Source organism: Lytechinus pictus, chromosome 15, assembly GCF_037042905.1.
Source record: "Lytechinus pictus isolate F3 Inbred chromosome 15, Lp3.0, whole genome shotgun sequence".
Classification (NCBI taxonomy): Eukaryota; Metazoa; Echinodermata; class Echinoidea; order Temnopleuroida; family Toxopneustidae; genus Lytechinus; species Lytechinus pictus.
In genome coordinates this window covers 23,743,367-23,815,163 of record NC_087259.1, presented here as the reverse complement: position 1 = coordinate 23,815,163, position 71,797 = coordinate 23,743,367, and the positions used below count along the sequence as shown (strand labels likewise).

The 71,797-nt window shown below is 35.6% G+C and overlaps 3 protein-coding genes across 9 annotated transcripts; 1 reads left to right on the top strand and 2 right to left on the bottom strand.

Moving 5' to 3' along the window:
• Nucleotides 1–7,601: 7,601 nt before the first annotated feature.
• On the top strand, nt 7,602–15,071 carry LOC129277461 (G-protein coupled receptor 54-like). Of its 2 annotated transcripts, XM_064110683.1 has the most exons (4): nt 7,602–7,650; nt 9,390–9,714; nt 10,575–10,710; nt 11,839–15,071. In XM_064110683.1, exons 2-4 carry the CDS (start codon nt 9,427–9,429, stop codon nt 12,471–12,473), a joined length of 1,059 nt encoding a protein of 352 aa, XP_063966753.1. In that variant the 5' UTR covers nt 7,602–7,650; nt 9,390–9,426; the 3' UTR covers nt 12,474–15,071. The 2 variants fall into 2 exon arrangements, with proteins under 2 accessions (XP_063966753.1, XP_054769609.2); XM_054913634.2 differs by lacking the exon at nt 7,602–7,650 and having other exon boundaries at nt 9,163–9,714; nt 11,839–14,705.
• Nucleotides 15,072–18,704: 3,633 nt separating this feature from the next.
• Nucleotides 18,705–22,658, bottom strand: LOC135156908 (uncharacterized). Its single transcript, XM_064110771.1, has 2 exons — nt 19,830–22,658; nt 18,705–19,461 (listed from the first exon to the last, which is right to left on the bottom strand). The coding sequence occupies exon 1, from the start codon at nt 21,735–21,737 to the stop codon at nt 20,439–20,441; it is 1,299 nt and encodes a 432-aa protein (XP_063966841.1). The 5' UTR covers nt 21,738–22,658; the 3' UTR covers nt 18,705–19,461; nt 19,830–20,438.
• A 16,914-nt stretch (nt 22,659–39,572) lies between these two features.
• LOC129277941 (multivesicular body subunit 12B-like) lies at nt 39,573–70,868 on the bottom strand. Of its 6 annotated transcripts, none has more exons than XM_064110765.1 (10): nt 70,790–70,865; nt 62,202–62,282; nt 60,022–60,123; nt 58,946–59,042; nt 57,855–57,987; nt 52,077–52,208; nt 49,777–49,797; nt 45,826–45,944; nt 44,326–44,384; nt 39,573–43,541 (listed from the first exon to the last, which is right to left on the bottom strand). In XM_064110765.1, exons 2-10 carry the CDS (start codon nt 62,271–62,273, stop codon nt 43,425–43,427), a joined length of 852 nt encoding a protein of 283 aa, XP_063966835.1. In that variant the 5' UTR covers nt 62,274–62,282; nt 70,790–70,865; the 3' UTR covers nt 39,573–43,424. The 6 variants fall into 6 exon arrangements, with proteins under 6 accessions (XP_063966835.1, XP_063966834.1, XP_063966837.1 ...); XM_064110764.1 differs by having other exon boundaries at nt 70,785–70,861; XM_064110767.1 differs by having other exon boundaries at nt 70,818–70,855.
• Between the last annotated feature and the right edge of the window lie 929 nt (nt 70,869–71,797).

Here is a 71,797-nt window from a genome sequence, read left to right as displayed (position 1 = left end):
ACTAGCCGACCCTGTTGGGTCGTGACCTATAGTTTATTGTTCTATCAAATCTGCTAATTCCTTCTCAATGAAGTTTTCAACGATTATACAAATCGCTCATCCAGTTGGAAGTATTACGGCCTCCGCTCACATCCGACTATGTAAACACAGTACCCATCAAAACAGCATCTTATCAGTGTGGGTAAGCCTTTTCACACATGATTCCATACTCTGTATAAGTAATGCTAGAACCAAAATATACACAAATGCTACTTTAATTTCAAGGAGATACATTTTGATTATTTAAATGCAATTTTTTTTCCACTTTATCCATTTACATCTGACCTTAATTAACTTTGTTTTCAAAGTCAGAGTTCTTATTTTTCCATTGTCTTAAGATATGATTAAACACTTTGCTATTGAATGCGTATGATTCATATTAATTCATTTCTGCTCCATACTCATAACAGGGTGTAATTTAAAAAAAGTATATATTTTCGTTTTGTGAAATCGGGTTCTCGCTTGAACATCCCTTATACATGATACGTCATTTTAATTTACCATTATTTTGCTCTCTACTGCCCTCTACAGGTGCCTTCGTGGGCTCAAGCAACGGACAATGCACATGCTCAAAACTGCGGCTTGCTCACCCTTCAATACACAATAAGCGGACTTCCTTTGCCTCTTCTCTCATCACGCTCGTAGGTTCCTTGAACCGCCTTTGTGTATCGTGCTTTGTATGTTGTAAGTTCCCTTTCTGTTCGTTTTTGCTTCAGTACCTCTTCTCATTGTATCTGTTCCTGACCGGGACTTGTATTTCAGATTTCACTGTTCCTGTTATAGACATTTTAATGTCATATCTAAACAAAAAAATGCGTTTTCTGATTTTTCTTTAATATGGCAAATTCGGTAGATACACCATTCAATTCAATTAACGATGATGACTTTCTTGACCTGTTTAGACCACCATTAGTAGAAGGTGAATCAAACATAAATCCCTATGTTACTTCCTTTGAAAATCATGTTACAGACAAATTTAATTCATCGTCACAAGAGTTGAATTATGATTTTGACACTGATAACCAATTTCAAAGTCCATGTTCTGAATACGTCACCCACAACCAGTTTAATAATGTTGTTAAGGAATTTGATAACTCCTCTTTTTCTCTTATACACCTTAATATTAGGAGCATTAATAAACACTTTGATGAATTACGGTTACTTTTGAACAATCCCACCATGCAAACATTTTCAGTAGTAGGTTTAACCGAAACATGGCTTTCTCATGATTCAAGCCTTCCATTCGCTCTCGATGGATATGATCTTTTAGTTAACAACAGACAAAATAGGATGGGTGGGGGCGTTGCGTTATATGTTTCACAATCCTATGATTATGTAGTTCGAGACGAACTTAACAGCATGACTGATACAATTGAATCTCTTTTTATTAAAATTACTATCCCTAACAGCAAAAACATTATCATAGGTGTTATATACAGGCCTCCGAGTTCGAATATTAAATCATTTTTAGATCATCTCTCAGACTTAGTTAAAAATCCAATTTTTGATTATAAAAATTGCTTTATAATGGGCGATTTTAATATTGATTTATTAAAACAAAATAATGTCACACAAGATTTTTTGGAAACATTTTTATCCGCTTCTTACTTACCTTTAATATCTAAACCCACACGCATAGTCAATGAATCCGCTTCTCTTATTGATAATATTTTCTGTAACGTTCTTCCCCCACCCGATTCCTTCATATTACTCTCTGATATCACTGATCACTTCCCTGTCTCGACTAATTTCTCTTTAAAAGACAGATTCAATAACATATATAGCCGTCCATTAAAACGAAGAATAACACACGAAAATATAGCTCGTCTGGGTGCTAGTTTAGACGATGTTGATTGGTCTTGTGTCTTTGATAATGTTATGAACATTTTTAATTTACACTTTGACACTCATATTCCAAAACTTAGAGATAAGACATCTAACTACAAAAAATCACCGAAGCTCCCATGGATTTCCAAATCGCTCTTGCGTTCGATAAATAGGAAGAATAATTTGTATTATAAACATAAAATGAAACGCTCTGAGCAATCCAAACTTAAATATACTTCTTACAAAAATACATTGACAAAAATTATACGTTTAGAAAAGAAAAGAAATTTTACTAACCAGTTACAACTTTACAAGCGTGATATGCAAAATACTTGGAAAGTTTTAAAACAAACAATGAATATATCAAATAACAAATCTAATATTACAAAAATTAGATCTGGCGATGTTATTTTTGAAGATTCCCACCAAATTTGTAGTATCCTGAATAATCACTTTTCTTCAATTGGGGAAAATCTTGCAAGTAATATTCCTCCCGCAACAAAACACTTTTCTGAATTTTTAGGCCCACCAAATTCTAGTTCAATGTTTCTCGCTCCAACTTATAATCAGGAGATAATTAATATTGTCTCTGATTTTAGTTCTAAAAAAAGTACAGGACATGATGACATCAATAATTTTCTTCTTAAGGGGGTAATATCGTCAATTGCGGATCCCCTAACTCATATTTTCAATCTGTCACTTCTTAACGGCATTGTCCCCGAGAGCATGAAAATTGCAAAAGTCATTCCCTTGTTTAAAAAGGGTGATAAATTAGATGTTAATAATTATCGCCCTATTTCTTTGTTATCTACATTGTCGAAAATACTTGAAAAGATTATTTATAAAAGAACTGTAAATTTTTTCAAATCAAATAATATTCTTTCAAATTCCCAATTTGGATTTAGGGAAAAGCATAGCACCACACATGCTTTATTGAGTTTCATTGAAAAAGCGGCACATTCAATCGATAAATCTTCTCATTTAATTGGTTTGTTCCTGGACTTCTCCAAGGCCTTCGACACCATTAATCATGATATTTTACTTAACAAATTACATCATTATGGAGTGCGTGGGAAGGTCTTGGAGTGGTTCAGGAGCTACCTCTTGAATAGGAAGCAATATGTCTTTTTAAACGGTTGCAATTCTCAAATGAAAAAAAATAATTGTGGAGTTCCCCAGGGTAGTATTTTAGGCCCGATTTTGTTTATAGTTTATATTAATGATTTTTGTAGATCATCAGACGTTCTTTCTTTCATTCTCTTTGCGGACGACTCTAACTTATTTTTTTCACATAAAAATCCTCTTCACCTTGCTAATATAATCAACTCTGAACTAGAAAATGTTACCGAATGGATAAGAGCAAATAAATTGTCACTAAATCTTCAAAAAACAAAATACATGTTGTTTAGCAACTCCATAAATACACTTCCTGTTGATATTATTTTGGATGGAACTCCCTTGGAAAATGTATCCCATATTAAGTTTCTTGGAATAATAGTCGATAATAAGCTCTCATGGAAATTTCACATAGATAACATATGTAAAACTATTTCACGCAACATTGGTATAATTAACAAGCTTAAATTTTGTTTACCATTATCGTCCCTGCTTACATTATATTCATCCCTTATATTGCCTTATTTAAATTATGGAATTTTAGCGTGGGGTAACACACAACAAACACTCTTAGACAAATTACTCCTATTACAAAAGAAGTCTCTACGTATTATATGTCACACGGCATATTTGTCTCATACTGACCCATTATTTTTTTAACATAGAATATTGAAAATTAAGGACTTATATTTGTTTAATCTCGGTCAGTTTATGTATAACTATAACAACAACAACCTCCCAAATGTATTCAATTCAATGTTTCCAAAAAATCAATCCATTCACAACTATCCAACAAGGCGATTGGGTGAATTTCATCTACCACTTTTAAGAACTTTGCGGGCTCAGAACACATTTATATACGATGGACCGAAGTTATGGAACTCACTTCATAATGATATAACAAATGCAAAATCTTTGAACTCTTTTAAGACTAAATTCAAATTATCTCTATTAAAACCTTATAATATACTCCCAAATTAATTTTATACTCCCAAATTAATTTTAATTCATCATTTCTGTCAATTAAGTCATCATCATTATTATGTCAAGTCATCATCATTATTACTTTAAACTAAAATTAAAACATAAAATTATTATCCTTTTTTTATTAAAAAAATCTGACACAAGTCCTTCTCAGATGTGCTCATTATTGTGTCTATCCTCTCCTCTATTTTCTCCTCTCCAGTCCGCTTATCCGCCTTCCTACCGGTTAATTGTTTAACGGCATCAATCACATTTTTCGTGCATTATATTCTTTCCAGGTTATTTTATATATTTTTTCTCCTCTTATACACATCATTGAATCCAGTTTGCTTGAGTCCACGACGGCATGTGTTCTATCTACGTACAGCAGCACCCATCCATCTTCTCAGGGCATTCTCCCCCTTTTCCCTTTTTTTTTTTTCTTCTCAAGTTTTTCTGGGGGGGGGGGGGGTGGGAAGGGTAGATATTTTTAGGACGGGTTGTTTTGTCCTTCACCAAACTGTATATTTTTTATTACTTTGTATTTATTTTGTGAGTATTTCCCTCTCATTTATTCATTCTTTTTTCATTTGATTATCTGTATTTATACTTTGTTATTTTGTTATTTGTTGTGTTATCTATTTCTTGAGGGGCCCACATTGTACAAGCATTGCTTTTTAGTGGGCCCCTCCATTTCCATCTAAATTTAATTTCTATTGAAAAATAGTATATATATTTAAAACATACAGTGTGTTGCCCAAATCGTCTAAGTGTTTTTTTTTTTTTTTTTTTTTTTTCACTTCATATGTATAATTAATTTTGTTTGCAACGGATACAAATATTTATGTTTTATATATGGTACACAATTTGTTTTTGTTTGATGGAAGTGAAATAAATGAATTTGAATTTGAACAATGTTGACAACATGTAGATCTTGAAAGAGGTTTGCCTTTGGAATAGTAATTCATTCAATTAAGGTTTGTTGCTTTAATTTTTAATGGGTTAAGTGATGAATGATAAACACGAAAACCTACAAATCGGTTTGCATTGACTTTCTAAAGATATCATAGTCTATATCGAGGGCTTTACGATGGTTCAAAACAACATTCTTGAATATAACTCAACATAAAATATATAACGTTTCAACATAAAAGAATGCATAGAAAAGTGGCTTGGATCGTCGAAATGTATTTCTGGTCCTTCCAACTCCAACATGAATATACCTCATAAATCACTTTGAGAGACTATACTCGTATGTGTATGTAATAAAATGTCATTATACCTTTATCACTATAAACAAAACAAGTGGAACGCCTCTGGCAGTCTCGCCTGCATTACGCGATTTGATATAGCAGCAGAAGACGGTTTTATAGGGACATTATTTACTTCATTTGTTTTTAATCAGAATTCGACTTCATGTGCAATTTGTTTCAAATGATTCAATAACGTTAACACCTATAGTTCATTATTTTATGGATAAGATGATGCAGGTCTAATCAAAATATTTTGTTGTATATTCATCATCTTTATTGAGGATAATATATCTTAATTATAATTATTTGAGGACGAAATACCCGTGGAGCCTACATTCTTATTTGAAAAAAATAAAAATTTCGTCAGAATACGTCTATATTTAGATTGAAAAAAAAAAAACATCGGGGGATTTCCCTCTTTTACTCCAAAGATAAGCTATAATCATGCCTTAAGAGGGTATTCCCATTGATATACCAGCACAAATGTATTACCAAGGCTCTGCAATATATCAATAACTTGGGTTTTTTTATTTTGTTTTATTACGAGAGAGTGAGATGAACTTAAACTACGACCTTACTAGTGGGTGTTTCATAAAGCTGTTCGTAAGTTAAGAACGACTGGTGATCCTTTCTTTTGGTAAATGATATACACCATTGGCGATTGTTTAGCGCATAAGAAAGGTTCACCAATCGTTCTTATAGTCGCTCTTAACTTATACGAACAGCATTATGAAATGGCCCTGATGATATGTAACGAATGTATACATTCATTTTTGTTATTACATTTCGTTTTATTATATTTCATTTTCATGAAAAATAAAAAAAAAATATGGAGAGCTGGCATAATCGCCTCATCATGCAATACATTATTTAAGATGTACATTCTTTAGAACTGGAGAGGCATGAGTCTAGCTGTCATTTTCATCTTATTAAAATATTTTTGTAAAATACAGTGTTTGTAGCTGGTTTGGTTTTACTCTTTTCATCCGAATCATATTTTGTGTTAGTTAATTCTATTCATAAGTGTCATTTGAGAGGCGAAAAGTTAGATTTGTGCTCAAATTGATTGACCCGCATGTTACTCCTGGCCAGATGGGTATTTCAGTAAGGTGTGTATGCAAGTTACGACTGGTAACCCTTTCTTGCGCTAACTGTTACACCCCTATACAGTGTGTATCAAAAAATAGTTTACACTTTGAAAAAGCCCTGGGAATTAAAAAATATACAACATGTGGGTATTTTTTTCACATATAATCTTGGGTTTGGGTCTCATCTATCCAATGAAAGTAAAAGTTTTGACAGAATGTTACACTTGAGTGAGCACTGTCCATTTTTTTTAAAGCTCGCAGAAATCTGTTTGCGCAGAAATGCTTGTTTTCATGCTGTGTCAAGGGGAAAGTGCGAAATCAAACTTACCCTGCGAAACATTTCTCATACATTTCCCATTGCACTTTTTGTCAATTGTAATAAATGGATACATTCAAGCATTTTGTAACAATTTTGCCACCTAAATTGAAATTTCAACACTTAATAAACACAACCTTTACCCTTTTTTTGTGCCAGCTGGATCTGAGGACATAACTAAATCTGAACAAAAGTTTATATCAGACATCTCCAGCATTTTTAACTAAGTTTTTATCATTTAAAGTGGGTTTACATTTCATTTTTCATTTAATACTTGTTTCTCCACACCTTTTCCAAGCTTGACAATGATTAACAAAATGAAAATCAAGCCTAAGCCATTTCATGTAAATCACAGCTCAGTGTAAAGCAAATATCGTCACGAGGGCCTCGGTGTGTGGGGGAATGGGGTGGGGCGCAATGCACTCTTCGAAGTTTTTTGGGCAAGGAAACAAGTTAAAAGGGTAAAAGATATCTTCAAATCAATTTTACTAGTTAAATTCGACGTGTTCTACATGATTAAGGTCTACTTTTATTCGCATAACTATTTCAAAGTTCTGCGCAAATCATTTTCCCCTAACTTTTCAAAAGTAAGTGGTGCTCACTCAAGCGGAAATATTTTTCGATAGTTACATCGTCATGTGCTTAAATTGATCTGTACCAATGTTAAAATGTAGAAAAATCTTCAAGATATTACAAACGTATAATTTTACAGGATTTTTTCTAAGTGTAAACTTTTTTTGGATAGGCACTGTATAGCTTATTTACCACCTAAGAACATGTTCCAGTCATTCGTAAGTCGTGCGTAACTGTACGAACATCTTTATGAAACACGGACCAGGATATGAAATGTTATACGTTTCAGCATATCTGTTAAGTACCCGCACAAATGTATTTCAGCAGAAAATAGTCCATCAATTCTTCCAAAAAATGAATGATGATTGTTGAATTGTACTCAAGTTACTTCACCCTTTTCAAGCTTCCAAGTCCAGAAATATATCCCAAGTTTGTGGTGGCTCACCATTCACCGTCATATCAATTCACTCGGACAGTGCGTATGCAATTGCTAGTCGACCAGGAAAGAATATTAATCTACTAACCAGAAATGATCAAATTTGCAGAGCACTTTCTTAGGCAAATCTGCACTTTCTCTGTATAGTTTCATTTTGACATCGGAATTGAACTTTATATAGCGGTCTATATTTTTGTTTAAGCCCTAGTCACATATAGACACGGATCCTCACGGATCAACACGGCAATGCCGGCATGATCCGGGGAGGTCCGGGTCGTTTTGCCCCGGATTGAGCGTTGATGACTGTAAACACGGCATCTACACGGCATCTTCACACGGATCTACACGGACCATGCCGGCAGAGCACGTCGTCAACACGGACCAACACGTCAGCAACACGGACCAACACGTCAGCTACACGGACCAACACGTCAGCAACACGGACCAACACGTCAGCTACAAGGACCAACACGGACCACCACGTCAGCAACACGGACCAACACGTCAGCTACACGGACCAACACGTCAGCTACACGGACCAACACGTCAGCTCAAGGACCAACACGGCAGCTATATTGACCAGCACAGCAAATGAAAATCTGCTCATAATAATGAGCTGATATTTTTTTTCTCATCCTTGTCGCAACATTATATTATGTTGTTTTTAAAAAAGATATCAAAACTCAAAACTTCTTTAATCAGTAAAAACGCTGTTTTTTTAATACAACACAGTTTACTGTTTTAACACTAGTTCTTAAGTAGGCCTACTTTAAATCTTGAACGACAAATTTAATGTTGATTTGATTTGATATCACTTTATTTAAATCAGAATAAAGGAAAGAAATTTACAAAGTCAATAGAAAACATAATAAAAATTAAGATCGGCCCAGGTCATGACGCATAACTGTCGATGCGGGGCAGTAGTATAAAACTTAATGTACAATTTCGATGTAACAGGTACATAACATATACATATAACATATAAAAAAATTAAATGTGAAATAATAATAACAGACAAAGTTGGGGTAAATATTAGAGAAAAAGGAGAAAAATAATTATACATACATGCACTAAGTTTACAAATATTAGGTTGGGGCCAATCTCCAAAGCGTAAGAAAGTATCCTGAATTATTTAATCATCCATTTAATCATAAATAAATTGAGCATGTTTGTGTCAACTGTTTAACAACTACTGAAAAGTTCATAAAGTAAATAGCGTTGTAAAGATTTGATGGGAAAAAAGAACACGGACTGCCAAGGATACTCCAGGCAGCCACACGGACCTACGCGGCAGCTACACGGACCTACACGGCAGCCACACGGACCATCCCGGATGGCTTTGCCAACCCGGCAGTCCACGGATGACGCCGGATGTTTTTGACAGTCAAAAACTGCCGTGTTGGCCTCCCGGACGTTCAAGGACCAACACGGACCACCCCGGACCTCCAAGGATGGCCAAGGCGCCAACACGGATCTCTCCCCGGACCACCCCGGATCAGATCCGGGATGGTCCGGGGTGGTCCGGGGTCTATATGTGACTGGGGCTTTATAAGATTAATCAAACTTACAGGCCTTAAGTCATTAAAAATACGAATTCGGAAGTCAATATCCTGACGGCATTTTGCATTTGAAAAATTAAGAAGAAATAAAATGTGGTACCCGCCGGGCGGAAATCCGTGTATCGCTTACAGACAGAACCATTCAAAGAATGACCACGGCGATTTCGATGACGACCATCATGGCCATAATGACGACCATAATACGTTTGTTGTTCATAGGTACGATTTCAAGGATGATTACGACATTGATGTTTCCATGGACTCGAACGTCAGCAAGCCCGTTGAGATTTTCCTTTTCGTCTTCCTGCTCATCGTGATCATCGTCGGTGTCGTCGGTAACTTTCTTATCCTCGTCATCGTTTTCACCCAGAGGAAGAACCGGACGACATCCAGTTGCTATGTTGCAAGTCTTGCTTTCGTCGACATCATAGTGCTTCTAACGTGTGGGGTTCTCCATTGTGTAGTCACGACGACATTCGCTTTCGACCTCGATATTGTCGAGATTCCGCCTTGGATATATCAATTATTTCTATTCATTCACATGGTAAGACCTTTTTCACTCTTCATAATCATTTTTTTATAAATCTCGTTTTTACTTTTTCCAAAAAAATGTCAGTAAAAGATAGTAAAATTGACAAGTCTAATATAGAAAATGGGTGGGAGAACCCTCAGGAACTTAAGTGGGACATTACGAAGATATAACTTAAACATGTCAAAATGATAATAATAATGATAATAATTATAATGTAAATATTGCGCAGTTTATGTGTAATCAATCGCGCATTACAATACTTAAAAGGCGAAACACTAAAAAGGTATTTAACCAAAAATACGATTAAGTTATAATTACGGGGAAAAGGGAAGCCTATACTGTCTTTACAACTTATGTAACACAGAGTGACTTATTTATTAAAACTCTTAAAAAGGATAAGTTATTCGCGCAGAACCCAACTCCGGGTAGGTTTAGTAATCAAATACTTGTTTGACATAAATACGCTGAATATGATTGTAGGATTGAAACTTCTCCTTTAAAAAAAAACAACCTTAATCTTAATAATTTGAGCATGGTATTGTTATAGCTTTGGTACTGTTGTTATTATTATCATTACTATTATTATTATTATTGTATATTGTTATCATTATTATTATTATTATCATCATCATCATTATTACGAAAGAGCGCAGTCCTATTTAAATAAAATGCTCTTTGCCTTGACATATTGATATTACAAAATTTATTTACACTTTTTGGCTCACTAGCAATATTTCTGAATTCGTGTACCAAATTAAGTCAAACTTATCCCCTCAAATGATTTTCTCAATTACTCTACTGGATGCTCAATGAATATTCACCTGCAACACTTGCTGAATAAATCTAAATATAATTTCTTCTCTCTATTACAGGTGTCCAAAGGAGTGACCTGTTACACCTTAGTCGCACTGACGATCGACCGATATCTCCATATCGTTCATCCAATATTGTCTCGAAGATATCGTAGTATCCGGCATGCTGTGGTTGTCAGCTTGGCAGTCTGGATCGGTATGTAACATTCAATTACCAGAGCGCTGGGAATGATTTTTTTTTTCAGGGGGTGCTGATTAAGTAAATTTGACAATAAAAAACAAAGAAAAGGGTTTCACTATAAAATGATGGTCATTTTGGTCCCGAGAAATTTGACAAGCAAATTAAAAGGGTGGGACTACAAATTGGAGGTCATTTTGGTCCCCACAAATTTGAAAAGCAAGAAAAAAGAGTTTAAACACAAGATGCTGGTAATTTTCCTTAAATTCTCGAATTTTGCCACACTTACCAGAATTCCAGGGGGTGCTGCCTATGAAGAATAATACACGCAGCATCCGTACTTCCCAGAGCCCATGTCAATTGCTTCTCCCGATTATATTTGGAGGCCTATTTTTAAAGATGTGTTAATTATATATTTATTTGTTTCATTTTTACTCGATATATTCTATCGTTTATATATAACTGAAATTGATTCATCGAAATAAATTTGATCAAATTTGAAAGAGAGATATTATTTAAATGGCTTTCTATCTAAATTTATCATTATTTTTGTAGCAATTGTCAAATTTTTGAATTTCTATTCACATATTCTTGACAAAAAAATGTGACCATAAAACGGATAAGAAGGGCAAATCGACAGTTTTGTGTAGCTTATAGGCACGATAGGAGCGATAATAGTGGCGAAGCACCCTGAACGCCAGTATAAGACTATATAGGATAGGCTTTTATTGGTTTGTTTCTGGAAGTTGAAGTAAAATTCAAGTATAATGGGTCCGCCTTTATTTTCTGAGAATCGCGTTTTCGGTGGGGTTTTTCACCCAGAATTTAGTATGAATCTTAATGCGACTTTAATCTTAAAAGGAAAAATAATGAAAATAACTCAGTTTTATTAAAATTCACCAGAAAACAAGATGAAATACACAGTAGTGTATATGCACGTAATTGATCATTTGACGCGTTTAGGGGTATTTTTGAAAACCCGTGATCTAGAGTGCGTATGAAAACCGGCGCAACGATCTTTCTGCATATATATAATTTTGGAAGAAAAAAAAAATTTAATACCCTTTTACGGTTTTTCTATGCCTAATAATTCTTTTCAAAATAACCTAATATATCCCAATGTCTTTCGATTTTTCAAACATATAGGTTCTCTACTCTATTCCTGTATCATCAGTATATTGAGAATCGACGAGCTTTTCGTCTACGCGATCGTTTTCCTTACCGAGTACGTCTTCCCCCTCATCGTCAGCGCGACATTTTACGTCATCATCATCCGCAAATTCTGGCAACCGGGACCGCACATTGTTTCATTACGACGAGGAAGCAACGGGGGAGACGAAAACCGGCGACAGAAAATCGGCCTGCTCCGAATGGTCCTTGTCGCCCTGGTCGTCTTCGGGGTCACCGTTGGTGTCCACCACGGCATGCAGTTTAGCATCATCATCATCTCGAATAATTGCCAAAGGAGCCGCAGCCACGGTGAGATCAAACTCTTGACGTTTTTATCACATACTGCCCTCTTCGTCAACAGCGCGTTGAATCCATTTGTGTATGGACTGACGAATTCCCTGTACGCCAGTGCTCTGAAATCGTTGTTGTGTTTCTGGCGTACACAACCAAGGAAGTTGATGTTCAAGACCGTACCCGAGATTTATCGAAAGTTCTCGAAGGCGACGATTTTCTTGGGGAAATCAGAGGAGATGAATATGAGTGACTCAAATGGTAACCAAGGATACGTGGAGGAGAAAGTGGATTCTTCAGTTTCAGAAGTTTCTTTGTAATCTTAATCCACTTTACCCATTCTGCAATTTGTAAATTCCTCATCTGTATAAAACGGAGACTAAGATATTTTATGTTCATATTGGGTTTCGATGTCAATATCAACAAAATGATATGTAATTTTCTTCACAGAAAGTATTAGGAACCAAAGATATAACCTTGTGGTACCCCAAAATGAATAGGCTGTATTAAGGAATTTGTAGGATACAATTATATTTGGAGGTATATTTATGAAACTCCGTCTGACTGGCAATGACATTTCGTGATTACAAGATGTTTTTAGTACTCAGTTTTTCAGTTAGGTCACCATTCGCCATAATCGCAATAATTAATATTAGTATCTTTTTTAAATTCATTACAGGGCCGTATGCAGATAAGTTTTCGAGGGGGGGGGGGCAAGATGTCAAAAGTGAAAGTTGCTCACGCGTAGCCAGGATTTCATTTTGGAGGGGGCGGTAAATGCACGCGAAGCGTGCCAACACTTACAGAGCGCGCGAAGCGCGCTCCCTAGGGGGTGGGTGCAGGGAGGGGGAGTTTCCCCCTCCCGCGCGAAGCGCGAAGCTTTTGGTGTCTCATAAATTAAAATGAAAATAGGAGCCGTCTCTCTTGTCTCTAGTACCTATATCAGCTCCAATTCAGTTGACTATATTGTGATTTTGAACCTTGTTTTCGAAAGTGATTGTAAACGCACAAAAAAGGAATACAATGGAGGAAATTAAAGTAATAATAACCCCGCGCGAAGCGCGGAAGCTAAAGCGTTTTATCATTTTTTTCAAAGAAAAGGGTTCCAAGAAAAGTGTATTCTCTAAGATATATTGAATACTTCCCTTGGAAAGATCAGATTTGATTACAAACAATTAGCGACAGTGCATATCTTTAATTCGCAAAACAGAGGAGAAGTGTATATGCCGGGAGGAAGATATTCCTCCCCGCGCAGAGCAATGAAACTCTGAAATTTTAAAGGGCGGACGTTTCATCAAATGCAGATATCTCTAATACCACATTGGCTCTAATTCAATTGATTATCTAAGATTATTGAACTTCATTACAAGGAAAATAGTGCGCAAAAAGTTGAAACTTCTGTGATTTATTGAAATTATATAAAAAAGGATGCCTAATTTCTTTGACTTATCCTGAAGCGCTTCATTTTGAATGATAAAGAAACTTAATTGTCATTTAAAATTTCAATCTGAGGGCGCAAAACAGGAGATGAATGTGCAGGGAAATGACATGAAGTTTAATAGAATTTGATAAAAAAATATTGTACTTTTTTATTTAATACGACACAAAATTTATACCTTCCTCTTTTTAAATTAGGAACCTGTTTGCCCCAAAATTATGGTTGTTTAGTGATGAGATGAAAAGCGGGAGAATTTGCCTATATGGAGGTGACGGCAGAAATTGATATAAAGATTTTACCTGCCCGGAGCCGACCCGACCAGAAGTTGCGCGATAAATAAAAAAAAAGGTAACTTCATATTTCGGCCTAACCTTACTCTAATTCCATGCCCTAATGTATACATTTGAACTTTAACTGGCAAGAAACACATATAGCTGAGGTGGAAAAACAAGGTTAGAGAAAGGGTGAGGGAAACAATGGAGAACTGCAATATTGTCATTTAACCGCGCGCAGCGCGGAAGCAAAAATAGAAATTTAGAGCAAGAGTGAAGGAGTTTCTCTTTTGAGAAAAAAATAAAATAAAAAGAAAAAACCCACAAAGCTACCCTTTTCCCTTTCTTCCCTTCGCTTTTCCTTTTCTCCTATCTTTTTCTCTTCTTTTTTTTTCTTTTTGGGGACGTTTTTTGGGGGGGGGCGACCGCCCCCACCGCCCCCCCCCTGGCTACGTGCCTGTTAGTGAGCGAAGTGACCGATCTCATAGGGTGCTTCTTGCATTGTCTGAAGTGAAGTTGAAGGATTTCGCGCACATTTACTTTTGATGAATTTTTTTGATTTTTTTTTTAATTACAAAAATGTAAGTTTTCAAAATCCCCCCACAGCCTCCCGCCGCGTACGACCATGATTGAGTAGTTTAGTTGCTAAGAATTTCTTTGATTATTTTTCCAGATTGCCATCATTATATCTTAATGCCATTTATGATACTTGAAATAAGGTTCGTTCTTTCTTTCCACGAGAGGCAATACAGAAGTAAAAGTGGTCCTCAATTAAGAATAATTTTGTATTGTTTTGTATTTGGGGTTATTTATACATTTCAATAAATATGACAATCCACTGCATCTAGTCCGTCTTTATTATTTATTTTTGTTTATTCCTCACGGGAGAGAATTAACTTAATTGAGATTAATTGAATTGTAATCATTTGATCATAATGATTATTGCCATGCTGAGGGCAATTCATTTAATTTGTAGTAAATCAAATAATCTTTTTACAAACAAATGGGAAAACAGTCGAATTTTTTGTTATAAACTTCATGCTGTGACCTTGATATATTGGTGTGCTAACATTTAGCATGTTTAGTTTGTGTATTATAGCTTTATCAACTAGGCATGTGATTGTTGTCTACGTGATGTACCTCTAGATTTGTTTGGCAGTTTATCATGTTTATAATGATTGTATAAAGACCAACTTCCGAAAAATGTGAAATATATTGAAACTTGTATGTTATTTTCCAGTTTCAAGGAAATGAAATAAAGAAAGAAATGAAATAAAGAAAGAACGAAAGAAAGAAAAAAAGAAAGAAAGAAAGAGAAAGGAAGGAAGAGAGAAAGCGAAAAAAAGGAAGAAAAAAAAGAAAGGAAAACAGAGAAAGAAAGAGAGAAAGAAAGAAAGAAAGAAAGAAAGAAAGAAAGAAAGAAAGAAAGAAAGAAAGAAAGAAAGAAAGAAAGAAAGAAAGAAAGAAAGAAAGAAAGAAAAAAGGGAAGGAAGGAAGAAAATTAGAGGAAACTTTAAATATCAAAATTACCCTCTTAACATCAAAGTAGATTTTCATTTCAATATTATTTTCGCGCTCGCTCGCTACTATTTCGAAATTGATTCGAAAATGACCATGTCCTCTTCCGCATTTATATGCCACTGAATGTAACAGTGCTCATGTGGATTCCATCCCAAATGGCAACTTGTTGTAAAAGGAAACAGGAACCAGAGTACCGAATCGATGTCAGTTATTCATTAAAAATTCACATATGAACGAATTAATTGTTCATATTTCTCTCCCTGCACCCTTTTCCTGTATCTTTCATTTTTTTCTCCTCTCTTCCAGGCTCCGTTTTCTCCTCTATTTCCCCCTATCCCCCTCTCCCTCCCCTCCCCTTTAACTCTCTCTCCCTCTCTGCTTCTTCCTCTCCATCTCTCCCCCTCTTTCCCCGGCCTTATTCTCGCACTAAACATTTGCATTTCCCCCATTCGAATACTATTCCAATATTTTCGTTCGTGTCGGTGGGAACTCTTTCTTTTCATTATCGATTCCACCACTGTGAGGATGGCATGAACATTATTCATGTGCTTGAATCCTCCAAAAACTACATTACCTCACTAAAATCAATAAATCGAAACAAACCTCCCCCAAGGTTCAGGATTTTTTCTACAATATATTCAATAATCAATACTTATTAAAATCCTGATCCGTACCCATAATGATATATTTTGACCGTATATAACGGTATAATTTGACATGGTAACTTGAGTATACTTCCTGTAGGTTTTTTTTTTTTGATATTCCGGAAAGGGAGAGGTCGAGAAGTTTATCCAAAAATTCATAGGGAGCTGTTAAGCTCTTATTGAATGCTGAATGTCCATTACAATCATTTATTTTTTGTTTAATGTTTATTGTTAACAGACTTCAGATATGATCACGTGGTTGATAATTATGTAGAGGGCTGTTTCAAAATAAGTTGATAGGGGGCGGAAGGTGTCCTAAAGGTGATGTCACTTTTTTTTTTTAAATCAAATAACATAGGTAATATAGAGTTCACTATAAAAGTTCACTACTTGAAAAAAAAATCAAAGAAGTCACAGGAAAGATGTTGCCCCTTCCCCATGTAGCCCCGCCCCTGATGACTTAGATTATGTTAAATCACATTTATTCATATCACCGCTCTCATTAATACTGATGACGCATTTCATTAGCGGCATAACTCATTAGTTGTCTTCTTTTTAATCGATCTTGGGGTGGGTTAGAGGCATATAGGCCCCAACAACTGTTCTATCACCGTAGATATGGAGTGCCAATGACGTCACGAGATAGTCAAGCATTGCTATATCAAGATTGCTTCATTTGGTGAAAATAATCACAATTTTTCATCCGCGATTTGTACATCAAGATAGTCGAAACTTGTTACTAAAGAAACAGTAAATTGCTGATGAATTAATTGCAATCAAAATTTATCATTAACGACTATCAGTTGACATCTATCGCCAATGACATAAATTTAAGGAGGCAATTAAATCAGCATTGTTGATGAAGCTACTGTTCGCGTTGTAATTCGTGAAGATTTAGATAACTGAAAAGGAATAATAGTATTATGTTCATTATATCAAAGCATGCACTTTTAAATTTCCCACTATACCATATTCTCTCTCTAATGAAGAAAGAGATATATATCTGATCATTTACATTGATCGATTTAGACTATAAGCTATGTATAGATGATGTCTGTATAACAAATGGAGCCCAGAATATAGACTCATTACCCCCAAGCATTAGCCAACTCAGATTAAAAGACTAGATTTAATCATTTATTTAAATACTTTTATGACATTATATTAAATACTTTGCCAAGTGCTGATTTTCGGGGGGGGGGGGTTGTCAACATCGTTTGTCAGTCACACCGCTGCAACCCATTTATATCCTATATTATTAAATGAATATTATGATCGTACTAGAAAAGGGACTGAGTGTTCTTCTTAAGTCTCCCACCCACAGACTCGATAAGTGGATTTAAAGCTTTATATTTTTAGAGAGAAAGATGGAAATTATGACAATTGTCAAATCAAACCGTCTGCCCTTTGAAAAAAAAATCTCTGACGGGCTAAAGTGCATATCCAAAGGTCTCATTATCGTTATATACAATAAATTCACAATATGGTTTTGGTTCCCTCTTGTCTGATAACCACGACTTATATTTGTTGTAATATAATAATTGTAATAAAATCTGACCTATTCCATCATAAAAATCATAAAAGATGTTCAAGATAAGAAGGCCAAAAGCATACTATATAGAATAAAACGGCACCCACCCCCCCCCCGCCCCTGACAAAAAAGAAAGTCTATCTTTAATGAAAAACACATGAATATTGTAATTGATTAAAATAGAAATAAACAAAATTTAAAAAGTTAAAAACACAATCTTCTTAAATGTATGTATCCCGGCTTATCAATTTTGCTTTGCCTCGTTATATCATCACGTACCAGTTCCCTAATCATAAATCTAATTACATCCGAACGGCATTCTTCAATACATGTACATTTTAAGATAAAAAACAATGTGACTTTGTAATTAAGCCAATGTCGCACACCATTTCAAACTTCAATTGCCAATTGTATGAGATCCCGAAATAGATAGCAGAATGCTGATTTTAATGTTTTATTAATCTTAGAAATAATGTGCTCCTTGACTTCTGAGCTGTATGCACATACTTATTAACAAAGGCAAAGTAATGCGAGATAATGACAAAGATTATCACGCATTGATCAGTCATAATTAGAAAATGCTTGAATGCATTTCGAAATTACACTAGACAGCTTAGGATAAGGCAATTGAAACAGCATTTCATGTAATTTGATTGAAATTTTAAAGTAATTTTAAAGTAATTTCAATTAACCTCTCGTTCAATTTCTCTCCATCTCTCCCCCTCCGTACCACCCATCTCTATCCCCTTCTACCACCCCCCCCCCTCTCCCTCCCCCTCTCTCTCTCTCTCTCACGCACACACGCATACACATGCACTCACTCAGTCCCATCTCTCCCCCTTTTTCTTTCTTTCTTTCTTTCTTTCTTTCTTTCTTTCTTTCTTTCTTTCTTTCTTTCTTTCTTTCTTTCTTTCTTTCTTTCTTTCTTTCTTTCTTTCTTTCTTTCTTTCTTTCTTTCTTTCTTTCTTTCTTTCTTTCTTTCTTTCTTTCTTTCTTCTTTCTTTCTATCTTTCTTTCTTTCTTACTTTCTTTCTCTCTCAATCATACATGCATACAAACAATGCTCCAACAATGGATAAATGCCCAGGTAAAAATGAAAATGAAAGAAATAAAATCAACCGAACAACATGGATCAGAGACGTTGATTTGAATTTTAAATTGATTTAACATATTCTTTTTGAAAAATTAGAATCATTTACTAGCATAATGTAGCAACAAGTAAAATATTAGAATCAGCTTAATATTTACACTTTTCTTTAAAAAAATAAAAGAAAATTATATTTGTGTTAAGAAAATGTCATTCTTACTGGCGAAAAAAAAATCGGCACATGTACTCAGTAATAATTGTGAGCAGCAATTGGGGCAGCATTGTTAGCCGAAATTTGTTATTTTGTTTTATATTATAATTATTCGAGTCATTAATTTATTCACAGAGGCGTTTTATAAAAAGTTATACACTTTCCTCTTTTGCATTTCTTATACATATCTTTAATCGATTTTGCTTATATATTTCAATTTTGGGGAGAATACTAAATTAAATGAAATTAAATGCCAGTTCCTCCGTATATTTTCTAGGATTAAAAGCAACTAAGCTATTCATTTGTCATGAACATAGCTTAAAATTTCTTTATACACCATGCTTCATAAAAAATTTACTTAGGAAATGAAACGGATTAAATTCATACAAAGCAAAATGTACAGATATATATAGTCCGATGCAAACCGTGCACTGATTGGAAACTATGATGTCACACAATTTGCAAATAATGTGTAAATCAAAAATAATGACACCAGATATACACCTGGATATACATATCATGTTTGACAAAAGAAAGTCAATCAGTACTAACATTACTGTACAGTTGGTTGCATATTAAGGCGACCGCACACCTTACGACTGGTCTGCGACCCGATTTAGGAACAAATCGCATTTTGCTCATTTTTTTTGAAGATGTAAATGGAACATATCATTTTATTTGAGGTTGAAATTAATTGAAATAATAATATTATAACAATTTTGAAAGATTGCAAGCCCTTATTTTGGAGTAAAGTCCAAATTAGGTTCAAATCGTAGCCAATCGTAAGACTGCTTTGACGTCATTACGACTAGATATTGAATTCGCTTTTATTCTAAGAAGGATGATAGCATAGTCACAAATTTGATCATAGGTATTCGTACGATGATTTCGAACATTACATTGTAAGATATTCCATGTCTCAATAAAAGCATCAAATTATATTACATTTTATTCTGAAATCGGGTCGCAGACCGGTGTGCGGTCGCCTTTAGTCGCATCACTAACATGACTAAAAGACCATTTGTGGTAACTGTGGCAGGTGTAAGAGGAGATTAGTTGGTACTGGTGCCGGTACTGGAGTTAGGCTAATCTTTACACTAACCAAAAGCACCGGGTGTGAAATGATAACGGTGCTATAATTTGCGTCACTAGGTATTGAGCTATTAAAGATTAGATTTATATTTCAATAAACCCTTGTTTGGGATTGGCGCTGCTGTTAGCGATGAACCCAATCTTCAAGCAGCACCTACACCTATCTTGAAATGAATATGATACAATAGTGATGTTTGTAAAAATTTGCCTGGTATCTTATTTATTAACAACATTATTTGAGGTGTACCCATAATTAGCAATTATTTGCCCGCCTTTTGTTTATTTAAACACAAAACATTGTCTATGCTCAAATATGCCGAAGTGACAAGCTTCACATAAACATCATACAGTCACAAAAATTCGCAGAAATACCTTTCTTTTTCTTCAGATGACATGGATAAATTGAAGCTAAAATAAGTTATGAAAGTCTTGGGGCCATGCCCATTTTCATTTGCCTCAGTGTTGGAAATAATTCTCGTCCGGCCTTAACTAAAAGCTACTTGTGCCTTTGGCGAATATTTCAGAAACAGTCAACTCCTTTTCTTTGTTGAGTTCATTGGGGTCCCTCCACCTTAGGTACCGTGCCTGCCTCGCCTGTGAAAATGCGTTGTCTCCAGTTGGTAACATGTGAACAGTCCTCAGCGCGCCATCGGGGGCGTACTTCTCCTGGTCAAACACGATTTCAGGATTCTCAATGATCTCCTTCACTCGTTTTGCATCGCGGCCGAGGACGGCGAGATTCAATTCCGATTCCACCGATTTCTTTGCGGGCTCGCCGTTGCTGTTATTATTCAGACCGAACTCTTTTTCTTTAGAGTTTTTTGAAGTTGCAGTAGTGGCGTATTTGTTCTTCTTTTGATCGCCTCGTTCCAAAATGGCAACTTGACTCTGTCGTCTGATGATAGTTGGTCGAGGTGGTAATTGAGTTGGAACCATCTGCGTGTTCGGGATCGTAGGAAGAACGTCGTCGCGTTGCGTTTCGCCGTAATCGCCATTGATTTCGGCTGCGTCGATGGGCGCGAGACGAGTGTTCATTGCATTTCTTGCGTCCCGAGAAACGTCGAAATGTCCCCTTTTCTTAGTGGATGGTGGGAAGGACGATCTTGGACTAAACAAATAATCTGATGACGAAATGTCGAAATCATCCGTTATTGGAAGTTTCTCCTCGGTCTTTGGGGTTGGACTGGGAACAGGAGATCGAACCGGTGAACGAGAGCGAGTAGGTGATACCGGGGTAAACGATCGAGTGAACATGTCGACTTTGAGTGACAGAAGCTTTTTCTGTTGCCCCTCATTTTTCCTCAGTTCGTTTATTTTCGTCTTGGGGTCTCTAATTTCATCCTTCATCCTCCTCGAATCCAGCTCCCCGGTCAAGGGCGTCGCCATGTATCCAATCTGCGGAAGTTCCGTATCGGAATTCATGCTCGAACCCAACTTAGTGTTCGTCGTGTTTCGTCGCAGTATATAAGGCGATTTCGATCTCGTAGACGATGTAGCCGTCGATGTACGTAGTCGCGATCGGCGTTGACTCGCTCCTTCGCCGTTAGCCGTTGTTACGAACCGACTCGACAGAAGCTGTGCGTTCTTGCCAGCGTTGTTTACACCAACTTTTTGTCCTCCTTTGACACGGACGCGATCCAGTTCTTCTTGTAGTCTCATCTTTTCTCGTCGTATCGTCATCAAATGCATGCGCTCGAGGTCCCGTCTCGCGTCCGATTCCCGCCGAACTCGTCGCCCGCTCATGGCCGTTCGCTGACGATAAAAGTCATCTCCCATTGTTAAAACCATATCCGAAAAACACTGATTATTAGATAAAAAATATAGTCATCTCGGAAACATATAGTCATCACGGAAACATAATAATCATCTAAGAAACATATTCAAAAGCACTTGGATTTTTTAAGCTAGAGCTCTGTGCACACTTTACACATGGCGGTAGGAAAACTGTTGCTAGGTTTAACAAGATGTAAAACAGACTGACATCAAGATTATCAAATCATGAAGTACATGGTGTCAATGTCAGTGTTATCAACTGCTTTAAAAACACAAATAATATCCAAAATATTTTTGAAGTAAACTCCATATAAGTATATACTTAAGGCTGTTGTCCTATACTAGCCTGTGAATTGTCCTGATCAATCCTCTAGCATAATAAGAGCAGACTCGACGAATGCCAATCTGTCACTAAGATTAACAGACTGGCTTCAAAGAAGAAGAAGAGGCGAATAAAAAAGACTCGGATTATGTCTCTCGGGCTCAAAATCAATACTTCTTGCTTCACTGGTTCTCCATTGCCTCACTGATTCTCAATCGTTTTACCGCACCAAGATATATTCTTCTCCATTTCTTATATTTTTTTCCCCTCAACTCTCTCCAGATGCTGCAGTAGATTTGAAAGAAACTCTCCTTCCTCCTTCTCGCTTCCTGTATTTCAGTTCACCATGCGAGTCGTTGTTTACTGCTTGGCGCTTCGGTGCGATATGCAGCGCTAGCTTCAACTCTTTTCGACGTACTCTGTACTATTCTCCAGTCGTGAACAAATTTTATCGATCGCCGCGCCTCTTAAAGTTATCTCAAGAAGACAGTCAAAATGGTTGTTAACTAGAGCGATCTGCAGCGGGGCTTAACCTGACGTCACAATGTCCTTTAACACAGGAAGGATTTCGACGTAAAGTCAAGCAGCTTGGTCACGCAATGTGAAGGTTGGTCTGTGGAAAACAAGGGGAAAGGAGAAAAACACAGTTATGAGAAATCAATCAATTCCATTTCAGAAGTCAAGCAAATCCCGTCACACGCTATATACAGAAGTTGTTTTTATCAGCTTTATAGTTACCCATAGTGACCATGTTACCTGGGCAAGTTAGGGTAACTAAATGTTTCCATTATTTAGTGCAACTTCTAACATAATTATATTAAAGCTTACATTATATTAAAAAAGCTACCGTCACGCCAACGAAACTGACTAAAACAGACTAAAATTATACAATAGTTGATTTTTTGGGTCTGCATGAGGTTGATATATCATCGACGTGACTGTGCTGGCATAGCCTATCAAAACAAATATCATCACAATAAGTTCATTAAACATGAATCAGAAATGCCTAACATGAATGTTATACACGCTGAGCTGTAAAGACATTCATTTTCAAACATATCATTCAACATGCCTTAAAAACTCCTTAGATCATTAGAATTTACATATATTGCATACACATATAAATATTCAACTTGTTAACCATATGAAATTATAAAAAAAAATGAAATGTCTGTATGAGCTTAAAATACAAAACATATCAAAGCTCAATAAATGGCATGTAGAAGTAGGAGTTAGAAAGTATCAATATAGGCCTAATGATTTATCTTTAACTTTTGACTGTATTAAAATGGCGATATTTTTATATATTCTAATAAAAAAAAGGAAAAGTGAAGGAACACATAAGCATGAATATGATAAAAATGATTTGTAACTTTGATATGAACTTATCTGTTCCCCTTTTAAATACATCATTTTTCTTCCAAAATCAATAAGCCAGATCACAATCACTACTGTTAAAAATGTTGTTCATACTACATTGATTAAGACCGTATCTAGCTCATTTATATCTTTCTCTCATTCTCTCCTTCTCTCCCCCTACTTCTCTCTCTCTCCATCTTTCGTGTTTCTATCATATCTATCTATCTTTCTCTCTCTGTCTTTCTTTGTCTCTCATGCATGCCTGCCAAATACATGATTAATGATTTATTATGTAAATATCAATCTATAGATGAGTGACGTATGTTTAGCTGTTTTAGTGTCAGATCATGGTAATGCACTTTGGAATCGTACCGAGTAAATGAACTTGATTTTTTTCTTCAAATAAGTCGACAATGACTGAAAGTCGAAGCCGCCTGCCGAAAGAATTGAATGATGTCTATATAAATACCGGTTTTAATCGAGAAAGAAAACTTTGGGATGAATGCCGGTTAACGGAGGGGTGTCAAGGATTAGAATTATAAACATCCAGGTTAAATGTCAATGTCATGAACTTCAATACCATCCTAGTATTACAATCTTGATTTCACCATGCGAGATTTCTACCTTCATGGGTAGGGAAACTGAAATAAATATTGACAGAGGTGGCACCAGAATAATATTATTTCGGGGCAAAACGACCTAAATATGGCGTCATCCTTTTTATTTCATTTGAAAAGTAGGGGTATTATAGAGTTAAGCGGCCCTAAAACTCTTTTTAGGCTCTGCTTTCTTGATTTTCATCTCCCTTTTTATCCCCTCTTCTTTTTCCACTATGTGAAAAATCATATATAGGGTCGCCCCTTGCACCCCACCACCTGTGGCACTGCCCCTGGGTACCAATACATGTAGGTCAGGTCTTTGTTCACGCTTCACCTTCAGGCGTGGATTCTTTATTTTGGGTAATAGAAATTACTTTACAATTTGGAGCAAGCCCCGAATCTATTAATCAATATCATTGCAACTAATTTCTGGCCTTTTTCGTCAAATGTGTTTATCTAATTTTAGGTTCGCCTGTATTATTGATTAACTGAAATGCCTTTTTCTCAAATCCTCAATCTTTTCAATACACGACTGCAGCAAACAATTTTATTCATTCTTTAAAAAAAATCAACAAGATAATGTATTTGTGAGATTTCTTCGTTGAAATTGAAAATCAATATACTTGGTTTAAGACGACGGTCTTTTAAATCGTGATTTTTCATCGATTCAGTTTTAAAATTGATTTTGATAATTCCTTTCTCTGTAAGACACTATGCACTTACTTATCATAGACGATCAATGGCGTAATGAGCCAAAGATTTTGAGGGGGCTACATATGGCGTATCGCTTAAAATTTACAAAAGAGTTGCGAGCGAAGCAAGCGACCAAAATTTTTGATATTTTCATTTTAAAAATGCTATTTTGTGAAAGATTTTTACATAATATTCAGAAAATAATTCATATTTCACTCTGTGTCTTTTATTTTCTTGGTCGTGATTTTTTTTTATTTGGGGTGGGGGTGGGGTGGGGGGCAAGAGCCATCTGTACGTCACTCTAGACGATTAATGGTAATAATCTCCGCCACTGAGCACTGGTTATGATTAACTTATAATACACTGATTGTGAACTAGGCAAACCAAATTGAGATTTTAATTTCAATCTAAGCAATGATAAATTTCACGCTAGAGTACTACTAAGGCACAATTAATTAGAGTAGTGGTAAGAAAAGCAATATAAATGTAAATTTCGAAGTTGACGAAAATCAATGCCACAGTTACATCGTTGAAACCGACTCCAGACCGATCAAATCTATTACGTTATTACCAATGACATACCATCGGTCGGTTTGGAGTCAGTTTCGTTGGTGTGATATAAGGATAAAATATTTATGATAGAAAAAGTGTGATAATTACCGTGTTAAATAGCATCATTTTTCGAAAAAGAAATGTTATATATTATTAGCATGGATGCAAAGGGTATGTTTTTTTAGTCAAAATTCAGTGAAATGACCGATTCTTTGATTACAAGGCTGTGGGATATCTATGGACCTCCTGCCGCCTGACTCAGCCGCCTAGTGAAATACAAATAAGGGAAACAACGGGCGGGCTATTCTTTCATTTTTACCCTTATCGATTTTGTACTTAATCTACGATTGATCGAAAGAAAGGGATCTTGAGAGGGGTATTCATTAGTAAAGAACACACCAGGGAATGTTTCATTAAGCATCTTGCATAGTCATTTTTACTGCACTAATTTATCCTCAGCCAATCAGATGCAAGGATTTCAGTAACCTATAACAGTTATTTGGTGAAAATCAGCATTGTTTCATGAAATGCTTTCCAAGTGGGTGTTTAATGACATCGTTCATAAAGTTACGCGCAACTTTATCACTGAATATGGTATACTGAAGGAAAGACACTCTAAATATTTTTGCTGACAATATTTAATCATCATGACCAATGATCTTGATGAAAAGAATGCTTGGCTTGCCATAATCAAGTCGTCCGTAGGGTCAAATTAAATTTTTTATGCAAATATCTTCGTGAAGCAGTCCTTGTATATTAATTTGCATTTGCATGCCAATAGTCATCATTTTGACAGCAATGCACTGGCGCCCTTTTCAGAAAGTGGTTAGTGCTGACTATATAAAAATAAGCTCTGTTTTAGTGATTTTTTGTTGTTATCAATGCATTTGTTTGTTCTAATGTTCTTATTTGTATTCATCATATTATTATTTATCAAATTAATTTTTTTTTTTTTTTTGGGGGGGGGTCACTGACTATCGTTATAAATTACCGAAATCCATAAATCTTTTTGGATCAGAGCAAAGTTGTAAGTGAAAAATCATTATTTATTTTATGAACCATTCTATTTTGACAACTTATTCGTACACCTCCATCTCAGTAAATAATTTAAACATCTTATACATTAACATATTCCATATTTCAAATCATTAAATCAATTTGTTCTCCTGATGAAAAGACAAAGGGGTTGGGATATAAAGGTAAATTTGAAGAAAACAAATATGGAGAGAATTGCAGATCGAGGGCTAGAAAGATATAAAATATGAAATGTATTTCTTTATTCCAGGGTAGTCACGATCAGTCTAATGATTTGGCGCTCGTCAGTTTTATGAATACACGTTTCAGTCAGTGAATCAGTCGTTTCTACGCAACCACATCCTCATAATAATCCCGGATAATAATATATGTAGGCATAAACAGAGTAATTAAAACAATGTGTTGGTCTAAACAAAGTAATTAAAACAAAGCGTGGGCCTATATATTACCATGTAAAACGGGAATTGGAGCCGCCAATTATAGCACTATACTGTATAATTATAATATCATCAACGATACAAATGTCATCATCATTAACTTTGAAGCATCAACATCTTCATCATCATCACCACAACCACCATCACCACCACCACCACCATGATCATCATTATTACCGTCATCACATTAATCATTATCGTTATAATCTTCATCATCAGATTCTGAATCAGCATCACCACCACCACCAACACCATCATCATCATCATCATCACATTCTTCATCATCATCTTCATTATCATCATCATCATCATTATCACCATCATTACCACCGCTATATAGCCTTTCACTTTTCATGGAGTAGCTCACTAAGTGTGACAAATGAAATGATTATTGCGTAAATCATTGCGTAACGCAGAGAGATGTATATCACTGTGGGCGTAACATTTTCACCATATCCAACGTCATAACAAATAATTTGAATTTGAATTAACGTCATAATAATAACAGCAACGATACGAAATTTATCATAACTAATAATTAATACTGTATATATCTGTTGACTTTCGAATTCAAAAATTAATATGTTGTGTTATTGTGAAGCGAAATGTTGATGTAATGCGCTAATTTGTTTTTTTTTTTGTATAAATAATGGAAACAACTTTTAACCATTATGATTTCTTGTTATGATAAACAAAATAGAAAGTGTGAACGTGACATCGTCAGCTCACTTATAGCATATTCATGACAATATAGGGGCCGCGGAACGGTTTTTAAAGTGGGGGGGGGGGGGCTGAGCCAAATGTGGGGGCTGACCATGCAAAAAATCACAATCATATGGTCATTTTTAGTTTTTGTATACGGTTTTTGAAAAAAGTGCACCCCCGCTTGCGCGGCCCCTGTAATAGTTGTGTCACTAAATTTATATAACATTTTTATAACATTCAATAACTTCATTATATATATATATATATATATATATATATTGAGGAAGAAACAAAATATGATTTCAAAACAAACAGGAATTCCATTCTTGATATCAAGAATTGCATTTTGTTATCAACACAATGAAGAATTCATATGATTCATATGAATGATCATTGGTGTTATTTACAAAAGACAATTCTTAGAATAAAATAATGAGATTAAGAAAAAAAGTTCGCCATAGGCTATAAAACTATCGGCAGACGCTGGCTAACATGTTGTTGTATGACATTCCCTTAACGCGAAATGAAACCCCTGAACAGCACAGCGACGTTGAAGTGGTTCAAAGGGACTCGGGATTTTATGAAGGAGTCAATAATTTTATCAATTAATAGGTTTGATAAGATACATCCTTGTTGATACAAGACAATTATGATTCAATTGTTCGTGATGTAAGGGGAAGAGCAGGGACAAATGTGCTCCATTCTTTTTAAAGAAAACTTACAATGAAATCCCTTAGTATTACAATGAAATCCCTTAGTATTGAGGTGAATTACCGATCTAAAAACTGAGAAGAAAAAAGTAACATTTGTCACACCCAGCATCTCATGATAAGGGTTTATTGATAAATTCAGACACGGGGTCTCTTTATAAGTTCCTGGAGTTATTACCTTTTTAAAAAAAATTTGGGCAAGCTCTCTGACAGTAAAATTTGTACATGCATACTAAAGACGAAATAAGTGCAAAATCGATTAGTAGACCAAGAACCCATCACACTTATTCCGAATCAAGCAGAATTGGCCTGAATGAAAGGACTATTGTTTGACCACCAATTGGTCATTTAAATCTACTTCCAACATCGTTCGAGAATACAACTCGAATGTTTTGAACATGACCAAAACCTTCGGGACGGCCAAAAGAAATGACAAACATATTTCGAATGCACTCAGAATGCAGTCAGAATATTTAGAATGCCCCTAGAATGTCCAAGAACGTAGCACGAATTATCAATCTGACTCCATTGCGGTTCATTTTGACTAGTGTATGATGATACACCTGGTCAATTTACTGAATTTCAACTCCAGTTTGATGAATTCATTAGTTCCTCCCAAAAATTTATAGATTTTTTGAATATTTTTTCTTTCCAGCTTCTGCTCGATTCCTGCTGATTCCGAATAAGTGTGACGGGGGTATTACGTCGTGTCAATTCAGTTCGAATGAATGACATAATACATGTATCTAATGGTCTTGTATGATTTCTTTTTCTGTTGAGCATGTTGAAATCAATATGAATTTGAATACTAATCTGAACGAACCTTAGCGCACCTGCCATGGACCCCTCCCCCACATACACACACTCCCATCACCCCTCTCATTTTCAAAAGTCTGCGAAACGTAAACTTATTTTGAATTTTGGAAAATATTAAATCATTTCTGTATTAGTATGAAGTTTTGTTTAAATTGTTTTTTCAGTAATTTTCAGTTTAGTCATTCATTTAAACTTTATGTCCTTGTTTTATTTTTCTTCTGTCCATATTTTCCCTTTTTGTTACCCTTTGTCCAATATTGAGAACGTTCCCTTTTGATTGGATCGAAATCAATGACTTGAATTGTATTCGTCCAGATAATGTCAGATATAAGAAATTAATTTGGAATCGGTTTAATCTCTTCCTATCCTTATATTTTTTACCACATTTGGGGCTTCAAAGTTCAAGAATTTACTCTGTTCTCCGCGTCTTAATTCACGCAGTGCCTTCAAAAGCAAACAACAACAGACATCCTGGCAGATTCCAGGGCATGAACCCTCCGCTATATCGTTAAACATGCAATGCGACGTTGAGCCCCTTTATGAAATTGATAGAGAGCACAAAATTCATGAAAAATATAGATTGAATGTGAATGAAAAAACCACATAATTCCGATTCATCAAGGTTTTTAAGCTATCATTCTGCAGTTGAGATGATATCAGAATTTCTATAGACATTTTCAGCTGCTGTATTGAAAAAAAAATCACCTTTCTTTAAACATGACCCCCATTAAAATAAAAGGATTGTTTAAAGTACAATGTGCTTTTTCATTAGACGGGCTGTCTAGGTTACCCCTCAGTATGGGCTCATATAAATTATTTAATTAGTCAATTCTATTCGGGCGCCAGAGAGCATTGTCAATAAAATAGGTTCATAATTGCCTTGTAGCGGTCGCAAAACAATATATAGTTAATCTTCAAAACTGAAAGAAACGAAGAAACTGTTTAGAAGATAACTTAGATTTAAAAAAGAAAATCTGAAGACGATGTAGAAATGGAAAGCTTCCCGTCTTTTTTTGGGTTTTTTTTTTTTTTTTTTTTTTGGGGGGGGGGGGGGTATAAAATCATTTTGTTAGAGTGATATTCCAGGCTGAAAAAAATTTAAAAGTGATTTGAACAGACAGAGTAATATCAGACAAACATAACCATGATACACATTCTATAACATTGGACTAGGAATAACAAAGTTTTGGTGAAACATTTATCTGCATGTCCCCAAGAATATACAATGAGCGAGCTGATTATGTCAAATCCCCGCTTCTTCTTTTGTATTTTATGATATGAAATCATATCTATATTTACATTTTCTCCTCAAAGGAGGTATAGATAGGGTCGACTGTTCATTTACCACTGTGTGTGATAATCTTTGATGAAACTTTTTTGTTTTTACATTGGAGGCGTGTCTTTACAAACACGTATATGAAAATAAAAGAAAAGAAAAAGAAGAAGAAAAAATGGGTTTATGATCATCCTACCTTTTGTATATTCATGACGACAACAACTCTTTGCACAAAATATTGTCAGAGTTTGCTTTGCTCATTTAATTTTACTATTTTCAGCAATGAGCACCCCTATTATTTTGTGATACATGTTTTGATCGAATTCGGGGATGCCTTATGAAAAGAAAAGTTACGTAGTATATATCATTAGGGATTTTCCGTTTCAAATGATGCCCAACGGATTCAAGAACATAGAAAATGTATTGTCAAATGCCCTTCATGACAATGTAAAACCAAGAAGTCTTCGTCGAAAATTGGTGACTCAAAACAACAGTTTCGCCCCGAACTCTGTACAAACGACATATCATTTGCAATTTTTCGTTAGCTCCGAAAGTTAGGACGGAACCCGGTTCACAATTTTCGAAAAAGACCTACCAGCTGTTCATTGTCGTCTGACGGGGTATTGTCAATACATTTCCTGTGTTCTTGAATCCCTCATGCGTGGTTGAAGCAAAACTCCCTAACAAGCAGCAGAGCAAAAATGAACAACGCAACATCAAACATTGTTCATGGACTGCTTCGAGGTAATAGCCTTATACGCCCGATATACCCCAAATAACCTTTCAATATAGACCTTGCCATATAGAAAGGATTATCTACAGAACATTCATACATTTCAAGCAAAAGATACAGTTCTACAACTATAAAGTTGTAAGATTATAAAAACGAAAAAATGGCGTGAAAATCAAAGAAGCTTATTTATAAGAATACAACTTTATCAATGTATAGAACCATACTTTAAGCAATAATTATTCCTCTTTACATACATATTGTGCATAATTTATATACATGCCCCCCCCCCTCCACCTCCCTTGCACTGCAATCAGCAAGGATGCGATGAGTTATCAATGCGTTGTTACGTTTTATCCAATGGCTTAATGAGCCAAACATTTTGAGGGTTCAAAACGTATCGGGCAAAATGTATAAAAAGTTGCGAGCGACCAAAGTGAGGGAGCAAAATATTTTCCCTTTTATTAAAAAAAAAATCAAATTTGTGATAGATTTTGACATATTCAGAAAATAATAACACATTTTACTATTCTCCCTTTCATTTTCTTTCCTTTTCTCTCCTTTTTTGAGGGGCGGGGTCGTGATTTTCTTGGGGAGGGGCAAGAGCCCACCACAAGCCCCCCATCTGTACGCCACTGGTTTTATCGCTAGTCGAATTGGTATTCTGAAATATCCCAAAACTAGTGTGGAGGGGTAACTCGGAGGAAAACATAAACCTCTTTAAATTCATTCGGTCCGGCAAATTACTTCTATCCAACCTCACACTTTACTTCAGCACAAGGCCATGAAACATGCACTAACAGTCATTGCTATTTAGATTATAGCCAGTTGCCTGGGCTATACAGCCCTTTATCAATCTTTATTTGCTCAGAGTCCAAAATTAACCAAAATGACCATCATTTAGACAAGTGGGTCGACAAGGAAAAGCAATAAAAAAGTCACAGATATATTATAGGACCGGTCATAAAATTAGGGTAGGGCCTAATCATAAAAAGAATGACATAGTCGAAGATCTATAATGGCCAATCAGTGAGTCTTTGATGGTGATGGAGGGTGTCGAACACCAAAGGTATATCCATAATTTTATCAAGGGGGTAGAAATATTACAATTTATCGTTTGGCAAAGATTTTGTTTTTTCAATTAACAAAAAAAAGTTTGCAAGAAATGACCCGATTGTCAGCTTATAAAATTTGACAAGCATGCAGAGATATCACTACAGAAAACCATAATGTCAAGACTATGTACCAAACTAATATTTGCTATACGGCGGCCGCACGGCGAGTCGAAAACAGTCGTTTTATTCATTTTTATTCACACCATCTATGTAGCTGCTACAAAAAATGTTTTAACATAAAAAGCGGCTGTTTTCGACTCGCCGTGCGGCCGCCATAGAGCAAATGTGACTGAGGTATTAAACTGACAAGCAAATTTTTTTCATTAGCGGAACATTCAGGGGACGGGCTTTGTATCCCCTCTCTAAGTGTCGTAAAAAAATGGGGGGGGGGGGGCTTGGGAGGCACTTGCACCACCAACTTTTTCACGACCCCCCCCCCCCCCCCAAAAAAAAAAAAAAAGGTTGAAATATAATATTATTTTCTGATTATTATGTCAAAATCTATCACATAATTGGATTTTTGTAACAAAATGTCCTAATTTTTGCCCACTCGCTTCGCTCTCTCGCGACTTTTATCAATTTTGCCCAATACGAAATGTATTGCCCCCCCCTCAAAACTTTTGGCCCATTAATTACGCCAATACCTCTTCAATTCGAAAGCAATTATATATATTGTTTGGGTCTTGATAATTTGTATTTACTACTACTACTTCTACTACTACTATACTACTACTACTACTACTACTACTACTACGACTACTACTACGACTATTACTACTACTACACTGCTACCTCCGTTTTATCTCCTTTCTTTATCCCCGTTATCTGCTTTTTATGTCTGTATCTCTACAACACCCACACGCTAAATTGATGATCATGGACTTAAACAGTTGAGGAAACCGACTTGTAAACCCAAACGCAAAATATCCTTTTAACTTTGCAGTATAATTGGCTTTTGCTATCGGTTGCTAAGACACTGCATGTTTTAATGCCAATCTAACGAGGGTTGATATCATATTCTTACTTTACATCTGCACTTCCTGGCGCTCATCATAAAATAAGAAACATACATAATTTTGTCCATAAAAAGATGTCTGAACTCTGAAGATTTAAGAGGCATCGACAAAGTTCACGTCCCAATAGTGACAAAAATAACTGATGCAGTATTAAAACTAAATTTATCTCTCACTACCTCACGCGTTGCTGTGTTAATGGATGAACGAGACATATTGTGTAAAAATCATATTGATGTTGGCCTTGTATTTCATCTAAGCTCTCGAATTTTCTCTTATCAAACTTCGTAAACATGTGAACCTACCATTAAAATTGCATCGAAAATGAATATTAGGGATATTTAAAGCCAAGAATGGGAGATAAACTCAAAATATTCAAACTAACTATGCTAACATGTTAGTTTGCCAAAAAAAATTGTTTGAAAAACCAGTTTGTATGATATAATAATATTTGTGGGAAAGTTGTCATGCATCAATTGACCAAACCAAGGAATTGTTAGTGGAGATATGGACATATGTTAAGGTATCTCCAGATATGTACGAATTGATTGACTGTAACAACAATTTTTTACTAATGATTAAAAGTATTTACTTATTTATTTATTAACAATATTTCAACAGGATGCCCAATCAACATAAAAATTGCTCTCCCTTGGGGTCCTGCATATTAAAAAACAATCAAAATATATCTTATTATACACATTAAAATTAACATGAGAAAAATATACATACATATTATGATAGAACATAATAGTTGAAGTCAGATATAAACACAACTATAATTAACTACGCACATCATTAGAAAGAAGGGAATATAAATACATAGAACATAATAATTGAAATTGACATCGGAGAAAGTATTTGCATGATAAGAAAAAAAAACATCACAGAGCTGCTTTGGGGGAATAAAGTAACAAGTAACACTCCAGCAATCAGTGGCGTAACTACGGGGGGGGGGCATGGGAGGCACGTGCCCCCCAATCGGCTGGCCAAAAAAAAAAACGGGGGAAAAGGAGAAAAAGAGGGAGAAAGGAAGAGAAACGTAGTGGGAAAGAAGAAATTATTGTTAATTAAAATGTTATATTATAATAATGTTATGTTATATTACAAAAGAAACATTTTTTTTTCATTACTTTATATGAAACATGATTTGCTCAGGGCTTATGTCTTCATTGTTCCTGGTGCTCGCATTACTCAAACCTCCCGTTTTCAAGTCAATATAAGCCAAATATATTTATCGCACTTCGAGTTATTATTGTTTTATATAGTGATATAATTATGCTTCTTTTTCATGACTACTTAAAGTGATCGCCCCATTATAAGGTCTTAATATTAAACATTTCCTGTCCGTGCTTACGTTTGCATCAGTGGATTGGAGAGATGTGTCTGCTCTTCATGAATTCCTAAAATCAGTCCTTAAAATGTCCCTTTTTCTGATCTGAATACCAAAAATTTTCAGCTCGCGCTTCGCGCTCGCATAATTTGATTAGTAAAATACGTATGGTCTTAGTGTCTACAAACAGGCCTTAAAATGCTCCTCTTCAGGTCTGAATTTTTTAAATTTTCCCTTCTAAAGTCCTTGCAATACTCGATTAGGGAGATGCGGATGATAATTATGATTACAATGAGTGCGATTGCTTCATGTGTTTAGATGTACAAAATCAGCAAGCGCTTGGTACTCGAATAAGATGACTATGGTGATTGGTGAGATATGTATACTCCTAATAGATTCATAAAATATAGTCATTAAAGGACAAGTCCACCCAAACAAAAACTTGACTTGAATAAAAAGAGAAAAATTCAACAAGCATAACACTGAAAATTTCATCAAAATCGGATGTAAAATAAGAAAGTTATGACATTTTAAAGTTTCGCTTCATTTCACAAAACAGTTATATGCACATCTCGGTCGGTATGTAAATGAGGGAACTGATGACATCACTCACTCACTATTTCTTTTGTATTTTATTATATTTCGATTTTCTCGTCATTGTCATGTGAAATAAAGTTTCATTCCTTCCTGAACACGTGGAATTCCCTTATTTTAACATTTTGTGCTTCAGGCAAGGAGGTCCTAATCGTCAAATTCGTAAAAATTGAAATATTGTATAATTCAAACAATAAAAAACAAAAGAAATAGTGAGTGATCGACATCATTTCTCTCATTTGGATGTAACTGGCTCGTTCATATAACTATTTTGTTAAAAAATAAGCGAAACTTTGAAATGTAAATAAATTTCTTATTTTACATCCGATTTTGATGAAATTTTCAGCATTGTGCTTGTCTGATTTTTCTCTAATGATTCAAATCAATATTTTTCTGAGGTGGACTTGACCTTTAAAATGTCCCTGTTTGGGGTCAATATATACAAAAATTTCAGCTCGCGCTTCGCGCTCGCATCGTTTGTTTAGCAAGACAGGTACGTATCATCATAACAAAAATTTGCTTATAATGTCCCTTTTTAGGTCTGAATGTCAAAAATTTTCAGCTCGCGCTTCGCGCTCGCATTATTTGATCAGTGGAATACATATTTGTTTTATGGCACTGTCCTTAAAATGTCTCTATTAGGTCAGTAAACCTGGCAACTGAGCGCGCTCACTAAGTGACTCAAACATTTTCTGGTGCCCCCCCCCCCAATGCCGTGACCCACGGTACGCCACTGCCAGCAATATTAACAACGGAAGATATTATCTTGATGAAAAAAAAGAATTGTCAATGTTTCAATATTTACCATATAGATAATCCTAGGTTTTTGAGAAGATTTCTTATTCACGCTGTTTCGAGCGTCTACTATAGTCCAGATGTGGCTCAATATCTTGTAGCCAAACAATGATTAGGTCTATATAGTATAGGTCTATTATACGTTCAGCTTCGATAAATCAAACTGGATTAGAATGCACAGCTTTGAGACCAATCGATGAATTTAATGTATTTTAATTGTTTTATATTTGCGATCCCCTGTAACGAACAATATCAAAATGAACGATAATAAACTAATTAAATTGTTATCAAGTATATATCAACTCACCGGACTCATATCTCATAGTAGGCGTGATTTTTGAAAGATTTCCAGCCAAGTTAGGAACTGTCATGACTGTTGAAAACTGGGTCAAATCTGCACAGTTACAAAACTTTATCAAGACAGACGTGTATAATTATTTGCCGTTCGGCTTTAATTTCAGAAATATTTACTTTACAGAGTTCTTAAACACTGGCAACATGTATTCAGCTCTTCTGAACAGGGCAGGCTAATGCTAAGCTCGTTCTCGCCAAGTCTCCAAAAGTTCTCCAAACAAAATACACACACATGTAGGTCTTCATTTTAGTCGGTGTAGCTGGCAAAATAAGCCTTTCAGATCCATAATATAACCACCATGTATTGATAAATCTGAGAAAGTTCTTCGTGGTTGCAATTTTTACGAGAAAAATACATCTCTTGCTCAGTGTCGCGTGAACTATTCAATGCACTGACGTGAGTTCCAAAGACCGTAAAATGCTGCCCCCATACAAAAGTCCTCTATTTCGGGTGATCCGTGAACAATTACACGTACTAGAAAATCGCTGGCGCGTTGAAGAGTCAGTGGAAAATGTGGAACCTAGCAACCGTTTGTTTTAATGATCGTCTGCTACGGTTTATATTCATAAATAGTACTGAACGGTGGCAGCAGATTTGACATTCTTTTAAGCAGATATCACATGAGGAAAAGCAAAAACAAATTGTTTCCGTCTACTTTATGTATTTCTATCTTTTTTATTCATTCAATGCAGCCTTGGCAGTTGGATTATTAACAATCTAAAAATGGTATATGCGCATGAAAAATGGCATTAATACAAAAATACTTTCACGAAGAGTGGGAAATTTATAACAATACATACTGTCAATCCTTATTTCGTCCCGATATTCATGTACAGTACATGAATATAGGAACGAAATAAGGATTGATCGGCAATTATAGTAAATAAAGCAAGAACAAGGAACCAAGGAAGATATGCAATGGAGAGGAAACAGAAGAGGGGAGGTGAGAAAGAAAGTATAAATGGGTAGGGTACTTGATGTTTGTGAAACTGGAGATCTATTTTGAAATTAACAGCAATCTATTTTACTTCATGTGATTTAGAATGAACGAAATAATAAAGAATTTGAATACAGTTGTAGAATTAAAAGATACCAAATACAATAATATGCTACAAACGCAACAAATGACAAATTAACACAATGGGCCGTAAGGGCGGTTAATAAAATAATAAACATCTTTTATAAGTCTTACCAGGGGTTCGGGTGAGCTCGATCTCCCCAAACTTTTTTTTCTGGGCATAAAATCTGTGCGATTTCTCCTCCCTGAACATGTGGAATTAGCATTGTTTAATACTATATGGTTCAGTCAAGTTAGTCCTTCTTGTCAAATCTGTAAAAATTGAAATTCTGTATAAATCAAACAATAAAATACAAAAGAGTGAGGGACATCATCGGCTGTCTCATTTGCATGTCATTGAGTTGTGCATTGCACTGTTTTCTGAAAAATAAGCGAAACATTAAAATGTCATAACTTTCTGATTTTACATCCGATTTTGATGAAATGTTCAAAGTTATGCTAGTTTTATTTTTCTATATTTATTCAAATCGGCATTTTTCCTGGGGTGGAATTGACCTTTAAAGACTGTTATTTGTCCGTATCTCGTTTATATTGTCATCTCAAATGATACTAGTTTGGAAGATTTGGGAGGGTATTTAGATAGGGGGTAAGATGACCAGACCCTTTCTCTCATTTAGATTACAGGAGTAATATATAATTCGTGCTCTTCTATCGTCTCTCTATCCCTCCCCCTCATTTTTTTCTTCCCATTTTTTTCACTCGGAAAGTCATTTGGGCGGTCACCCCTGCCCCCACCCCCACCCCCGTAACGCCCCTCTGGATAAATGTGATGAAGACAGAGATGAGAGCATACGTTAGATATAATATTATAAAATGAGGCCAACAGTGGCTCGATTGACCGACCATAGTTAAGGCTAACTTATTATTATTGAGCTACTTGAAACGCCCCCGATAAAATTTGACATTGACACTAAAGTTCAGTGACATTACATAATAATGAACCTGGCACTGCTGGTCCAGTGATCGCTTTGTTGTGAACACCGCGGGGGGGGGGGGTATTGTCAAAGTTAAGTGGGAAAATTGTAGAAATAACAATACTTCTTAATTTCTTTCAGGAATATACGGAGCTGACCAAAGACATGAATGGGCTATAAAATAGACTGGTTAAGTGGAAAGTTTACAATGTTTATCTGGCTTTGTGCGGCGAGGGGGGGGGGCATTTTTTTTTAAGTCAAACATTAAATTGGAATAATCAGGAAGACTTTAAAAATATATATGACGTACAACGAATATTTATATTCCACTATAAATCAAGAACATATGACCATAAGTGTATGAGAAATTCGGCCATAATTATACATTGTTAGTCATTATTATGATGATGCAGATTGAAACCCCACTGCTGCCAAAACGACGACGGAGATATTCAGAGTTGGAATCGAACACAACTAAAAAAAAAAGTATTACGCAACTTCCAACCAATAAAAAAACTGTTTTTGAAACTTGCGATTGGCTTTTGAACTCTTCCTGCAAAGCCGGGGTCCCTGATTTGGGATGCTCAATGAACAGTCTTCATTATTGGAGATGAGCCGGGTAACAAGTGAAAAGGGAATAAGCCAATAAGGCAAGTATGTATCTCGATCTTTCAACGTGCGCTTGAACCAGTTATGATTTCTGTCTCTCTCCCTCTTTCTTTTCTTCTTTCCGTCCTTCCTTCCTCCCTTCATTCGTTCGTACTTCCTTCCTTTCTTTCATTTTCTTCTGCTTCGCATTCTTCTCCCTCTTCTTTTTCTCCTCCTTCTTCTTCTGAATCTTCTTCTTTCTCCTTCTTTTTTCGAATCTGAATATTCTAATTCTGATGATGAATCTTCTTCTAAATGACATTATTTCTGTAGCTTATAGCTTTTGATGAAATATTTCATGATTTTTTTGTTCGCATTCCCCTCTTATGCCCTCCACCAGAATTTTTCTTTAATTCCTTTTGTGTTACATTCCAAAAATATGTTCCTGTACTCCCACCCCCCCCCCCTCCCATTGCAATTCTGAAGTCCAAGATTCACCTCAGCATCAAATGGGTATTTCAAGCAGCTGCTCCTTCCTAATATTGCACAAAATACTATATTCTCACCGCTTATTGTATTTTGTATATTGTTTGGATCATTATCATTGTACTGATCTTTGCTATTGTCATAATTGCATTCCTGGAAATCAAATGGAATATAAAAAACACACATTTCCTGTTTTCTTTGTAATATGATTGCTTGCTTCCTTGGTTGATGTTTTGTATAAAATATCCAATGTGATACGATCTGAATTTCCCATTGCTATTTTGTGGAGGAAACAATACATACAAACCCATTCCAAAAATAATAATTCACCAAAGCACTATTCACTTGACTTATTGTCAATATTGACAAAGAATTTATTACTTCTGAGTATGAAAAATGTAATCATACATGATATCATACTGAGTATTGCAAACATAATAGGCATTTTACATCTTCATTGATTCCATTACATATAAACTAGTATACATGCTAAGTCTGAAAAAAAATATTGCATAAGTTAAAGAGAAATATATACATCTATCTACAAAATAAATGTTAATGATGAAAAAAAAAACACTTCCAACTTTTCTGCCCCAAAATGGAGATAATTTTGATCAACAATAGTAAAGAAACAGCATTTCTTGTAAGAATGTGAAGTAAAACTGAGAAAATATTAAGTAACAAGAACTTCAATAAGTCCTGATTCAGATTTTTTACTCCAACCGAAATTGGGAGGTATGAGAAAATTAATACAGAAAATGCAAGTAAAACGGCTAATTTCCAAATGTAGTAAATAAGTAACTGAGCCAAAAGCAAATTTAATTAAGTAAAATCCTATCTAAAAATAATATTAAACTACAGGCAAGGAAGTCTGACAACGAATCTGAGTAGGTATACATACTGTATATACATTGCTTATATTACGCATTATAGTCTTGCATGTATCATAATTCATTAAAACATTTCTAAAAAGATTCTTGGGCAGAAAAAGCCACTGGGAAAATATTATATGATAATCAATAATTACAGTCTAAAACAAATACATTGACAGAAAACTTGTGGGATGATGCAGCAATGAAATACTCTGTATATGACAATGTACTATATATGGGGCAAGTTTCACAAAGGAAAACAATGGTAACTTTGCCTTTATGGTAACTATCATGGCAAAGCAATCAGACATGTAGATGTTACTCATTGGGAATTATGACCCTGGTTTAAAGTAATGTAACTTCATGTCAGCCACAAACGGGGGGGGGGGGGGGGGGGGGTTTCCAAACTACAAGAAAAGAACATGTGTCAGCTTATACTACGGTGTCGGGTGAATTGATTGGTCCCTAACCTATATAAGGGTAAACTCCCTGGTCAGAAATTACATTTAAAATCAGCATCCAATCCAGATGTGTCTAGAAAGCAACAGGAGAGCATTTCATTATTTCTTTTTCAACTTATTTTTTCATTTTTATTCTTTTTATGAGACCCATATCTCTCTACTTTTTCAAAAGTATTTGAGCCATTTTTTGCTCACTGGATTAGTTGATATTGTAGAACATATTGATAAGAACCAAATACAGAGTTCCTACAGAAATTTGAAAACAGAATTCCATGACTAAATTGCTGCTTTCCATGACTTCCCGTGACGTCCCGGGAGTTAAGTAGAATTTGGGATGTCACAAAACTGGGAAAAATGGAAATCATGAATAACAAGTACATAATAGCAGAGTATGATCACCGAGTATGAGAGTTGCAAAACACAACAAACTGGAAAGCTGCCATAGCCAAGAGGTAAATGCAATTCCATGACTTTTCACAAATTTTCTAGGAGTTTCCACGACTGTGGGAACCCTGCAAATATCTTATAAGCTACCAGGATCCTCGAAAGTGATTGGCTCAGAGCAAATTAGTCAGCGAACATCACTGATTGATTTATTTCATGAAATGCACGGTCCTAGATGTAGGAGCAAGAAAATTAGGATAATATACTTGAAAATAATAAGTGCTACCCAATGATCTAACTTGACTCACATATATCAATGCACATTGATATTATCGAAAAATAGGACAGGTCAAATGTCAAAACCTAGTTGACAGGGTCAATTCCATTTTGGTGCATGTGAAAGCTTAATTCAATTGAAAATTAATAGGCCCTGGGGGTATTTCACAAAGATTTATATTTGAGTTAAATTCGCACTTAAAATTCCCAGTTGCGTGCTGCTTGAATTGGTCAGATCATGCTTAGATGGTCAATAAGATATTGTGTTAGATTCCATCTAGATATTGGTATTAAAGCACGACTCTAAGTCACACTTAAAGCACCAATGAGCCAGCTGCCCCAATAGCGCCACCTATAGTGCTCAACTACTCACATCTGGCCAGCACAATGCAGCATTCTGAGTTGTGTAGTCTTATAATGTAGGTACACTCAAATGATAACACTCTAATTCACCACTTAATATATTCATACCACACTAATTGTGTTACCAAGTATGAAAAAAGTACTTTTCTCTCAAAAACATTTTAGCCTCTCTCTATGAATAAAATCATTTGCTGATTCATTTTCTGTTTTATTGAATGTTATCTCAAACTGTGTATTTTTAAGACTAGTTATTTATAATGAACAGCCAATGAGAAACCTTACTAAGAGTAGGTCAGTTTGCTCATTCTTTAAATCTCTGTGAAACACCCTCAAAACCATCTCTCATGTGAGCTAAATTAAAAGACCATCAAAGTCTTTTTCTCCCTGTAGATTCTACTAAAAAAATTGAAGTGAAGTGTTTTTCAATAGGATAATGTACATAATAAATGCACCTACATGATTCATAAGTTTTGTACATTTACATTACAATGAGGCAACCCAGTTGCATTTGAGCTCAAAGACATAGAATACCTTCAATAATGGGATAATTTTTTTCTGAAGATTCATTTACAACCTAATGTAACAGTCTAGGGTCCTGTTGCATAAAAGCTACTACTATGGTATCCAATAGTAACTACCATGGTAACGATGATCAACAGCCAATCAAAATCAAGGATTCAATGCAAGTTACCATTGCAAGGCAAAGTTACTAGAATGGTAACTTTTATGCAATGGGCCCAGGTTTACCAGAAATTACAGTAGGCTATCGACTCTATTATTTTCTTTAGAAGAGGATTAATTTACTATTTCTTATGCTACCTATTTGTTTATAATCAATGTTTAAGAAAACTTTGTTGTTGTTGCTTTTGATCTACAATGTAGAAGTTTGATAGTTTTAATAGTTATTAAATGGATGTTTCAGTTTTGATTATTACATGCAGTATAGCATTGTTATAATTTCATGTAAAGTATATTTTTGGTCATTTTCGTGGTGCTTTTTGGATGAATATATCAAGGTTCAGGTACCCCCTCTTGGGTGCCTGGATACTCCAATGAACAATGGAAGTGACCTTGTGATTTAATACTGTTACTTGTATATTTAATAATATCTCATATTTATTTAATTTGTAATTCATGTTCAATTCAATTTTGTACTGCAAGACGTGAGGTTTTTAATGAAATCCATTTATCTATCTATCATAAGAATGCAAAAAAATAAAGATGATAAGTTAAAATGTAAAAGAAGAATATCACGTTGATAAAATTGAAAGTTATCACACTTTGAATGTGTTTGTTTTTTAAATTATATTTTTTATCAAGTAAAATCTATAACCTTTGGATAACCCCTTTTTTAGCCTTACAGTCCTATGGAATTAATATCCCAAAAGTAGTAAGAACTGGTATGCAGGTTATTTATTTTACTGAATGATTATACTATAATCATTCATTAATTGCATTTATCAAATAAAACTTCCATTCATACACACCTCATTAAACCAAACAGATTATTAAAGTGGTGTTAGATTAAGCAGATGTATTGTTATGCAAAATGATTGTAGCCTAACTTGAAATGAGAAAAAATTGTAAAAGGACTAAAATAGCAATACGATCAAATGGTTAGTTGACAAACTTGTTGTAGACAAACTAGGATTCGACTTTGTGGGATTGGACCGAATGGAATGTAGACAAAATGGTGAAGGGCTAAACGGCTATAAGAGCAAATGGTTATTAGACAACCTGGTGTGCTCATGTAGACAAATTAAAATTAGACCTTGTGGGATTGGACCGAATGGGAAGTAGACAAAACAGGTGTAGACCAAGTGGCAATTTACCAATGCATGTTAGGGTGAATCACACATCGTTAACCGCTGCTTTGTCTGAGCTTCAAAGTTGAAATCATAGTAGAACTGGTTGTTGATTTCCAGTTCTGATTTATATGGAATACGAGGGACATCATACTGTCAAAGGAAAAGAAAGGATACAACATAAATTACTATGGTATATAGGGAAGAAACATGGAGATAAGTATGATATACATGACTCCTAGTATCAACCAGTTGGAGACGGGTAGACAAACTAAGATTGGACCTTGTGGGATTGGACCAAATGGGAAGTAGACAAACCAGGTATCGACCAAGTGGCAATTTACCAATGTATGTTAGGGTGAGTTCGTAGTATGCATGCAGGACTCTATGGAAAACACGTGTTCTGGCAAAATCATTCAGTCTCCAACTACCGGTTGTTAATATTCATGAGTATTCTGAAGAAATTATTGGTCATTTGGTGCTCATGTGGTAAGGATATTTTCACTATGAAAGACAAAGCTATGCCAGATCTCCAAATATTTCCTGGAGAATAAGATTAAGAAGCTCTGCCTCAAAAAATATATTGTGAGCTAAACTCCTTAATCAATGCAATCCCTCGGACATGCCGCTCAAGTAGTTGCCTCTTCCGCTGAGCACAGTGGGTTAACCAATTTAGTACTGATTGGGTTGTGGATCAAGAAAAATCTATTGGCTATGTTCTGGGGAGGGAGGGGAACATGTCCCCCACCCCCATATTGATTTTTTTTTTTTTTTTTTTACAGGAGCCTATGGGGGAATTGTCATCTCATCCCCAATTCCCCCCCCCCCCCATGCCGAACTTTTTATCTTTTTTACTTTTCATTAATATTTTCTCAATTCAATATGTCAAGGAAATGTTATCTCGTGTCAAATTGGACACATAAAAAAAAATACTCACTGCTGAAATAGTTGTGGCTTGAAGAGCTGAGTTGATTTGAAAGGGTACACCTTCTATAGCTGTTTGGTATAGTATGATAAAAAACAACAACAAAACAGAGAGAGAGGGAGAAGGAGAGAAAGAAGGTATGGAGAAACAAAATAGACAAACAAGGAGGAAAGAAGAGGAAAAGAGAGGGATTTATTTAATGGAAATAATACATACATGTAGAAACATTATTTGTGTACCAACACACTGAGTTACATACATTGAGCCCAACATATATAACTATTTTGTTCATCTTTTTAAATTTGGTTTATTGTCAGCAAAATGATAAAAATAACTTATAACAGTTTAATAGTGCCATTTCCACTTTGATAAAAGTGCTCAAGGTGCTTTAAGAAGACAACAAGGGAAGAATGAAGGAGATAGAGAGAACCAACATTCAAATGCATATTGAATTATGCAAGGTTACTCTTAAAGGAAATTAGAGAGGTTACATTTTGAGACTGTATCGAAGTAGTTTCATTATGAGTAACACCTTGTCCCCCCCCCCCCTCCCTTGATTCCCTGAAAAGTAGAAGAGGAATTTGACGATCTTAGGGTTTATGAAGGGGGATAAGCATACAGCAGAGACTTATTGTAATCAGGGGCAAGTTCATTAGTAGCATATTTCATTGCAATGTGAAGACATCAGGGAAAAAGTTAAATGGGGGGGGGGGGGGGGCTCAGGGTGATTTCGCCCCCAAAATGTTCAAAAGAGCCCTGGAAATCCCCATTCATCGCAATGTTAAAACTTATCCAATGTTGCAGATTTAGGCAGTAAGTTGTGAAAAGTAGCCCCTGAAAATACAAAAATATATTTTTGCCCGGATGACTTCACATACAAAATTCTTATGTATCTGTTAGGGTGAGCATGTCCACCAAATTGATGACAATCTTTATTATATCCTACTTAGATTAAATCCTGTATAGTGATTGGTTCAAATAGCATCATGTGACCAAATATATTTCAACTATGATGTTGCGTGACGTCAGACCTCGATATATTTTTCGCTATACCAATATTCTGACGTCATTATTTCAGAAAACTGGATATTTTGGTAAACTCTCGGGCGCACCGGTCAGCAAGCTGTCTCTCCCGTGCAAGTCCCGTGATGCGTCGGCGCAGGCACTAATCCGCATTTCACTGAGCACAGTGGCTTGGGGAAAAGAAGATAATTTAACCCTTAACGCAAGTAACCGGGCCCTGCAAGCTCAGCGCATATTTTGGTTCTAAATGGTTAGAAGTAGGATATAAGACAAATATATCAGGCGTTTCCTTCGAAAGCATAGTGGGAATTATTAATCCTCGGTTGGACTGGCAAAGCTACTATATTTCCCCTCGGGAAAAATAGTCATTGCCAGACCAACCTCGGATAAGTAATTCCACTATACTTTCTCAAAGCCTGATATATTTGTTTATTATACATGAGCTAAGCAAGAATGGTACAGTATATTAACATGGAACAGTTTCCATACCTGAGAGGACATCTGTTTCTAAGCTGTGGGAATGTGATGTACGGAGAGTTGACTGCCGGCTTGTACGCGCCTTATCCCAGGAGTATGGTAGCTGAGACGGACCCGACTGCTGAGGCAACCTGGGTGGAGAAGTCAATAGTTGAATATATAAGATAAATCTTCTACAGTACCGTTTCTCTCGTGCACTTTATGTATGTAGGCACAGAGGAATTAAAAAATTTAAGGAGGTAAGGAATTACAACAATAACACCCATATTTAACAAAAACAAGAAGAAAACAAACAGGACTTTTCATGAATGTGCTAGGCTGCCGCTGAAAGGGTACGGATGTATTCAATGAGCTTGAATAATTTCGCAAAACTTAAATGCTGCCCTCTCATGGTCTACAGAGAAGAAGACAATAATGACTAATGTTGGACTCTCCTTGGATTCAGTGCATCATTTTGCTGCTGAAGTTTCATTTATCAGGTTATGATACCTGAATACATATGTTTAAATCAATAAGAAATTTGATATGACTGAATTAGAGAATTTTTTTATTAATAAATATACTATATAGTGTTTATAAAAATCTAATACCGTTTTCAGTAACTTTCATGTATGATTTTTTGCTCCGCACCAGACCGGCACTAAAAATAGTCCACACCATTGCGTTCAGCAACTATAGCAGAGCCAGCGCTACTTTTATGATTACCCATTAAAAAAACTAAGGCAAGTGGGTCTGGTACTGGTTTGGTGCTGAAATAGCCTGCGCCATTCATAAACTCAAAATTTTACGACTTAGCCCAAAACTGGTCCAGATCAGAGTGTTACTGAAAGTGGTATATGATGGGTATTAGTGTCAAAGCTTAGGAATCAACTGAAAGTTCAATACATGATAAATCTAAAATATCAACACAATTATACATTACATGAAGGCCTACTAGCTGGAAATCACTTATCAAATATCATATATACCCAATGAAATGTCTAGAGGTTTCATTGAATTACTTTAGGAGATTAAGCCATTTTGTTTATGCATGGCATTGTCCTTGTCCTACAAGGACCTGTATGTGATTGTGAAAATACTGGTACTCAATATTTACACAATAATATAAAATAAAGTTTATGAAGCCTCATTTCATTCATTTTACTATGGGGCTCTAGTACTGCCAAGAAACGTCATCAAGGAAACTTTGCAAATAAACTTACATCTACAAATAAAGCAAACAATGCAGTACACTGGGGTACAATGAACACATAATATAGCAGATGTTACATATACTGTAAAACCGTAATATGGAGAGAAGAATGGGTTTTTTAAACAATGATGCACAGTAAAAATACACTAGATATAAAGAGTTTGACTGTATTTATCCATGTTTCATTAACCTGGACAACTCCACATCTCCTGGATCCTGTAACACAAAGTTTAGCAATGATCGTATAACACGTTTTACAATTGATTGCAATGACTACAATGTACAATCAATCGTAAAAATCAAGCGTACGATCAATCGCTAACCTTTGTGTTACAGGACCCTGGATGTTTTTACCCTGCCGCACACCATGCAATCTGACTACGACCCAACTTAACTCAAATCAAATTTTGCATCAAATATAAAAGTTAGAAAAAGTAAAATCATTTTATTTTGAATTTGAAATACTGAGATCACTGCAATCAAAATTTGCGTTACTGCAAGCCTTGTGGTCAGGGTAAATTCTATGTCAGCTTCAAATTGCAGATGATGGCAAGATTGTATCTTCTGGAAAAGTTACTACATGTATCACACCAGTGCATACATTGGTTTTACATTTGTAAATATTTGATGTTTTCCATAAAAGAAAACATAACATATATTTTGTCCATACAACAAAGTTCAAATTAGTTTCTAAAGTGTATTAATTCCCGTAGATATTTAATCTCAACCTTTGGTTAGTATGAAACACATTTCCATTATAAAATTAAAATTGATGTGAATTTCAAACACAAATGACCAAACTTGAAGAGCAAACATCTGTTTGGGGAAAAATGTTGTCTCAATGATGGGATGGCCCAGATGATGCATATTTTGTTTCGTTTATTCGTGGCCTACAGCTGTGAAAGCAAAGCCCCACAGTGATTGATACCTAACTGCGTTAGTCTTCCAACTGGAGCATTGTATTAAAGGACAAGTCCACCCCAACAAAAAGTTGTTTTGAATAAAAAGAGAAAAATCCAACAAGCAAAACACTGAAAATTTCATCAAACTCGGATGTAAAATAAGTTATGACATTTTTAAGTTTTGCTTCATTTCACAAAACAGTTATATGCATTATGCATATAACTGTTTTGTGAAACGTAGTAGGCAGTGCGCGCGTTTATAAATTATAGTAGAGAAACTCCCGTTGGTTTACCGTTGGCCACACACACGCTGCATGCACGATACATGTATACACAATACACGCATATACATGCACAATCATACACAATACACGCAAACATACACATGCACAGCAAAGCAATACACAATACACATGTATTGTAGTTGTTTTTTCCGTAACCTTTTTATTGTTGCCGTAACACCGTAATTGGAGGAATAAAATCGGAACAAATACGGCGAATCCGTAACGGTTGGCATCTCTGTGCATATCCTGGCTGGTATGCAAATGAGGGGACTGATGATGTCGGTCACTCACTATTTCTTTTGCATTTTATTATATGAAATATGCTAATTTTCTCCTCATTGTCCTGTATAAAAAAGTTTTATTCCTCACTGAACATGTGGAATTACTATTGTGTTAACATTCTATGGTTCAGTTAAGTTGGTCATTATTGTCAAATCTGTAAAAATGGAAATATTGTAATCTTCAAACAATAAAAAACAAAAGAAATAGTCAGTGAGGGACATCATCGACTTTCTCATTTGCATGTCAATGAATTATGCATAAAACTGTTTAGCGAAAAACAAGCGAAACTTTAAATTGTCATAACATTCTTATTTTACATCCGATTTTGATGAAATTTTCAGCATTATTCTTGTTTGATTTTTCTCTGTTGATTCAAGTCAACATTATTCTGGAGTGGACTTCACTTGAATAAAAATAGTATCATTTTGGCTTCATAAATTGTGTTATTGTGTTGTCCTCTCCCCCTCACAACCCCTCCCCCCTTCCCGCCCAATTTTCAAAATCTACTATCTGGGCAGGGGGGAGGGGTGGTGCATACATATCGTGTGGTGCTATTGAGACAGGGATAAGAATGGTCACATCAAAAGCCACTGCAAATAACCAATCAATTTTAGCCCAAGTTCAGTATGTATACATGAAGTGTAACATACGTACGTACGAAGGGCCCATTTCATAAAACTTGTAAAATAGGTTAAAGCTACTGAAATTGTTTAACTTGATTAGCTGAAGATAAACTTGTTATAGAAATCATACATTTATCATTATTACAAGTCTTTATGAAACAGGACCCTGATATAACGGTAAATAGCCAACTCGTCCACTCACCACATGGTCTACCTTCATTTAGTCTAATGCTATTCCGTCCATCAATATTTCGTCTGACAACCATTTGGTCCAATAATCATTTCGTCCAATCATCACTTAGTCTAATCACCAGTTCATCTACGACCATTTCGTCTCATAACCAGTTGGTCTAATATTTGTTTTATTTTCATTCATTTTGCCGAATTAACACTTAGTCTAATTAGACCAAATGGTATATGGACTAAATGACTATTAGACCAACTGGTTATTAGATGAAATGGTGAATGGACAAAATAGCAATTAGACCATGTGGATATTGGACGAACTGATGGTAGACCAAATGATAGTAGACGAGTTGGCAATTGGACAAATTGGCATTGGACCAAATGAAACTAAACCGTAATAACATGCATACAAGACTATTAAGCCTCCATCGTAAATCTCTTATTTCATGTCTATACAATGAACACACAGACATCATGCTTACACATGTACATACCCATAAGTATTATCATACGATCTGTGAAAACTTTGGAAAGAAATAGTAATAATCATTATTATCAAATTGAATATTTGAATATTGAATACATGGTCTATCCATAATGCCATTACCAATTCCAATTAAATATTTTGATTTTTCCTCAATAAGATGTGAAACATGGTTTGATTCTTCCTGAATATTTAGAATAGCCATTGGTGTCTATTTTGATTCAATAAAGAGCTTCCTTATTGTCAAATTTGCAACAATTGAAATATTTCAGAAATAAAATACAACTGAAATAGTGATTGAGTGACATCATCCACTCTCTCATTTGCATGTTACTAGTGTTGTGCGTTACAATTAGGTGAAAATGAGTGAAACCTTAAAAATGTCATAACTTTCTTAATAAAGAACCGATTTTGATGGGATTTTCAGCATTACGCTAATATTTATATAATATTGACTGGTCTTGAGGGGAACATCAAATATATTGCCAGCAAAAGAATCATATTGGCCCGAGTCTTTAGACGAGGGCAATATGGGTCTTTTAAGAGCAATATATTTGATGTTCCCCGAAAGAAAGGCAGTCAATATTTTTATTATCATCCAAATCAGATATCTAGAGCAAGTGGAACGCATCTGGCAGTCTCGCCTGCATTACGCGATTTAATATAGCAGCAGTGCTAACTTTGAAATCTACTATAAAATAATCATTCACAAAAACACCATTCATATAATGACATAATACCACGTTCATTGACCATAGATCTATGACATTTGAACGGTGACTTAAGACTTGTCAACTACACCCATGTCCACATTTCATTCACTCTATCCATAAACTTTCAAAGTTATGATGGCAATTCAACAATTACCCCAACATGGCCTACGTTTATCTACCTTAACTGACCTTTGACCTTGGTTTTGTGACCTGAAACTCACAGGGGATGTTCAGTGATACTTGATTACTCTTATATCCCTAGTTTTATGAAATAGATCCATAAACTTCAGAGTTAGGATGGTAATTTAACAAAGACCCCCAACACGGCCACAGTTCATTGACCTTAAATTACCATTGACCATGGTCATGTGACCTGAAACTCGCACAGAATATTCAGTGGTACTTGATTAACCTAATGTCCAAGTTTCATGAACTAGATCCATAACTTTTCAAAGTTATGAAGGTAATTCAACAAATACCCCCAACTTGGCCAAAGTTCATTGACCCTAAATGACCTTTGACCTTGGTCATGTGACCTGAAACTCAAGAAGGATGTTCACTAATACTTGATTAACCTTATGTCCAAGTTTCATAAACTAGATCCGTAAATTTTCAAAGTTATGATAGTAATTCAAAAAATACTCCCAACTTGACCAAAGTTCATTGACCCTAAATGACCTTTGACCTTGGTCATGTGGTCATGTGACCTGAAACTCGTGCAGGATGTTCACTAATACTTGATTAACCTTATGCCCAAGTGTCATGAACTAGGTCCATATACTTTTTAAGTTATGATGTCATTTCAAAAACTTAACCTTCGGTTAAGATTTTGAAAATAATTCTCCCAACATGGTCTAAGTTCATTGACCCTAAATGACCTTTGACCTTAGTCATGTGATCTGAAACTCAGGCAGGATGTTCAGTAATACTTGATTAACCTTATGTCCAAGTTTCATGAATTAGGTCCATATACTTTTTAAGTTATGATGTCATTTCAAAAACTTAACCTTAGGTTAAGATTTGATGTTGACGCCGCCGCCGCCGCCGTCGGAAAAGCGGTGCCTATAGTCTCGCTCTGCTATGCAGGCGAGACAAAAATCATGATAACAGTGATATCTTTTAAGAATAGAGTTCTGTTGTGTCATGATAATATCAGTGTCTAGGCTCTGAACTTTACCATTATGGCGTACTTGCAAGCGCCCAGATCCAGCGTTGTCTTTATTATGACGTAGATCGTTGGTGCGCGAAACATTATGAAGCGTATCACTTCATTCGCATCCTCAAAGGCCCGGATGTGAGACCAGGGAAAATACAAAGGTATATTTTGCGTCGTCTCTGCATGCAAAGTCAACACGCGCATTGAGACCGAGGAAAATACAAACAATATACCTATCCCTTCCTGATAATAATAAAATACAGGGAAATACGGTTTTGTAAATAACCAGCTCAGATGTCTGATACGGGTGATAATACATTGTATATTTATTTTGTATGACTTTTAGAGCTCTGTATTGAAAGTCCTTAGGCCAAAGCACAAACTGTTACCCCTTTATCAGGAGTGGATTTGAATCCACCTTAGTTTAATAGAGATACTCACTCGGTGGAACTTTGAGGAGGAAGGGGAAGATTTTGTCTAGGTGCTGGCACTGGTGCCTTCCGCACCGCTTCCTTGGGTATAAGCTGCATCACCGGGCCCAACCGTAGAAACAGGTTGATACCATTGATATCCCTGTATGAAAATTATATCTTGAAGTTAATAAAGATATTCATGAAAATCTTGCATATATATGAGAAAAATATCCAGTGAATATTGCGTATTTGTAATAAGCTAATTGCACACACAATAATTTTATTGTCACATATTAATACTACGGTCAGTTCCCTCAAAATTGTTACAACAAATTGGCCGTACCCCTTGATCATCATGCAATGTAATTACTATAGAAGAGAACACAAAAGAGGTTTTTCATAATGCTCCACCACAATATTCTATCAAAAGCACTGAAATGCACACAGAGAAATTTGATGATGGCACAATATGGTACTCTACATATAGTCCGGTCTGTTAGCGTAAAAAACACCCTACTTGTGGACACGGTGGACAAAAGCATGATTTTTTCTCCAGACCTTTGTTTATGTATAAGAATTAAAAATTGGGTATGCTCCGAAAAATCTGGCTGCAGGAACAGAGAAAAAATGGGTGAAAGAGTCAGAATTTATGAGTTTAGATTGGTCTGATATATAGACTAGCGCTAGTGCAAAACTCAATTGCAGTGCATTATTTTGCATTGATTTAGTTCTTGAATTCAGACCCTTTTTTAACATATGTTCTGTTTGTCCTCAAATCTCAATGCACCAAATATCTGAATGCAGATGCTAAACAAGCTGAAGGGTGGCGGTGGAGGGGGTTGGATGTAAGTATGTATGTACATATTTTGGTCTTGGGGTAAAGATATGCAAAACACATTTTTGCATGTGTTGGAAATGGTGTTGCCATGGTAACAGTGTATTATGGCAAAAATAAGGTAAAAATCTTGCAGTTAGAACTACTTCCTCTGTTTTCATCCGATTCTAATGAAATTCGGCACACACATTGGTCTTGAGGTGAAGATGTCTAAGACACATTTTTGTGGGTCTTTCAGAAATCTCGTTGCCATGGTAACAACATATTATATGGTGAAAATTGGGAAAAAAATTACAATTCAAACTGCTTCATCAGTTTTCAATCAATTCACATGAAATTCGGCACACACATTGGTATTTAAGTAAAAATGTACAAGGCACTTTTTGTGTGTTTCAGAAATTGTGTTGCCATGGTAACAACATATTATATGGCAAGATTTAGGTAAAAACCTTGCAATTTGAACTACTTCATCAGTTTTGAAACAATTTTCATGAAATACGGCTCACACATTGCCCTTGGGGTAAAGATGTGCAAGAACCTTTTTTTTTTTCATTTGTCAGAGAGTGCATTGCCAGGGTAACCACATATGATAGCTAGAAATGCAGGAAAACTCATCGTGGATCAATCTACTTCTCAGTTTTCAGCCTGTACTCATAAATTTGACACACATATTCATTTTGGGTAAAGATTCATATTCAGTGTTAAAGGGGAATCCAGCCTTGGTCATAACATGTTGTGTGGAAAAGGAGAAAAATAAGAATGGTGAAAGTTTGAAAGAAATCGGACAAGCAAAATTTATGGCTGCTTTAAAATTAAGATCCCTAAGACTGCTAGTATGCAGATTTCAAATTGGCAACTGGGTAAGTAAATTATGACAAGGGGCGAGGCCGCAAGGACAACTTTCCCATAGGGCTTGTACTTAATTATCAGGATTTTTGGTTTTCTCCTAAATCCCTATTCCATTGGGGCCGTAATATAAACCCGGTAGTATATTGTTTTATGTCCTCATGAAAGAAAGATATAATTTGAAGTAAAACTTTTGAAAAAGACATTTTAGCCAATTAATTATTCCAGTACATGGAAGAGTGGTCCTTGCCTTACATCACTATGACATCACATATGCGGCCAATTTGAAGTCTTCATGGGTATAGTGATTACCAAAGTTTACAACTTTTATATATTCACAAATTTCTTATGGTTTGTCCGATATAGTTCAAACTTTGACCTATAAACTTGTCTGATTTTTCCTTTTCCTCTAAAAACAAGTGTTTATTTGGGTTAGATTCCCCTTTAACGACATAGCGCAGGGTATTAATCACTTTCAATAATATTTATAGGTTCTTTTTTTTTTGGGGGGGGGGGGGCGGAGGAGGTCCTTAAAAACTGACAACATAAAAATATAGAAGGTTAAAGGCCATGACCATTATGAACTTATACGCTCTTTTAAAAAAGCACCCCTTCCATTTTTTTTTTTGGGGGGGGGCTTTAGAAAATTGCCACATAAAGAGTAAAAGGAAATTATTACTAGGAACTTAACCCCCCCCAAAAAAAAAAAAAGGGGGGGGGAGAAAAATCCTTTACACTTCAGCGTATTAATTTAAAGCCTAAAACATTCTGCTTTGATAAAAGATCGTTTTCGGTGCCCAATTAATCAATGTTTTATTCATCTTCTTCTGCTCAGTCTTTGTTCATTTCAGTTCCTACTCTGACATTCTTACATCACTTTTTGTACTTTTGATCTTTACCATACGTTCTTGTTTTGTTTCCTTTCTCCCCCTCTTTGTCTCCCTCTCTAAGTACATTTTTCTTAGCTATTTTAATTCATTATTATCTAGCAACAATTATTCCATTTAGAATACTCACACCTACACCGAAATATAATAACATGACATTCATTTTTTTTCATAATCTTTTAAACTCCATTTTGGCTACACTCTGTCCTGAATAATACTATTAACAATATTTAATGTCTAGTTTAAAGAATTGAAGAAATTACTGTCATGATATTATATTTTGGTAAAGGTGCATCAAATTCATATTAACAAGGTTGCAGCATTCAGAATGGAATAACTGTTGCTTGACAAAAATGGATTTAGTTATTTTCCAAAAATCCTCTGTGAAAATTTTAGTTTTATCACTGAGTTTTCCCACTCCTGCAGTTACCACCATCTGAAAGGGATATGACTAGAATATAAGTATATGTAGAGAAATAAAAGTCATCATTTGCTCAATGAACAGTGAATAAGTTTGTCTTTACTCCAATGGAAAATTATTTGCATTTTTTATGACAGTCAGAGTTTGCATCCAACAATTTTGCTACTGAAACATAATATTCATTTTTTTGACAATGGGAGATGTAGGATAAAGCAGGGGCTGTCACAGAAATATACTGAAAAAATTAAATGAAAGAAAATAGAAGGCTAAAATCTATTGTGCACATATGGATATTTTTGATATGGTATGTTATTGAGTCATGGATTTGCAAGTGAATTTCTAAAACAAGTGCAGAGATTTTTGAATGTATTTGTATTTCTATAATTAGTTTCATGATAAAAGGTACACTTTAAAATATGTCAGAAAAAATATACTTGGAGAGAGAGTAAAGGAGGAAACAAAAGGAGATGGTATGGTGAAGCTCAAAATCAAGAGTGATGTGATAAAGTTAAAAAGAAAGAGTAGGAACGGAATATGAATAAAAGACTAAGTATGAGAATATAAATAAACAATTATTAATTGGGTACCGCAAACAATTTTGTATCAAATCATAATGCATTAAACTTCAAATGAATGGTCTGAAGTGCAAAGGACTCTTCTTACCTTTTAAGGGGGGGGGGGGCATTTTTCTGCTCAAAAATATATCAGCCCCCTATTTTTTCGGGGGGGGGGGGTTAAGTTCCCAGTCATAATTCTTTAACTTTTACTTTTTTGAGGTCATTTTCTAAAGACCCCCCCCCAAAAAAAAAAATAGGGGGCTGATATATTTTTAATGTCTCGCTTTAAAAATGCAAACACCCCTGAGGGGCAAAGGCGTAGACTGGTTTAAGCATGGGGAGGTAGAACTAAAAGTGGTATGGGGAGGGGTGCACATCTTGGGGAGGTGGAACTAAGGTTTGGAAAATCAGCTGTTGAAAGTAGAAGGGGTACACATTTCGTTTTGCTTGCCAGTGTTGGAACTCCTCTGCCTCAGCGAAATGTTTCACATTCACCCAGTGTACCCCCAGCCTATGCCTTTGAGGGGATGCTTATTTTAAGAATGTTTATCATTTTTATGTTCCTAATGGCCACTGCCTTTAACCTTCTTTATTTTGATGTCAGATTTTACGGACCAATCCCGCCCCTCCCCCCAAAACCTAGAAATATTAATGAAGGTGATTTATACCCCCACACTCTGGCGTGAGCATTTTAATGCAGAGAAGACATTTGGAATTTAATATGAATCTTTACCCCAAGATAAATATTTCTTCCAACTTTTATGAGCACTGACTAAAAACAGGGGAAGTAGTTTGATCCACAATGAGTTTTCCTACATTTCTGGCTATCATATGTGGTTACCATGGCAATGCACTCTCTGACAAATGCACAGAAAAATGGTTCTTGCACATCTTTACCCCAAGGCAAATGTGTGAGCCAAATTTCATGAGAATTGGTTCAAAACTGATGAAGTAGTTCAAATTGCAACATTTTTACCTAAACTTTTCCATATAACATGTTACCATGGCAACACAATTTCTGAAACACACACAAAAAGTGCCTTATACATCTTTACTTTAATACCAATGTGTGTGCCGAATTTCATGAGCAATGATTGAAAACTGATGAAGCAGTTTGAATTGTAAGTTTTTTTTCCCAATTTTCACCGTATGATACATTGTTACCATGGCAACAAGATTTCTGAAAGACACACAAAAATGTGTCTTAGACATCTTCACCTCAAGACCAATGTGTGTGCCAAATTTCATGAGAATCGGTTAAAAACAGAGGAAGTAGTTCTAACTGTAAAATGTTTACCTCATTTTTGCCATAATACACTGTTACCATGGCAACACAATTTCCAACACATTCAAAAATGTGTCTTGCACATCTTTACCCCAAGACCAAAATATGTACATACACACCAACATTCAACCCCCTCCACCGCCACCCTTTGGCTTGTTTAGCATCTGCATTCAGATATTTGGTGCATTTGAGATGCAAGGACAAACAGAACATATGTTAAAAAAGGGTCTGAATTCAAGAACTAAATCAATGCAAAATAATGCACTGCTATTGAGTTTTGCACTAGCGCTAGTCTATATATCAGACCAATCTAAACTCATAAATTCTGACTCTTTCACCCATTTTTTCACTGTTCCTGCAGCCAGATTTTTTGGAGCATACCCCATTTTTAATTCTTATACATAAACAAAGGTCTGGAGAAAAAATTATGCTTTTGTCCACCGTGTCCACATAATTCCGCTAACAGACCAGACTAATAGCGCTTAAATAACATTTTTGAGCACTGCCAAATATTTTAGCACAGCTTTAGCACGGCTACACTGATCGAGTGCTCGAAAGATCAAGAAATCCTGTCCTTGTGGCCCGTATTCTAAAGTCAGGTTTAACTTAGACCACGGTCTAACTCTGTGCTAATATTATGGGAAGCAAAAAGTGTCAGAATTTTTATTAAGTTGTATGTTTCTTATGTTTACTGTGCTCTTTCCTGATTCATCGATGGTGAAGACAATCATTTATTTATACGTCCTACACAATTATGAATGATTTATGAGCCAAATGAGCTAAAATATTACATTTCTACTGTTAGAGACTTATGTAACAATCGGCTATCCATACTTAAACCACAACTTTTAACCTAAGTTTAAGTTAAACCCGACTTCAGAATACGGGCCACTGTATTCCCATTTACCACACCTGGGTGGAGAGTGGCAAATGTAGATGATCATGTTTTCACGACTGTAATAATAGTAGACATACCCTCTCGGAGAAACCTCAACAGGTTTATTCTTTGTCTTAGATGAAGTGAGATAAATCTCGGTTATGGCTTTCTCGGTTGCTTTCCTGTTAAACAGCTGAATGACGAGTAATCTTTTCTTAAGGACCGGTTCATCTGTGCCAGGTAAGATAAAAGAGGAAGAATATTTTTACTTTATAACTGACAGAGAGGAATCAACAAGAAAGGGAAAAGGAAAGAGAGAGAGAGAGAAAAAAACAGAGACAAACAAACAGAAAGACAGACTGACAGATAGACATAGAGACAAAAACAGAAAGAAAGAAAAAGAAAGACACAGATACAGAAAGGGGAACATTGAAAGAGGCAGACAGACATATAACAACCTAACACGAGACAAGGAGACAGAGAGAGACAGACATAGACAGAGAAAGATAAGGGGGCAGAGTGAGATTTAAAAAAAAAAAGAGAAGAGATAGCGGAAGAAAGATGGAAGGGGAACAGGAGAGAAAAAAAAAGAGGGAAAATCTTAATGGAGGGAAAAAGAAAAGTGGAATTTTGAGAAAATCAATATCAGGAGAGATGTATAAAGGAACATAAATATAAAAATAAGATTACAGTGAGGGAGGCCACAAATCATTCTTAAAAACAAATTTATATAAATACAACATATTACTTTGATTATACATACTTTTTCAACGGTGATGTGACATCGAAATGGATTGCAGTGGGAAATTTGGATTGAATTAATCTTACTTACATAAAGTATGGGTTACATACAAGGGAATTTCTCAGCCAAGCAAGATATTTTTAGTTAAAGTTTGACTTAATCCAATTATCAAAGTGATTGATACTTTCCCTGAATGGTTGAGGATTTAATTTGAATGGGAGGGGGGGGGGTGGGTAAGGGTGGGTTGTTGGACTGGCAAACATAATCCAAATGACTGAATTTTACCTGAATATGATTATCCCACATCCCAAGCAATGTACTTTCTAAAGTTTGACTTAATCAATGTATTTAAGTGATAGTCTTCCCTGAGAATTTGTGGATTTCATTTGATTTTTTTTTTTTTGGGGGGGGGGGAGGAAGGGAGGGGGGTTGGATAGGCTTACATACCTGAATCATGGGTAGTTCCTATACATGAGTATCCTGCCGGGATTGATTCATTCTCCTTGATCACCATAACATCAACTACCACGTTATCTCCTACTGACTGTGAAATAACAAATATAATAAACAAGGCATTAAAAAATGAGGATTTATCCATATTTGAAAGAGAGGAAAGCTGGAAGAAAATGAGATGAAAAACAAGGAAAAGGTGGTATTTCAAAATGGCACATTGATAATGTTGTTTTTAATGTTGGATTTGGAAACCCTTCAACTTTCTCTAATACACAAAATGACTAAATGCCATCATTTTTTTGAAAAATTTACTTGGAATGATATATTTTGTTTATGAGGGCATATTGACACAGTTTCTGTGTTACATTTTGATTCCTGCCAGTCTGCCAAAGGGGAAAGGTATGCATACACAGGGCAAAACCAAATTAATCAAAATAAACAACCAATTGGGAAATTAGTCCCTACCACTTTGTTCACCAAATTGCCAATTTGAGATCAGTATAATCTTTAGTGATTTTTTTTCAACAGCAATAGCTTTAATTTTGCTGGTCCAATTTCTATCAAACTTTCCTGATTTAGTGTTCAACATTTTCATCTTTTCAAACAAAAAGGATTACTTAGATTACCAAGTTTGGATTAAGTTTACAGGTGGTAAGGGAAATACATACTTTACATCATGTATGTTTGTACTAAATAGGGACAGGGATAGAAGTGACTTAAGTCCATGCACGATTCATTGACTTAAATCAATTCTATCCCTGTCCATATGTAATACAAACTTACTTTTTATTTAACAGCTGAAATGTATATACTGGAGATATATTGATTTTTTTAATGTACTTAATAGGGATTTTAATCCCAGTGCTGATAAGGTTTATTGTATTTGGAACATCACTTTTTCTTCTTCTTTCTTTCTGGGTACATGTAAGCATACACCAAATTAAAGGAGCTACGCGTGTGAGTACAATGTTCCTGGACTGACAAAAATTACTAAGTTTATTGTCATTTATAAAAAAAAAAGAAGATGTCTGCAGCAGAAGTGTGATACATATAAAAGAAACAAAACTTACCGGTGTTAGATTCTTGGTGTAACACATGTATCTTGTGGTCTTTTTCCTAAGCAGTTTATCTTTCCATAAATCTGCATCTTGGTTGTCTGTTGTGGTTTCAATCTGAAATTGAGTCAATATGAGAACCATATTCATGTCAATGTGATTCATATATGACAATTGTGGTTGGACCTAGATATTTATTGATATTTAACAATCACTGTGGAGCATAATTTTGGTCAAACTGTAAATTTTGTCTCAGAAAAATTGCAAAACAGTAGAAATGTAAACTTACGTAATTCTCTTTTCTTTGGGTATTTTTAAAAATACACTCTTAGTCTTTTTTTCTAATTGTGATGTTATTAGTATTCTTAGCTTGTTAGATTGGTCTTATTTCTCTGAATTTTACTACATTAAAATAAAGGCAAATTTTTTCTTGTATAGGCCTATAAAGTTCTCCATTTTCGTAGGCCCCAGTGCGCCTTAATATTGCAGTTCTTTTGATTTTGTGATGGTATAAATTCAATAAACCGCTGTTCTGACTTGTCTTTTGACAGGATATACAATTATACATGTAGCATTTACAAAAATTTTCAGGTAGAGAAATGTGTGTCATGTCCTAATCTTGGTGGCAGCACCAATAAGGCTTCTCTGTCTTCTATAAGCTGTCTCCTTGTTTCATACATTATTTCTACTTCTTGTATATGATGTATTTCTATATCAATATGTTTGTGAATGTTGTTTTTAATCTATGAACGAAATAAATGCATATGAATGAATGAATTATCATTTCTCAATCGCTTTGAGATCTACAGCTTCCTCAATAATTCAATCTAATGAACAGGGCCCTGTATCATAAAGGTCTGAAATGGATTGCAACTTTGAAAGATAGATTCTCATTGGTTCATTGTTAGAGTTTTGAGCAAAATATGAAGCGGCAATAATCTTGATTGGTCGATGGCATTTAGTGACTGATTACAAACACTTGTACATAACCCATAACTAACAATTTATCTTTCATAAACTGTAACACATGAATGACTGCTCATATCAAATTTCAAGGAAATATAATTGTATCTTGAATGCTGAGTGCTTCAGCACCGGATTTAATTTCTTCTTGAATTTCAAGATCTCGACTTCAGTTAATCTGGAGAACTCGCACTCCAACTGAAATGTGTAGATCTTTGCTATATGTTGCAAGATTTGGACTCTTTATACAGAAAAGAGGATAATAGGATCATTACCGTGAAAATTATTTTAAAAGAGAAATATAACAGAATATCCTTTTTTTATCTAGTCACATGAATTGTCTTAATACCTGTGTTGAAGTGTAACACAACTTGCATTGTGTTGTGAAATGCACTTCTACTTGAAAATTTTCACTTTTTAAAGACTAAGAATGGACTCAAAAGTAAAACTGACAAATCATATACCAAGAGAAAGCTCATAAACTACTAAACACATCAATGTAAGGTTCATAATACCAGGGGGCTGTATCATAAAGCTGTTTGTATGTTAAGAGCAACTTTAAGAATGACTGGTGATCCTTTCTTACGTGCTAAACCTTCGCCAATTTATGATACCATTTACCACAAGAAAGGATCACCAGTCGTTCTTAAAGTCGCTCTTAACTTTATGAAACGGCGTCTTGCTGAGTATTTTAAGAATAGTTAACTCCAATTATCAGGCTTTGAAAAAAAAATTTAATTTCAAACAAAATAATCAGTAAACAAAGTGGAAATCAGACTCTTCGCATCTGGGAAATAGATTTAGAATTATACTAAATGACTATATTCTGAATGCGGGTTTAATTTAACTCTGGTCTAAATTTTATTTTGACTATGGATAGCCAATTGTGACATAATCTCCAACAAAAGTGTTTCATAGTATCAGCTCATTTGACTTTCAAATCATTCTTAACTGTCTGGGGAGGATAAATAAGATAATTGTCTTCACCATTTAGAGAATTCTGAAAGAGCACAGTTAACATAAATTTTGAGATGTTTGGCTTTCCATAATTTTAGCGCAGAGTTAGACCGTGGTCTAAGTTAAACCTGACTTCAGAATACGGCCAGTGGGTTTTAGATAAGACCAAATGTGTACACCAAAGTACAGCAATCAGGCCGTATAGATATTAAACAGACCAAATGGATGTGGTATTTTAGATAATCTGAAAAGGAGAACAAATCCTAAATACATACCACAGTATATCCATCAGGGCATCTGTTCTTGTCAGCTACAACGCATAGGCCTGTTATAGGATACTCAGCCATTCTTCCAAACTGAAATAAAGTAAATTCCATAAACACAAACTAATGTTACATTTAAAAGAAAATTAATAAAAAACAAAGCTGCTTAAACTTAATGGGTGATACTCTAATAATTTAATCTAGGTTTAACCCTAGTCTAAACTGGAATTTTGAAGCACACTTCTAATACTTCTTCCATATTCGTAGAAATTATTATTTATACCCCGTTGTTGTGTATCCGGACAATCAATTTTTAACAAGCGAAGTTTCATCAGTTTCTAGTACAAAATGTAAAGGCGAACGCACACCTTGCGATTGGTCTGCGACTCAATTTTGGAATAAAACATAGTAGAATGTGATGCTAATATTGAGACTTGGAATATCTTACTGTGTAATGTTCGAAATCATCGTACGAATCCCTATTTTCAAATCTGTGGCTATGCTATCTTCATTCTTAGAATAAAAGCAAATTTAATATCTAGTCGTAATGACGTCATAGCAGTCTTACGATTGGCTATGATTTGAAACTAATTTGGCCTTTACTCCAAAATAAAGGCTTACAATCTTACAAAATGGTTATATTAGTATTCTTTCAATTAATTTAACCTCAAATAAAATGACATGTTCCATTCACATTTTCAGAAAATGAGCAAAATGCGATTTGTTCCAAAATCGGATCGCAAACAGTCGTAAGGTGTGCGGTGGCCTTAAGAAATTAGAACAAAATAGAGGATGATCTGATGATATTGAATTCATATAATTAGTGTAATCCAAAGACAAAAAAAAAGAAGGCTTCCAAATTACACCAGACCCCCATTATACCATAAATTAATTAGAATTCATTTGATTTTTTGTATTTTCATATTTTTCTCATTTCACGACTCGATTGATTTAGTCAGTAGTGGTCTGAAAGCCAAGACTAGTCAAACTATCGGCTCATAATTGCTAAAAACCACTTCAGCTACATGTATCAGCATTCTCTCGCATAATCTCATTATTAGTGCCAGGGAAAGAGATCTCGGCTGCAGTTACGAGGGGAATTCGACTTTGAGTCCGAAAAATGTTAAGGTTAAGTTTCAGAACAAAACAAAGTTTCAATAAAGAAACCGGAAGTGAATACAATACACCAGAAGTCTCAACAATCTATTTGTTTTTTGTTGTGGGTACACAGGGGGGTACATAAGGAACTCTTTCCTTGATTAATACATGCTTTGACAGAACTCAATTAGATCTAATGTTAAATGTACATGTATGGTAGTGGATCATATTACCAAACACTTTTCATGAATTCAATCATATTAAACACATTATTTTCATAAAATTCACCAAACTTTCACCACTTTTATATACACAAATACCTACAAAATATTTTGTAAAAATTTTGCCGAAATAGTTTTTCTTTTTTACGATATCAGCTTCCAATCAGACCCCTCTTCGTAAGTGAAATATTTTTGTCACTTGAAAAAGCCATTGTACAGTATTGCCACTTTTGTGGCAAATATGAGGAAATGAAAAAGGAAAACAACAGTTTTGCTCTACCATCTAACTCTGATGTAAACACAAGATATGCACAGATAGTACAGGCTTTGAGAGAAGTGACAGATCTTTTTGTTCCTAAGATCAAACCATCACGTTGAAGGTCTGCATGGTTGGATAGGAAAGCAAGTGAGGCAATTCAAGAGAAACACAAAACATGGAATCGTTATCAGAAGAATAGATCTATCTCTAATAGATTGGATTACAACAAAGCCAGAAATAAAGCTACAAGTACTATCAAGCAGGCTAAAAAGAACTTTGAAAATAAACTGGCATCAGAGGTCAAAACAAATCCAAAAAGTTTTTGGCAATATGTACAAAATAAGACAAAATCCAAATCCTGTCTTGGAGAGTTGACTCGGCCAGACGGCACATCTGTGGATGATGACTTTGATAAAGCTGAGGTGTTAAATGACTTTTTTGCATCAATATTTACGCAAGAAGATACCAGTAATCTTCCTTCATTTCCTGATAGACCCTTTGACTCTACACTTAATGAGATTGTCATTACAAGAAATATGGTTTTGGAAAGATTATTGATGCTGGACAAAACTAAATCTCCAGGGCCGGATGAGATCCCAAATCAAATATTGAAAGAACTTGCAGATGAATTAGCCCAACCTCTTGCCAATCTCTTCAATGAATCCTTGAGAAGTGGTTCTGTTCCTGTAGCATGGAAGATGGCGAATGAAACTTCATTATTCATAAGAGGAGATTAACGTAAACCCAACAATTATAGACAAGTGAGTTTAACAAGTACAATTGGCAAAGTTATTGGCAAAGTTAGGAACAGATTATTCGTGAAAATATTTTTAATCACCCTGTATGGTTACAAACCAGCTGTATAGCTCACAGCAACATGGATTCAGAAAAGGCAAATCATGTGCTACTCAACTTCTGGAAGTTATTGAGGAATGGACAAAGGATTTGGATAAAGGAAAATCAACTGACTGTATCTATTTAGACTACAAAAAAGCATTTGATAGCGTCCCCCATCGAAGACTTCTGCTTAAGCTTCATTCATATGGAATCAGAGGTAGTGTCTTGAACTGGATCAGATCCTTCTTAAAGGACAGAGAGCAACGGGTGGTTGTTAATGGAGTTTTCTCAAATTCAGTTAGAGTCAGTAGTGGAATTCCCCAAGGGAGTGTTATCGGTCCGGAGCTATTTCTGATTTTCATAAATGATTTGCCAGATGTCCTACATGTAGCTTCTCAAGCAAGTGTTATTAAGTTATTTGCTGACGATACAAAATTATTTGCTGAAGTTAACAACTATCAAGACTGAGAAATCCTTCAAGCTGATTTACTGAGGATTCAAAGTTGGGCAATCTTATGACACCTTCCCTTCAATACAGGAAAGTGTAAAGTCCTTCACTATGGCAGAAAGAAGCTGCACTATGACTGTAAGTTAAGTTTGGATGGCCCAACCATCGAAGTGAGCCACATTGAAAAGGACCTGGGAGTCATTTTCGACGATCAGCTAAGTTTTTCTCAGCACATAGATCAGATAGCAAAGGCAGGAAATAAGAAGATGGGGATCATCAAGAGATCTTTCTCATTCCTTGAACCTAAGAGCTTCAAGCTACTTTATAAGTCCATAGTTTGACCTGCTTTGGAGTATTGTTCACAGATTTGGCATCCATGCTTAAAGAAGGATCAGGCAAAACTCGAGAGTCCAAAGAAGAGCTACAAAAGCAGTTACGAGTTTACATGTCAAGAGTTACCCGGAAAGGTTGGCTCAATTAAAGTTACCTTCATTATCCTACAGACGTCACAGAGCAGATCTTATCCAAGTGTTCCGAATAATTCAAGGGACCGACGATGTTGAGACTTCAAAATTCTTCAAATTCACTGAAGACTCAAGAACTAGAGGACATATATATAAGATAGAGAAACCCAGAGCAAATACTTGAAAAAGACAAAATTCTTTCTCACATCGAGTAGTATCTGAGTTGAATAACTTGCCAAATCAAGTAGTGAAGAGCACTTCCATAAACTCTTTCAAGTCAAATCTAGAGAAAACTTGGGAGCTCAAAAAGGAAGTTTAACTCTGACCAATCTATTACTTGCACTAGTGCTGCAGCCGAACCGCCGAACCGAACGGTAGTTCGCCGAACATGGCACTTCCGAACCGAACAGAACCGAACCGAACACTAAGACTTGGTTCGGAAGTTCGGCAAAAAAATAAACAAACGGCTTTCGGCTAATAAATTTATAAGTTTTCACCCTTTCTAATCATTATATTTGCGCATTCTCTATTTAATCTTCTTTGCAACTGTATGTTGGAAGTATGCTCTTATTTTGCGGTTACTAGATTTTGTTTTCATTTTCATGTTGACATTGTGGTTTTTACGGCCCTGATTAAGAAAGGAGATCCGATGAATGATGTTGCGCGAGCTTGCGCTATAATCATTTTACTGGCTTTCATCATCTCTCGCTCTGTGGCCGAATCGCCGAAGCATGGTAAAGAAAACCAAAACTGTATGAGTGTTCATTTGTTAAATATTGTTGTTTTTAGGTGGCGAACAAGATTCTTGTTTGAAAATCTTCAAAGTATTTTGAATGAACGAGCTCAATAAACTGAAAGTGAAAGATGAAGTACCATTAATATTACGAATTACGATACGATGTGATTTAAGATCGTAACTTGTGTATTGTTGCGGCGGAGAATAAAGATCTGATTGAAGTGATTGACATTATTATTGAGGTGTCGGCTCGCTACTGTCTAGTTTTCATGATTTTAGAGAGAAGTAGGCCCCCTAAAGAGTTTTGAAAACGAGAGATCCAATGAAAGTGGGAAATAAAATGAGTGACTGTTAGAGATGGAAAAGAGAGACGCAAAACAAATAATATAGAAATGAGATGAGGTGAAGTTATATTTTTTATTATTAACAATCAGATGAAAATAAAAATCAAACACTCATGAATGATTACGGTATAGCATATAGCAAGATCTCCTTCCCCTCGTTGAAAAGTTGAATGAAGATAAAGCCATGCGGAAACATTCATCTCTTGGGGGAAAATGACCCCCAATCTTTACTTTTTTCCCTTTCTTATCAACTTCTCAAATTAACCATAAACAATTCGATGATCATTCTACTCCCCCTGTCCCATTACAGTCGTAAAACTTTGCATCCCACTTGGTCTGTATCATGGTCGAATGAAATCTGACCAATGAAATCATAGAAATCTCGGTAATTGCCCTTCAATATCGGTGAGCTGAGTTAATTTCGCGAGCAGACAAAGCACGTGACTGTATGTACCGATGCGACAATCAGCCACATGCGATTGGTAGTTTAGTTCACCCATCGAGCCAATTAGCGAAAGGCGCATTACATAAGCACACTTTCTTCGACACGCCCCTGGCCCTACAATGCCTACAGTTCAGTGCACTGGCGCTGGCCGCCTCGTATGTGATGCAATGGCCAATCACGTTTGGCCGGACTGTATATATAAATATTCATGAGCTCAGAGTCCCGCTACAAGGGGACTGCATGCGCTGGCCTAGCTGGTACGAGTGCGAGCGCGGCGTAGTTACCGGTAATTTGGCAAGTATCCAAAGTGTGGTCCAGGTATGGACGACTAGGAAGAGTCGCCATTTTAGAACTGTGAATTACCCAATAAATCTGTCATCAGATAATCAAATTCGAGATAACAGTTGATTCGTTGAGCGCTATAACTTTCATAGTTTCATGTCAACAAGATAGAGATAAAATGGTTTAATGTGACAGAGGACACGCGAGCACATGCAGTCAATCAAGTACAAATTGTCTACCGGTACGCTACGTATACCTGAATGAACTATAGCTTTATCAGTCTATCATATCATTACCGAACCCCGAACCGAACCAATGTTCGGCAAATTTTTGCCGAACCTTGCCGAACCGAACCGAACCCGAACATGGCGCCTGACTTGCAGCACTAACTTGCACATGCTTTCATTAACACCTTTACCTGCTGAAACCACACATCGCCATATAACCAGTACCAGTCTATCTTCCACTTTACTGACTTCAAGAAATTGGACGGAGGAGAGGGGCAAACAAGTTTTATAGGTAAAACTTTACGCCCACAACAAGGTATGTTACAAGGTATGTTAGTATTGCCGAACGTTTTCTTTCTACGGGAAAAGTTGAAAAAACAACAAAATCACTGATGAGCTATTTTTAACCATTAAATTGAGGCATATTTCATGATTTTAAGAATATCTAAAGTCTTTCTTTGAAAAGGTGTTCTATTCGACTGGTCTGTTGTTAGACCAAAAGCTTCAGTCTCTGTATTTTGGTTGTTCTGCTGAACTGCGTTGGCTCACTCACCAATACATAGACTGAAGAGCTTGGAGGCCCGTACGTACAGAGAACATATTAGCAGAAACGTTAGATCTAACATTCGGCGGAAACCTGATTTTCCGATCGTTTTTTTGTACATAAAATGTCACATTATGAAAAAGAAATCACATCCATATTTATGAAAAAAAAATTTAAATTCAGAAATATCGTACCTAAGACCGCAGTTACCGCTAATTCCTTTCAAATGATGAGCGAAACATCGTCATCTTCGATCCTTTCGTTGGTCAACGTAAGTTGCCATCTTTGATGACGTCATCATCCTTACAGACGTATTTACCAGTCGCTATATATCGCGATTTGTGCCGCTGCTTTGCGCTTGTAGATGTGCGTGCGTTCGGAACCTGTCGCTCGCATTGATTGGCCAGGATATCGAAAATTTAATCGGAAAGCCTTGATAAAAGCACAACTCGTTGACGGCTGCCATTTTTTCCTCTCCGGCAGAAAATTTAAAAAATAAGGAATAACCCGGGGAATAACTCATCGGTAACGTATATTTTTGATATTTTATAGAACTTACTTAGTATCAAAAGAAAGATTAGAGTCTAACGAAAATAGTGGGCCTTCGCGTTCAAGATAATATAATGTCATTTATAATCTAAAAGAAATTAAAATCTGGACAAAACCCGTCCTCCGAATTGCCGACCAGATTACACATGCAGGCTCGCACTAACACACTACCGTCGGTGAATGTAGCCAGGCGGCTTCTTGAGAGTAAAAATCATTTACTAACGTAGGCTTACTCTCAATGAAGCCAGGGAGTCCTTCCTATTCACCTACACGAAGGACCCCAAAACCTTAAACTTTTACCCCCGAGATTTCTACTTTCCATCTAAAAGATCTAGCTCTAAATCATGTACATGGGATAAAACTTCATTTCCGACATTTCTACGCTCTCGTTGTTATTTTTAAACAGGAATTCATCAAAAAAATGAAAAAATATTGTGAAAAGACGGAAGAGACTTGCCCGATGTTTACGCCGCCATCTCGTTTCTTATTGTACTTCCCCAACGTTACGGACGAGAGCGTAGAAATGTCGGAAATGAAGTTTTATCCCATGTACATGATTTATGGCTAGATGTTTTAGAAGGAAAGTAGAAATCTCGGGGGCGAAAGTTTCAGGGTTTTTTGCGGTACACGCTGATGAATAGGAAGGACTCCCTGGCTTCATTGAGTAAGCCTACGTTAGTAAATGATTTTTACTCTCAAGAAGCCGCCTGGCTAGGTGAATAGGGATTACAGTAAAATGTCAGAAATTGTTGAATAAATCCCCAGAAACGACGGTTATTCCTGTCTAGTCTATTGAGTGTTGTTTACTTTTTGACAATTCTATTCAATGTTCCCTTGGCCTTACTTCATGTACCGGTACTTAGTTTCATTTGCTTTGCCTTTGGAAAGGTGTTACAAAGTTTTGAGCATGTGAAATTATTTTCTGACGCATATGACTATGATACTGATGGTATCAATATGATGAGCACGTTCGGTAATTACAAGGCCGTCAAATATCACTATACACACACCGGGGCACTCCTAGTACCAATGAGGTCCAAACATTAGCATGTATGGACCTCATAGGCGACAATGCATTAAAAACAGGTTGGAACTTCTAACCGTACTGTTTCCTGCACCCAAGTATGATATTACTCCCAAAATATGAGTTTTGTCCTCGTTTGTTTATCATTTATTAAAAGATTGCCCATTAAATATATTCCTATTCCTAATTTGAATTTAATAAAATAAAGGGAAACTTACATTTGAGTCCTTTTTCGATCTTTTTTTGGCAGTCAGTCCGGTCACCGTCGAGTGCGATCAAAGCAGTATGAAGCTGATTTTCAGATCACGTGATACGTGTGGTCATCACCTGATCGATCGACTATCCTTTTTTAAAGACCGCAACAATTATAAATTTTATTATAAAATATATATAGAATAAATTATTGCATAATGTTATATAGGCCCTATATTTCTACAATTAAAAAATATATTGTGATATAATTTTAATATTTGACGTAAAAATCGCTATTGAACAAAATATTTATTAAAAAATAAAAAATCAAACAAAATAAAAAAGCCTTGGACACAGTGCAAAAAACGTAACGATTTGGCCGCGTTGTTAACAACTATCGTAAGGGGCGCTTTATTTATAAATAAAAAAGAATATGCAGCTGTCTATGGCGACGTGGTTTGTCGCGAGATTTGAGACAAATCGTTGGGAATTCTTGAGAAAATACATCAAAAGAACCGGTGAGTACCGATTAAACATTATTTAAAGTAGTAAATAGATTATACATACCTTGTAAGTTGTAGACTTAGTTTTTAAGGTGATATTAGTGCTTAGTTCTAAGCTAGGGCGGCCCAAACGCGTGTGAGCGGAGTCCCACTTTATTAACACGGGTAAGTATTGCGGTGTCGCCTAGAGTGCACCGGGGCACACACCCACACATTGATGACGCAAATATACCCTACAGGCCCCCTACACAGCTTCACGCGAGTGGGACTGAACCTGAAAAATGACCCGACCAAAAAAGCTAGCTGAGTCATATAGAATAAAAGTTTATGGGCCATTGGTCGATTTCTTGTTCAGTACCCTAGTAACATTCACATTATCAATTCAAGTAGTAAAACAGTAAAGTTAGTTTATTTCAACAGACCTTACCGCGTTCCGAAAGTAGGAATATAGGTACCAGAATTAGAAATGACGGTACATATCGTATAGTCTAGGTCAAAGACCAGGGGCGGTATTCTGAGGTCATTTTATCTTTAAAATATTTTATTTTATCTCTTAAAATGAAATTGGTATTCTGAGATGACATTTTATCTCTCAGATTAGATTTACAATTTTATCTTGCGTATAAATTTTATCTTGCGTATCTATGATGATACGCAACAGAGCTAGCAGTGGCTGCGTAGACATACCCATCGCGTATCTGGCCATTGCAACGCGGGTGATGTGCTTGCGCCCAAGTTACTTTGAAGAAAAAATAAAATAAACTTAAAAGAGGGTAGGGGCTATTTTATCTCCGCGACGTTGATTTCGTCAATATTTTTAAGTGAATTAACTCCAAATGTTGGCATGAAAATTAAGAAAAATTATATATTCATTGAGAACAACACCTTGAAAATATTCCTGTACAATCAGGAAGCATTTCATAAGACTATTCTTGACTAATATTGTCTTTGAAATGATGCTTGAAAAGATGCGATATAGACTTCGAAAAAAAGATGAGAGTATTGCCATTTTTGTTAAAAAGAAATCTCTGTAAAGACGCGCAAGCGTATAGTGCAAGCGTATTGAAGTCAATAAATTGACGCAATCTCACTCCCTTCGCCACACCTCCTAGCGGAATGGATTTCCATTGGTTGAGCGATATGAGAGAGCTATAAAAGCGCGTTTCTAATTGGATATTGATTAAAAAATAGGTGTGTCTTACAGAGATAAAATGAAGATAAAATTGTTCTCAGAATACCAATTCGGAGAGATTTTAAGGGTATTTTATCTCACTGATTTTAACGGAGATAAAATATTTTATTTTATCTGAGATAAAATGGATCTCAGAATACCACCCCATGGCCCTAGGTCTAATTTGACAGAGAAAGTAAGGAAAGTAATAAGCTGGCGCTCTTCCTAAAACCATGCATGGATCCATGCTAAAACTGAGCTGGT

Excerpts from the sequence above, each read along its gene's own strand:
- LOC129277461 (XM_054913634.2), top strand. The coding sequence starts at position 9,262 with ATGTGGTACCCGCCGGGCGGAAATCCGTGTATCGCTTACAGACAGAAC. Across the intron at positions 9,715-10,574 it reads TATTTCTATTCATTCACATG|GTGTCCAAAGGAGTGACCTG; the intron begins GTAAGACCTTTT and ends TCTCTATTACAG. Across the intron at positions 10,711-11,838 it reads CAGCTTGGCAGTCTGGATCG|GTTCTCTACTCTATTCCTGT; the intron begins GTATGTAACATT and ends TCAAACATATAG.
- LOC135156908 (XM_064110771.1), bottom strand. The coding sequence starts at position 21,737 with ATGGTTTTAACAATGGGAGATGACTTTTATCGTCAGCGAACGGCCATG.
- LOC129277941 (XM_064110765.1), bottom strand. The coding sequence starts at position 62,273 with ATGGCTGAGTATCCTATAACAGGCCTATGCGTTGTAGCTGACAAGAAC. Across the intron at positions 49,798-52,076 it reads CCTCCTCAAAGTTCCACCGA|ATCGTATGATAATACTTATG; the intron begins GTGAGTATCTCT and ends AAGTTTTCACAG. Across the intron at positions 45,945-49,776 it reads TCGTATGATAATACTTATGG|GTTGCCTCAGCAGTCGGGTC; the intron begins GTATGTACATGT and ends TTCTCCACCCAG.